Consider the following 61,326-nt stretch of genomic DNA (forward strand, 5'->3'; position numbering starts at 1 on the left):
TTGGGATTAAGTAAATCATGGCTTTCTGAATCTGCCCGTTTTACAAGTGCACTTTGTGACATTTATATATTCATTCATGTGAATTTAATTTATATAGCCCATAATAATGAATCATGAAGCTCCCTCAAATGGCTTTACTGTCAGTACAACCATCACCCTCTGTCCTTAGGTTAAAAAAACTGCCCAAACTTCTGCTTAGAAAGAAAAAAGTGAGAAACCTCAGCAGCAGAGGAGAAACTCTGACAGACATGCAGCAGATGATGTGTGTACAAAATAGACTGGAATTAGGGGAAACCATACTTTACATATCTGTCTGTATGAGTTTTATTTAATTAAGTCTGCTTCCAATTTAATACGATTTAGTTTACTATACTACACGTGTCTGTTTAATAGTGCAGGTGTAACCTCTCAACACAAACCCAGGAAGTGAAGTGTTACACTTCACCCGATAGTGAAAATATATTCACTATGTTAACCTGAGCATGACGGACAAAGAAAAATCAAAGATTGTAAAGGCGGCTGCTGTAGTGGCAGGTGTCCTATTGACCTACTATTGTTAAGCAATGTGTACTATTCATTGGGTAAGTATCTTATTTTTCCCATGTTACATTGCAACCTTGTACTAAAATGAAAAATAGTTTTTCTCCACTCAAACCGCCTCAATGACAAAATGAAAAAAAAAATTGCTGTGAACTCTTTGCAAATGTGTGAAAAATAATACTTTGAAATATCACATGGACACACAGAAAGTATTCAGACCTTTGATGTGTGGCGTGCCATTTGTAATTTAGCTCAGGTGTGTTTTTGAAAAACACACTGAGCTCAGTGGCATCATGAAAAACACTTTTGGTGAGAGCAATGCATGCTGGTACACTCTATATTGCTTTCTGAGTGGGCAGCATTAGGCATACACTACCCCTCGTGGTGCATTGTGGGACACTATGAGTCCACTATATACTGTAGTCAGTAATAACCATCACTATACATTTGAACAGCATTACAGACTTGGGGAACTCACTGTAAATTGGACCATATAGGGAGCAGTGACTTATTTCAGACACAGCCAAGGTCTCACAGCTGAAAACCAGGCAGCGGAGAGGAAGGAGCTGCCTGCAGAGCTCAGAGATGAGGATGCCGTTGAGACACAGATGTTGGGAAGACTGCAAAACCATTTTTGCTGCACAGAAAGTTCCCATAAGTGCAATAGGACTGTGCATTCGGGGGGAGAGGGGGATTAATAACAGAGGTGACCAAAATGAGATCTTGAGTGGAGAGATGGAAGAAACTTTCCAGCAAGAGAACCAGTTCTAAGACACTGGAGGCCAAACAGTTCATATTGGTTTCATTAGAGCAGAAAATCTTGTTTCTCACAGTCTGAGAGTCCTTCAAGAACTTGAGGCTTCAGTCTGACCACTGTGGTGAAAAGCACAGACAGGTGGAGTCCTGCAGAGATTGTCTCTGAATGCACTGCACAGTATATAATGTGTGTGCATATTTATATATCTATATACATCAGGGTAAAACAGATCTTGTTGTGGGCTTGAATAAAACATACACTATTGGAAACACACACGCACTCAGGCACACATGCCCAGACAGGCAGGGTTTACAGCATATGTCAGTGTGTTTTATGGTTGAGCCATGTTTAATTATTTACTCCAGTCTTTCTCAGGCCACAGTGGTGTCGATTACCACCACACTGAGCTGCCTCCGTTCGTCAACTCCACGTCTAGTCCGATACGATTAGCTCCCTTTCTTTCCTCTCTGAGGCTGAGGTGTTTTCTCTGGATGGTTCAAGACCTGCAGACCCTCTAAAACGCGTCATTGACTGTTGTGCTGCTCTGGGTAGAAACATGTCAAGGATTGATAGTAATCAGCTATACCGCTCCACCCTGGGGATTTACTCGGTAAGTAACAGATACTGTAACAGATGTGTGTGTGTGTGTTTGTGTGAACCAATGGCTCTAATTAGACAACAACTCAGCAGTGAGGTAGATGGGTGAAATAAAGAACCGCAGAGTAGTTTTACAAGTTCTTCCAACACTGGTTTCTCCTGGGCTGTGTTTTCTTGTCAAGAAAACAGAAAAAAACGGGGAACAGTCTAGAGAACATGGAAACTTTTCTTAGTTACTGAAGAGTAAAGCTCAGTTAAACTTTCTTCTTTCATTTATTTATTTATTTGCAAAGCAACTTTCAAATTCAAGGAGTTCTTTTCTTTACAGAATGTGCTTCTTGGTGAATCGTATTGATTTTGTGTTTCTTTGCATTTCTGACTTACAAAATTGTGTGTGTGTGTTTCCCAAACAGAATTTGTTGGATGACTTCAGTCCAAGCCTCCAGAAGCTGGTTTCACTGGGAAGCAGCTATGTCCAAGCTTTTAGGGGTAAGAAATACAGAAAGAAAGAGGGAACCCCACCTTCAGGGTTATTAGTGTGTGACATTCACACACTTATCTTTATAAGTACTGTAAACTAAACAGATGGTAATGCCATTACACAGAATATGGGATGGGTGTTGGGTATCTCTTTTACTAGACCCAGTTCCAAAGTCCATGTGCTTTGGGAATATCTTGATGCAGTTATAGCCCTGGTTATGAGCCTGTAACCAGGCCCTGAAGAAGCTGTTATGACTACACTGTCAACACACCAGGCAACTACAACTGCATTTGATTTTCCTGTGCAGAGGCAGGGATTTAGGAAATGGAAAGAAGTCTTAATCAACGGCTTTAAATGTATTTTTATTCATAAGTCTACAGTAGCTATGCCTCCTTGAAGTCCTGTAAGGAAGAGGTCATTCCAGGGCCATGATTAAACCTTTAATTTGGACCTGAATGTGAAGTCGCGGCATCTGTATTTTATGTCGTAATTATCCACACCATAATCACCTTTAATCTCTGTGCAATGCATTAAACGTGAAAGACCTGTAAAATGCTGAAATGCAAATTAGACTCAGCTACAGCTGCAGTTTCACATGCTCTTACGTACGATATAATATCAGAGAATTTTGTTTGGAGTGCTATTGCTATACCATCTATGGCTGAGTCATCATGTTGCCACGGCGGCGTGAAATGATCCCTGCAGACATAAAACACAGAATATGGTGTGTGTCGTTGCCACCTGCACAGAGACTGTGAGCTCCCTCCGTGGGTTCAGAGCAAAGCCATGATATAATTTTCACATAGACAGTTAATGCCGTTCATTTGCATCGTATCTACTGATATTAAAGCGCTATCGCTACGGTTTTTATGATTGGAATCCATCAGCCTCACAGCCTCGGGGAGTGTGTGCTTGATTGGTTAGAAGTGATTTTGATTTGTCGCCCGTCAGACTCGACTCATCCAGGAAACCTCCACTGAGGGATCTAATGTTGCGTTCAGGTTACTGAGGCAAGGCCAGATTTAACGGAGGTCAATTGGTGATTCACTGTTCAACATAAGGAAGTCCACCCTTAACTCTCCATCCACCAGTTGTTAATAATTACCTTGAAAACAATATATTACATCCATTTGTCACAAATATTATTATTTGAATGATCTTAGCCATAGTTTGGTTTGGCTTTACCTGTGTTTTTTAGTAAAATTATATTTAATTAAAGCAGAAGTAAGTGATATATTTGTGTTAATATAAGTCTTAAATAGTTATATCTTCTGACAGCAATCACTTACATAGAGTGTTTGGACCGAAACACGGGTCTGTCAGTCCCTCTGCTCTGCTCTGAGCCGAGGAGAAAACATTTATCGTATCCTACAGTTTTTATCCAATGAGGAGAGAGAACGGCATGCAGGGCTGTGTGTGCACAGCCAAGGGACGCCGTGAATGTGGCGACGTAGGGACGAGGACTGTTATGGTGCGTTCAATGAAACTCGTAGACTCGCGTTTTTCCGTCCTGTGAAGTTGTATCAGTTTGATCTGGTAGGAGTTCACGGGTCGGAAGTTACGAGTGGCCGTTATAGTGACTTTCACAGGTAAAACAGGTCGGAAAAACACGAGTGGGTTGCCTGGAACGCTACAAAGTCGTAAGTTGTGACTTGAAGCTGTAATTTACGATTTCAAAAGCCTGCCTGGAACGCAGCATTAGCGAAAACGACCGGATCACTCACTTCTGCTTTAAGCTGTTTTCTTTGTATATGCAACATAAAAAGGTCAGTATGAGTTCTCTGGGATGTTATGCTGCTGCTGTTTATTTAGGTGAACATATTTAAGTAACTAGAAAAAGATGACTGTTACCTGCTTGTAGTTCAACGCCTGGGCAAGTAAATTGAGCCAATTGCATTTCAAAATCACTTACTTTGTGTGTATGTGTGTGTTTCAGCTCTTGCTGCAACAAGCGAGGCATACTTCAGTGCACTTTCAAAGATCGGGGAGACGGCTTTCCAGACCGTGTCCTCTCGTGCCATTGGTATGTGTGACGTGCACTCTTTGACACACCGCTGTAATACAATGATTAACAAATACTTCATTTCTGTTGCCACCATCCAGGATGTGAGCCTTTTGTTTTTATAGCCATCTATTAAACTAATTAAACAGTGCTCTTTTGTATCATGAAGACCAAAGTTTACCCTCAGGTGGCACTTCCTTACTCCTACAATTACTTAAATGTAAGTGTGCATGTTAATAATATGCTCTTTGATGTGTAAGTGTGTGGAGCCCAACATGAGAAGTTACTGAATGAAGGTATTAAACAGTATACGCAACAATTAGAGACTATAAAGACTAAAAGACTTTGACCTGCTACTTCAACTGAACCAATATTTGTATTTGACTCGGGTCAAGTCGAGTTCAAGAACATGGCAGGGTTCTCTAATTAGATTTCTATTTATAAGAGCTAAATGCGTCAAATTTAAACTGCAACACAGTGTATGTTTGAGGGTGTTTTCATGCGATTTGAAGCCCATGTTGGCAGTGTGTATCAGATACCAGCAGAGAGCATGAATAATAAACGATGACAGGCAGCAGGCTGTTGCTCCACTCATTTAACCCAGCCTCTCTAAAACGATGTCATCATGTCAGGTTTAGCAGCTGGAGTTGAAGATATTTGTCCAAACCCGATCATTAGTCCGCTCTCACTGTGAGATTTCAGGGTTATTGTTTACATGGGATGTGATGGATGTCATGCTTTCATCCGCCTCAGCAGTAGTTCTTTTCTCTTTGGCGTGTGATGTCTCAGCACACTAGTGATTTTACGCATCAGCGGGAGAAAACTAATTATCTGCAGCAAATGCACAGTTATAATGGAGTAAATGTCATAACATGTAAATAAACCATTGTAACTAGTCACTCTGCAGCCAGCGGAGGCGTTTCCATCAGCGGACAGATTCACTAATGGATTCAGAGTCTCTTCTCCTTCAGTGCAAATACTGCTGTGTCACACTTTACAGTTTGATGTGAGCATTTACAATGCAAGATGCAAGATGCAAGATGCAAGATGCGTGTGCGCGTGTGTAATAACTTGGTCAAGCTAATAAGTAACTTTACTTTGAAGATACCGAACAGCCCTTTCATGTACTCCCACTCTCTGCTCCTTCAGTCATCCTCATGTTTGGTTTCTTGGTGTTAACATACTGATAGTACATAGACTCCATCCTCAAGAGCTTTTACAACCTCACACTCATCCATTGACTATCGTTTGAGTTATCTTGTAAAAATGCAATTACTGTGTTAGCCTGTTACTGTACATTATTAAACAATATCCCTTATTGGAACCAACCCCCCCCCTCCTAAGTAAAAGTTGACAGAAGTATGTGGACAGGGCTGTAGTCATTGGTGGTAAACTGACTCTGGGAGACTGGTTGGTAGAATAGTGAACACACATGACTCAGGAGTGTTACCATTAGCAAAGTATAAAACCATCTTGTATCATTTGTACTTTCAAAGTATATTAAAAGTACTTTAATCATCAATGTGACGGTCACCATTTGATAATGTGGAATTGTTTAAATTGATGCAGTGACTCAAGAAACTATTGAAAATGTATTGAAGCTTTAAAAAAGAATAAGAAGATGAATAAGAGGGGAAAGTAGGCTGACTCAGAGAGGCACAGAGGCAAAAAAAAAAAGTTTCTCCAGGTCAAATGAGAAGTTTTTTTTTTTTTTTTTTTTTTTTCGGGGCATTTTTGTCTTTATTCCAACAGGTTGGGAAAGTCAGGGAAAGAGTACAGTTGACAGTATGTTTCAGAAAGAAGATGTTATCTTGTTGTGTTAGCTATTTTAAATGTCTGCTGGTTTGAAAATCATACAGTAAAGAAAAACAAACAAAACGAATACAAAGCAGACCAGAATACGACATGTGAACACACTCAACCATCCTGCAGCAGTTACGTCTCTGAACAGAGCTTGAAGTCTTTTTTTATTGTGCAGTGGACAGAACATTTATGTTGGAAAGTGTCGAGTGTAACTGTGTGCTCAGACAGAACGTGAAGCGACTTTTAGAGGCAGTGCTGCTGCGTCAGTAGAAGTGAAGAAGTTTTAAAAAATCTGTGCTTATCCTGGAGCTTTTGGCTTTTGTGAGTCAGCTTCATAAGTGCACATAGAGATGAAAGGAAAAACAAGGCTGTGGGTAATGAGAGCAGAGAGTTTGTGGTGAACACACACACACATACACACACACAGAGCCACAGTCTGTGTCTGTTGCTATCCAGTTTAAGCTCAAGTCTGTATATTGGCTGTTTGGGGCAAATAAACACAACAGAAGCAGATGTTTTAATGTTTGTCTGCTTGGATGTGTGTAAATGTGACTGTGTTTGTGTCCCAAATAAAGCCACATATTTTCTATCATGTATTAGCAAGAACACACAGAAAACAATAGATAGCTAATTATATCGCAAAATGTGATTTTATGGCATTATACTGTAGTGTTTAATGTGTAATCTTTATGTAACACTCTCTTCTAAAAGGAGATGTCCTGATTCAGATCTCGGAGAGCCAAAGAAGACTCACCTTGGAGCTGGATGGAGTAGTGAGTGACATCCACACTTATGTGCTTTTGAGTGCGCTCTCACTCTTTGTTGTTCATTGTGTGTGTCATTTTTGTGTGTTTGCCGTCCCAGTTCCGCTGGTTCAGTTCGGAGGTTCTTCAGCAGATGGACAGCAACATTCGACTGGACAAAGAATTCTTATCAGTGAGTGACGTCCAAGGACAAAACGGGCTCCATCACAATGACCAGCACTTATTATCTCATAATGATGTCCAGGGATGAAAATTAAAATAGTAACTGCAGGGCATCGTGGGAATAGTTATGGACCTATGAATAGATTGTGTGGCCCTGGAGAGAGTTATCAAATTAATTAATACAGCAATACAGCACACTTAACTCACAGACATCTTGACCTAATATGGTAGACACAGACGTGACATGACTTTTCTGTCATACAGAGCAGCAGGAGTCACTACGAGATGACCGTGCACAACCACGCTGCAGCTCCGGACAGATATGGGAGGAGAGGAGGAAACCAGGTCTGTGTGTGTTTCATGTTATGCCTCTGCACCATGGAGTGAAAAAAGCACCTTTTTAGATATATCAGTGTACAGGGGACATGTACTGTATATAGTGGACATATATACACACGTGTGTTGTCAATGATGTTTCCTCAGGACAGCAGCGAGTATGTGCAGTTCCTCAGGGAGAGCCATGGAGAGGCTCTGGAGGAGGAGGAGAGGAGATATCGTTTCCTGGCTGAGAAACACTGTGGGCTGGTTCAGTCCATCTCCCGCCTCATGAATAAGGTATACAGCTTGCTTTGAATAGCATTTGTGAATTCAATATTTTATGGCTCGTGTTGGCTTATTGACTGCAGGTGCAGAACGGGTCAGTTTTATCATGCAATGCTTTATAATGAATGTCAGAGGAAGATTCGAAATAATTCACTGCCCAATTAAACATTTTACTGTGATGGGCAATTTCTGGGCAGCGCTGCAGTCAAGCTAACAAAGCCCACAGAGAAATATATATTTATGACTGCTCCGTGACCTGTTTCTTCACTCATGGGGACTTTGAAACCTGGCTGCTTTTTTTTTTTCCACAATGAGGCCGTCTTGAAGCCCTTTGAAACTGTGCCAGTGATTCAGCAGTTGACCTAACACTTCCAGTGAAGTGTGTGTTTGTTTCAACCTCTGTACTCACACTGTAGCTGGCAAATAGAAACCCATGAAGCAAATATGGCCTTGCGCCAAAAACATTTCATCTTACATGTGATCAAAGTTAAAACCTTCAGGACCGTGCCAGTGCATGGTGCTGACAAAAAAGTCTAGATTTCACACTTGAGTAGTGCAGCAGTTAGCACTGTCACCTCACAGCAAGGGTTTTTGGCCCAGATCCCAGACCTGGGGCCTTTCTATGTGGAGTTTGTGTGAGTTTTCTTCCTGTGCCTGATAGAAACATTTAGAACAACTTCTGATTTGCTACAGTATGTCAAGATTGTGACATATTACTGTAAGTCGAAATTAGACTATATACATTTTTAAATAACTTTTAGTGTGTTTTTTTTTCTTTTTTGAGAAGTCACACCAATGATAATGATTATTATTATCATTATTAATATTTTTTTCTCTGATCTTTCTTTTTCCTTTTAATATTTGCTGAATTGGCCTGTATTACTAAATCCTCTTAGAGGTTTAATTGTGCTGCTGCATCCTGTCTGACCAGATCAGATTTGTGATGTAGTAGCTCACAACTGAGTCAGCTTGAAATCGCAACAATGTTCACAATAAAAGAAGCAGGCGGCTTGAATCATTTGTGATGTGATTTACAGTACATCTCATCTTTATGCTGCAACACTGAACATACGTTTGTATAAACAGTTCAGTTATTTTTTGCTAAATTTATAATATTATTGTTAACATGAGCAACTAACAGTCACTTACAGTACCAATTATATAAGTTTTTACACATCGGTTTGTGTTTGTGTGTGTTGTGCTGCAGAATGGCGGTTCTCTGCAGCAGAGAGCTGATACCTGGACAGATGAGGTGAATATTACCAGACAACATGAGGCCAGACCTCCCTCCTCTCTGGACAACACTGTGAGTTTGGTGCTTGGGAGTTTATAGAAATCAACTGTTGAATTATTCACTACCTGAGGAGTGTCCTACCAGTGTGAGATGTAATGCTGTTGCTGTTTGGTGAAAACAGAATGTGAGCCAGATACAATGATGTAAAACTGTGTCTATTTTGTGTAATGTCTCTATTATACACATTGGAAAGTGGAAACATAAAGGGTGACTGTGAATTACTGCAATGATATTTTTGTTACCATGGTGCCCTCTGGTGGAGCAGTGTAGAATATGAAACTGCCAGCATGGATCTCATTTTATCATGAGGCACAGATCAGTGACAGTGAAGCTTTCTGAGGATTAAACCTGTAGCTGAGGTGGAGAGACACAGATTCTAGTGAAGAGAATATGGGATTTTGATAAAGCCGTGATGATTTCTTTTGTTCAGATAACTTTGGTTGCCTCATCTGAAAATACACCTGCTGAGGTGTGGTTACGTCTGAATTCAGACAAACCTCAGTCTCAGAGCAGTGGGTGGAACATAAAGGATAATATACAAACAAAAACCAACACGGTTCGTTGTATGAAACGCTGCAATTACTATTCAAGTAAACAACAAAGACGCCCCTGAGATAAACCCTGTCAGTCTCAGTCTGTTCCTCGTTGGAAGGTGACGAACCCAGCAGATCCCACGTCCTGCTGTAATAACAATCAGAGGATTAACATGGATCCTGTGTTTGTTTTGGTTGGATGTGGGATTTACCCTCATCTATGGCAGTGTGAAGCCTGTGAGCCAGTTCAGGCAGATATCTGAGTTGTGCTGCTACAATCACACATGACATATATTATTCATTATACAATAACATATACAATTCTACACATTACTGTATATCATTGCCAGGCTAAGCTAATGACCTGCTAGTGGTGCACTGTAAAAAAAAATGCAGCTTGTATTTTTTTAGCTGTTAATCATTTATACACATGAAAAAAATCTGTGCTCTTTAGTTGTTGATAAAATGGAAACCACATTTGTTTATGTTGAACACTGTAAAGTCTCATAAGTAAAACTGACACCAGTGACAGCCAGGGTCTGAGGCATCAGGTTTTTGAGTTGTCTGTCAATCTGAATGTACATCTGTCCACCCCAATACCCCAATATCTTAGTCACACCTTGAGCTTTGGACAATTACAAATCACAAAACATAGTCCTGTCTGTGAATGCAATATCTCAGTAACGTTTTGAACCACCTTTCTCAAATGTGGCACAAATGTCCACTTGATGAACTGATGAAGACGAACTGCTTAGAATTTGGCGACCTAAGGTCAAAGGTTAAGGTCACTGTGACTTGTAACATTTTTTGGCCAAAACGCAAGAATTGTAACACAATTCAACTTTAATGTCTATATTGATAAAATGAGATATGACATTTTATATCCACATGGTTGACACAGTACTGACATCCACATGTGTCCGTACTGTGACCATATTTCCTGTCACATGATTGGTCAGCAAAATCCCAATGAACACAGTGTTATTGATTACTTTCAGAAGTTGTGAGCTGAATTTACCTGAGGATCAAAGCATGATGAAATTAATAGTAAAATTAGAAATAAAAAGTGCAATTAATGAAATTAAGAAACAAAAAGCTCAAGAGCCGGCAGATTCCGAGTCACTTTAATTTTGACTTTATTAATTTAGAATTTCAAAATGTAAAAACACGTGTTACTTAGATAAGATCAACTCAAAGAACCGTGCAGAAAAAGTGTAGATGCCTTCACATTTTTACAGTGTAGCCTCACATGTACTGTACCTCACAGGCATCAGAGGAATCGTGTTCATTTTATTTAACACTTGTCAACAAAGATATGTATCTCTCAAATTGACGAATCCAGTCAAGTCACACTGAGCGATTTTTTCAGTTATGCAGAGACATTACAGCTGGCGTTTCACACAATGTTATTCTGATAACACTATCTCTGACAGCTGTATTTCCTGAACATTAAAATTACAACCACGCTTATCACCGACTAGACCTGTTTTGTTGATTGTTGGTTTTATAGATGGGGTCAAAGAGGGAGGAGTTCAGACAGATCAGAGAGGACATGTCTCTTGGGAAAGTACCATCAAGGGGTGAGTGGTTGATTTGAACAGGTTTTATGAGCATATCACTTTACTGATACAAGAAACTGTCTCAAAAACACCTAAGAGCAATATTATAAAGATACTGTGATTTCCTCTTCACAATTTCTCACATTTAGGACCTTCATCCTTCTCTATTTTTTTCATTTTAGCCTGTAAATCATTTGCAGGCCACACTACCTCTGTCCATATATCAGTAATTTAGCCTTCACTCCTCCAGCTGCTTTATCTCTTTTTAAGCCTTTTATCTCTCTTTCGCTCTCCCTCCCTCTCTCGCTCTCGTCCATCTTCCTCTCCCTCTTCGTATTCTTCACATTATGTACTTTCCCTCCGCCTCGTTCCTACTTCCCTCTGCTGAAAGTCTGTCTAATTATTAGACTTGCTTATCTGGAGTAAAAATAGATACAGTAACTATGTAACGAAAACAGAAAATAAACAATCTACAGGATAATAAATACTGCCCGCATTCAGCTGAAACATTGCATGCAGCAGCAGGCTTGTTGTCTGTGGCACCACAGTGACAGTGACCCAGCTAATCACCAATGCCACCTTGTTTGGTACAACTCAGTGAACTGCATCCTTTGCCATCCAAGCAAAAATAATCATGCGAGTAAGATATTCATATGTCTGCTAACCCTCTGAGTCATAAACATAACCACAATGAATAAAGAAATATGTCCTGTCCAGTTTTAGATTTTAATTAATCATTTCACCAGAGATCTGTCTCAGTTATTTAAAGGGACAACGAGGAGTTTCTATTCGGTTATAAAAAAGTCTCACGTTAATGTGGATGAATCTCCGCTACCCACACTTGTTAATGGGCCCATTTTCGATAAATATATCGTTCTGTCTCTATCGTTATTTTGTTATTATTAATGGTGGCGGAGATGCTGGTCGAGCCGACCAGCGTTTTTTACTTTCAGTTTCGCAACGAGTCATGGGAATAACGCAGCTGAATCGCCGTTTATGGTCGGAACTACGACGGTATGTGAACCTCTTTGAACCTCTGACTTTAATTCTTGATGAATGAAAACATGAGTCCGTCTTGCGCCGGTCAAAAGAATTTTACGGTGCGCGCGGAGGCTCATAGTGTGAAAACGCTTCGCTTTTCCAAAACTCCTCGTTGTCCCTTTAATTGAGTTGAAGTGAGTTTATCAGCTGCAGGAACTTGTGCTGTAACTCTTCTCACCACATTCACTTTAAGTTTCATTTCCCATCTCTCCAGCCCCGTCTCCCCAGGGAAGTCTTTATCGCTTTTCAGCTGACTCAGCAGGAGGTGGCAGTGGAGGCAGATCTTTGAGGGCCCTGGTTGCCCACCAACCTGCTGCCTCCAGCCCCACCTTGCTTCCATTCTCCAAGGGAGAGACGATCACTCAGCTGGTCCAGCAGCCCAGGAACGGCTGGCTGTACGGCCGGGCTGACGGCAGCTCACGGTGAGAGACGTCAGCGTGACGGCCTCTTAATTGTGTGAATTTGGGTGGCGTCTAGCCGTCCATCTTGATCGCTTAAGTAATAACATCAAATGCATCGTTTTTATTCCTCTCCTGCACTGTAATAATAATGTCATGTCTTTAAAGAAATTAAAAGAGAAAAAAGAAACCCTTGAAATACTGAATCGTCCCGTATTGAGGATTAAATAACACTGTTTTGTCCTGTTTTGACTCAGTATGGGACAGGGTTTGTCCAGGAGTTGTCTTGAATGTGGCGTCATCCCACCCGCATCCTGTGAAGAGATGTGTTCACATCAAATGTTCTTCCAAAAGCATGGTTCACACTTAAGTGTTCAGCTACAGTAGTATTCAGCTATGACAAAATGCTCACTGAAGAAGCTTTTTCATTACTTACCTGTATTTATAAAGTAAGAGAAAGATATTTCTCAGACTAGTTTGTCATTTCTTTATTTCTAACACCACACATATATTTCTTTTATCTCCCCACCAAAGTACAAATAACATTAGTATTATTAATAACAGAATAGTATTGCGATGAATCGATTTTTTAATCGTTTGATAGCCCTAGTTTTGATCTTTTAGGCTCACAACTAATCCACTAACTTCATCTTCTCATCTGTGCCTCTGTCGTCTCCAGTCAGGGGTGGTTTCCAGCTACATATGTGGAACTGCTGGATGATACTCTAAAGTCAAACAGATCAAGGTAACATCCAGTAAAACCAATTCAACAAGTGGGACTGTATTTCAGTAGTCCATTATAGAAATATGTGATTGTATCTCAGTAACTCACATGTTTCCATTAGAATGCAAGTTAGGTATACTCGTCATCTGCAGGATTATATAACTAATTTCATGCATCCATTCAGTTTTATGTACATCCATTAAGAAAGAATGGAAAGATAAACTGAAGACTTAACTAGCGGCTCAGTATTTTCCCGTCAGAGTGAACACAGAGTGTATTTTGCAGCTGCTCCAGGCTGTCCCTATTGTTTTAAAGAGGGTCAACATGAGACTCGGGCCTTGAATAATAACGTGAACTATTTAAGAAATTTAGGTGACCCATTGCTTTGAGGAAAACCAGTAAGTGATTTTCAACTCAAACTTTGCTCACTGTCACTGTGGACACAACTGAATGTCTAAAAGTGAAAGGAAGAGACAGTGAAAAAGAAAGAAAAACATGCACTAATTCTTATTTTTATTATATATCTGTTGAGCATTAAGTTCAGGAAGAAAGAGAGCTTAGGTGTCAAATGAAGAAAAAAAAGAATAAAAACAAAATGAATCTGTGTGTAGTTTCAGTGATGCCTCCCTCCGAAGCAACAGCAGCTCTAACAGCCTGTACAGCCTAGTTGACAGCAGGAGTCAGAGTGGAGCCGGGCCCCCTCCTCCTCCACCTCCACCACCATCATCATCATCATCATCATCATCAGCTCTGCCCTCAAATAAACACTCTGAGATCCAGGCTCATTCCAACTCGGAAAACAAGGTACAACAATCAGTCAGTCTGATCGTTGATCATCGTTCCTTATATCAATCAATTCTCTCCCGCTCTATCAAAACAGTGTCAAACTTTCTTGGACGTCCTCTCTTCACACAGAGACTCAGACGTGACTCTAATCTCTGTCACATTGTTTCTACAGGTCTTCTGCAGTCTCTTCAAAGGCATTTTACATTGTTATGAGGTTGATATTAAGATACTGGAGCTTCACAGATTAGTGAAAAGATTTTTATAAGAATTCAGCAGCTTGTGAAAAATCTTTGGCTGGTGTTCTTACACTCTATCTGATTATAATATTTGATTTAAACGCTTATAAGTTTCTTTAATATATAAAGACAGACTACAGGTATACATGATAATAAATCATTAACAAGGTACAGTATTTAATTCATAAGTATCAAGTAGTGAGCGTTAAATAAGCTGTTAATAAACACATTTTAAACTGTTTGACTAATATCACATTCCTAATGACGGATTAAGCATTATTTGTTACATCTAACTGTCCTATTTTATCCATCAGTTGCTTCATGATCATTAGGTTACTGTGGGGGTGAGGTTGCAGATTTACTTTGTGTTTTGTGCGGTGAAGATGGAGAAACGTTGTAGAGATCTGCTGAGGAACGGTGTATTTACTGTTTGCTGGTATTTGCCCATTTGTCCACCAGGGGCACTGTGGAGAGCTGCTGCTCTCTATGACACCACATCCATCTTTCTGGTGGATGCAAGGAGGAAGCTCCAGCTGCTGATGGTGGATGAGCATGGAGGTCATGTGCATGCGTGTGCGTGTGCACGGTTTTCTTTGAATGCTGTGTTTTGTGGTGACTTCAGGATGCTGCTGCTGCTGTGTGACAAACCTTCTCTCTTTGGTGCAATTAAACCACACAGAGCTTTGAACAGAGGTTCTGTTTCTGTGAGGAACATGCAAAGAGATTTTGACAGGAAGTGTTAACATTGATATATAATATATTTCGCTGCACTTGTGTCATGTTTTCAGTTTGCCCATCTCTAGTTTGTAATGAAACCTGCTCTCAAGCATATAAATGTAAAAACTGTAAAAACTTAAAACTGCAATAATAGAGTTGTAATGATCAATTAAATAAATGTAATATTTACATTATCTGGATTTTTAATCCAACAAAACTAGACATCTGACGAGATGCTGTGGTGCTGTAGAATGTTCACACTATTTTGTACAACACTTTTTCCATGGTTATATAGATGTATTTTTCTGATGCCTCTGTGTGATTGCCGTTTCTCCATTGTTCATTTCTATTGAGAAAATAGTGATTTTGCAGCCTGTGTTAACTGAACACTGTGATGTGCAGTGGGGTACTGTGTGTGTGTGTGTGTAGCAGCTTTGCTCAGCACATCACTGATCAAGCTGTGGGAGAACTGACTGAAAGTAAAGTGGTGAGGGGTCAAGAGCTGGAGCTTGTTGAGTCTCCATTAGTGCATGAGTCCACATTTAGTGGATCGGAGCGGCCTTCACTCATCTGCACCTTTCTCTCCTTCTTCTACAGAAATCACAACCACATGATTCACCACCACTGCTCTTCCCAAGGTAGGAATAATGTAACCGCAGCTCTGCTTTTAAAGCATTATTAGAAGATGTGAAAATGAGGCCACTCATGTTCTCTACCACAGAAACTAATTATATATTTTTTTGAAGTATATCAATAACCCATTAAATCAGAGAACAACAGATGAGGGCAGTGATCTAAATGGCACAGAATTGGTTTCTTTCCATTAGAGTTTGAAGTGCATTTTAGAACTGAAACCATCTCAGTTATGGCCATTTGGGAACCATGACTCCACTTTCTCTACAGATGAACAGTTTGCCAGATGATACTTGTGTAGTTTGAAACGCAGTGCTCATTTCTTATCACCTCTGCTGTTGGGCTCGATCACTGTGGGCCAGAGCATTTTCTGATATTGGTTTCCTCTACTCTGTCCCTCTCTCGTCTCCTCTCTGTCCTCTGAAGGGGTACGAACCCATTTGCGACGGTTAAGCTGAAGCCCACATCCACTAATGACAAATCGGCCCCACGTCTGTATCGTTGACGACAGCTTTCACCAGGCTCAACTGTTCATTCTTGAACTTTGGCTGCGTGTACGGTCAAAAGCTAAGTAAGTGCACCTGAAATGAAGGTTGTTTTGTTAATAAATACTTTCACCTTTTGCCATATTTCTGTTCACCTCAGAGTACACCTGCACTTGAGATAAATAAGATTGAATACATTGAATACTTTTGAGTTATATAGTTTTAGGTATTTCAGATCAGTTTGTTCTTTAAACCAACAGCCAACGTCTACAGAAAATGGCTTCTCATATAACGGGTTCTCTGATTTGTAAAATAGTGACATTGATTACTTGTCATATAGATGTAATGTAACCTTAACTACTATGTGTATTGATCTTACCTACTCTTGGATTATCAATCCTCCTCTGAGTACGACCAGCTGAAGGGATGACATGTGAATATTACAAATTGGCCAGTAAGTGATGAGAGTCTCTGACATGAACAGTAGACGTTAGGGTTCAGCACAAAGAACTTGTTGATGTGTCGCTCAGGGACAGATGCTTTATGCCATGCACAGTATGGAAACTGCTGTAATGATCTTTTCTATGTTTTATATTTTGTATTGCTCTTGTATTGGGTCTACCATTTATTCCTACAAAGTCTTCATGTGAATTAAGATGATTGCTAAATATTAATTGCATTACAAATGTACTTTGGAAAATGACTTCCAGAAAATGGTAATGTAACCTCTGGCAGCCAGTGTAATGTCTTATAAAAATAGGATGATATGTCCGAGGCAGAGATGTAATGAAAAATGCAATGCATTCATGGATTATGTAATACCATCTTTATAGAATCATATAATTACTTTAACCAGTGTTAATGCTGCAGAGGTATAAGCAGGTGGCTTTATTTTACAAATGATAATTGTGTTCAATAATGTATAATAGTCACAAACATATAACAACAAACATAAAAATGTGAGTTATTACATAATTAAAGTGGTAATAATTAAAGTGTTTGTGTCACTGATGTGTCACTCTTCACTGCTTTTCAGTGACAGTGTTCATGCTGCCACATGTATAAAGGAGAAACTTGATCCACATGACACTCATAAACCCCCACCCCCCAGTAGCTGTTTGTCTTACTTATGAAACACTCTGACCTTAACAATCTGTGGGGACGAGCTGTTTGCTTTTCTGAGCTACACCCAAACTCAACAGTTGTGTTCTTGTCGCCTAAGTGAGAGTCTCCAGGCCTCAGATCTGTGTTTATTTGCTCAGGCAGTAAAATGGCCTACTAAAGAAGACCAGGATTCCCTGGTTGCCTGTTTGGGTCCTCCACTGGGGATATTTAACCCAAATTGAACCTCAGTGTGAATCCAATTCTGCTAATGGCTTGACAGCATGGTTCTGATAAACTAGCACGGCGCTATATGAATAAAGACTCTTTGGCAAGGGGAATAGCATGGCCTCCTTCTTCCCTTTTCTCCTCCAGTGCAGTTAGACTCATAATGTAATGTGGACTGAAGCAAATGCTGGCAAAAAGAGGCTCCTCAGTGATCTGTGACCGCACAGTTTGTTTTTATGCAGCTTATTTTCCCCCATTACAGCTTTGATGACAGCCAGTCCTAATGAATAATTTTGACCTTCTTAAAAGACAAAAACCTTTTAAAGTAGACCGCTTCATACATTATTAGGCCGCTCTGGAGATATGCCTCAGTTGTTGTGCTTGATAAGAGTAGAAGTGACAGCGAAATAGAAAAAGGAAGGAAGGAAGAAGAAAGGGGGGAGCCCGACTTGAAAGTGTGGAGTCAGATAAGAGAATCACATCAAAGGGAGGAATTAACACAGGAGTCGTGTTCTCGAGGCTTTGTTTTCTTCATTTTATTTTATTCTTTCACAGCTTGACCTCTTTCTTCTTTTGGTATGTTTTACAACAGCTCATTACCAGAGGAGAAAGGGATGGATGGATAGATTTGAATAGATAGATGCGTGGAAGGGGTGATGGTGTAGGAGGGGGAAAGAGGGGAGCAAATGCAGGAAGGGAACGATGCCTGAGGCGAAACTGACAGAGAGAAGGCAAGAATGGGGGGAAAAAAGGGGGAAAGGGAAGAATGAAGGTGAGGGAAAAGTGTCAGGAAAGAAAAACAAAGAGATAAGGAAATGAGGGTCTTTCTCTTAAAATCTCTGTTTTCTGTAAATATCTACTTTTAAGCCTTAAAATGTTTAGTTTTATTCCTGCAGGCAAGTTTTATTTCTATACATAAACAGAAACAAGAACAGTTTGTATAAAAAGGATAAAATAAATAGGGTGAATACAGCTTGTGGGGGTGTTTGAGGGTGTGTGGGTGTGAGGGGGTCGCACACAGGAGTGCGTGTAGCAGGAATTAGCTGCAGTCTAGTGGGCTGGGCATCAGGGTCGGATGGTGAAGTGTGGGTGCTGGGGAGGGACAAAAAGGTGGCTTAGCGGGTGTCGGGATGTGGCGGTGACTAAGGAGGGGATCTGGGAGCGCTAGTCAGTCACACTGGGTGACTCTTTATTCTTTCACCAGGGTGGCAAATTCTGCAAGAGAAGATGAAAACACAAATATTTCAGAACATATGAGTTATTTTCTGTAAGCTAGCTACATTTAAAAATCCACCACAGTAAAAGTTAGTCTCCTCGTCAGTTACAAAACTCAATAGTTAAGTATAAGTAAAGTTGGGGGCTTGGGACTAGGAAAGCTTCACTGTAATTAAATCTTCATATATTTTATTGCTTGTCTTTCTAGCGTTATTAAAACAGGGTGTTGTGTACTCCCTGAACAATAAAGTTTAGTTTTTTCCTTATGCAGTCTGTCTCAAAAACCATAATTATTTCACTTAAAGCAGAAGTAAGCGATCTGGTCGTTTTGGCTAACTTCTTGTCAGCCGATGGAGTTAGCAGTCCCCGCCCTCGTCCCTACGTCACCACATTCACGCGCATCCCTTAGCTGCACACACAGAGAGGACCGCCCCTTTATGCCGTTCTCTCTCCTCATTGGATAAAGGTTGTAGGATACAAGGAAAGTTTTCTCCTCGGCTTACAGCAGAGCAGAGTGACTGACAGACCTGTGTTTCGGACCAAACACTCTATGTAAGTGATTGCCGTCGGAAGATATAACTATTTAAGACTTATATTAACACAAACATTCCGCTTACTTCTGATTTAACCTATGATTTAATGCACATTTGGCACAAACCAACCTGCTAATAAATGAAGAGACACACTGAAGTGTGTGTGCAGCCACAGAGCTGCTGTCCGTGCACCGTTATGCTATTCAGTGACAGCGGTAATAACTGTTCATTTAGTAGCTTATGGTTCTAAACCAGAGAGCAGCTGCTGTAAACAGGACATTTATTATGTTTACCCTAATTTTGGCTATTGGTATTTCCACTCCAGGGGTTTTGTCAGTAACCCTGAATGTGAATGAATGAATGAATGTTGTGTTTTTACAGTCAGACCACACCACTCCCCACAACAGTTATTTACATACAGTCCCTTCATTGGCCAAGTCAGACTAACAATGTGTCACCTTCCTGTCTGTCTCTCTACAAGACAAGACAGACTCAAACATATTCAGAATGAAATTTGATTGATTTTGTGGTTATGAATGTGGACAGAGAACAATCAGCTGAACAGTGAGGTCAATTATCTCAAACTGAGATGGCAAAGAATTAATTTCAGCCTCTTTTGGTGTAGTGATCAAAATCAACAATGGAAGATCTCCTGGATGTAAGGACATTGATTTAGAGCCAGCTCTCTCTCTCTCTCTCTCTCTCTCTCTCTCTCTCTCTCTCTCTCTCTCTCTCTCTCTCTCTCTCTGTGCTGCTGTGTGTATCTTTGCGTGACCTTGTGACACGCCCACTAATGGAATTTGATGTTGGTGTTTACCATCGACTCCAATCTTGCCATCTCCATCCTTGTCGGCTGCTTGTAAAAATGCTTTGGTTTCTTTGTCTGTCAGGTCCCTGCCATCCTTGGCAAAACCCTTTAGGACGAATCTGTTTGGAGACAGAGAAGCAGAGGGGACCTGCGTCACACAATGCTAATGTCTGATGCGTCTGCTAACGTAACAATGCAGTGAGATCATTTGTTGCCGCTGTGCTGTGTTTGACTGTTTGTATGTTTGTCTCACTTGAGCTCCTCCTCCTCTATGAAGCCGCTGTTGTCGGCGTCCAGCACCGTGAAGACCTTCTTCACCTCATCAGAGGACTTGGCCTTCAGTCCCACCATCTCAAAAAACTTCTTATGGTCAAAGGAGTCAGCAACTGCACACACAACCCAAGAACACAAAGAATTTCAGAGTTTGCAAACACTTTGAAACTTCAAAATGTTTCCAAAAATGCTCATTTGTTTAAAGACACATATTTCTATTACACATACAGAGATAATGGGTTTGAAATCCCACATATGGAAATCATTCATTCTCATTAACACAAGTCAGTTGAGGCATGAAAGTACTCTAGAAGTCATCCTAATTGGCTGAAAGTTTCTGGTCCTGTGTTGATTAGGGTTATGAGGCCCAAAGGCAAAGAAATTAATTGTAAGAAAGCTGCTTCGTAATAAAAGAGTGTTACAGTTATAGATCGAGAACATGTGTTTGCCAGAGGACCCATCAGTTCTAGGTCACTGAGTCTAACTACCTCCGCTGTCTGTCTACCCTATGCAAGAACACTAACAAGAGGTATGTATGTGTAAAGGGGATTATAGAAAGTAGTTATTAGTACCAGTTTTTGCCTGTCCATGTCTTTAATCCTGTATCTTGTCTCCCTTATACAATCCCACTAATTTACCCGAAGTAGCACCACTTGATTCATAGGTGAAGCTCTTTATCGACATGAAACTCTTTAATCACTAATGAATAAAATATCTGCTTCTTAAAGTCAAGAGTGAAAACGTGTGTACATAAAAACTCCCATTGCATTTTGGCAAGAAACCTCAAAACACACTTTAAAATTCTGTTACATGATGTGCTGCTGGAAGCCAAGGATTGTGGAGTTGGAAAAAAACATGAGACAGCCTGAGGTTTAAATCAATTCACTTTTAAATTTGTTCGATTTTGGATGAATTTAGTAACAATAACACCAATCAACTTTATTTATATAGCAGTCACAGTAAGGCTAGTATGCTTTTCTATAGGAACATAACACTGTATACAACACGATTTAAGAAAAGGAGATACCAGAGATGATTTAAAAGCCTCATCACAAAGTCAGAAATAGGACAAAGTCTCATTGGACTTTAACAGTAAAATGAGGAGATGTGATCATGTTTCTCTGTAACAATACTTTAGACTTTCGTCGCTCTGATGTCAGGAGAGAGGAAGTTACAGTTGTGGAGTCAGCTATGAATAAAGGTTTGAACCATGAAGAACCAAATTTTAGGGTAAAGTGGCTGTAGAGACGGTCAGGTGATGTTGCTATGGAGCAAGAGTCAATATAAGGTCATGATAATTTCACAACCATGACTCTGAGTTCGTCATTGTAACCATAATTGTGTGTTTATCATTGTAACCATGGCAGCTGTTACAATGCTCCCATAGGGCACATGAGAGGTCAGTATGGCCTCCATGGTTATGTCTGCAGGACCTATAGTGCTTTGTTCCCAACAACAACAACGGCTCATGGGTAATGTATAGATCTCTGATTTATCTATGGAAGGTTGTTTTTTTTTTTTTTTTTTTTACCTGCAAATGCATCGAGAGCTTTCTTGATTTCATCAGCGCTGAGGATGCTGCTCATTGCCATCTTGGCTGTTGGAGAAAAGAGATAAGGACACAAAGAAGGAGGAGAAGGACAGAGAGGGGACAAGGTTAAAAACAAGGTCGCTGGCGAGCAGAGCAACAACTCAGAGACATTCTCGTATTGCACTGGTGACACTCTAGAAATGGAGCAGGAAACCAGGACATGTGAGAAGGAGGTGGTGAATGACAAAATGAATTAGTGACAGTCAAGGAGTGACAAAGCGAGAGAGGGGAGGGAGGTGGAAAAAGTGACTATACTGAGAGAAGCAGGAAATAAAAGATCTTTTGTAGGTTTTATGGGACATGGTGTCAGGTTTATTAAAACTACAGAAAATATTTGAGTGCACTGGGGACAGATTGAGACAACGGCCAGTGTGGTGTCCATGTCGGTGTTTTCCATTTGATCTGCATGATATCACTGAGCCGTTACAGATGATGGCAGGGCTCGGGGGCCACAGGCCAAGTCAGCAGGGCTTTAACAGGCCGTGTGAGCGTTCTGCTGTGTCTGAAATACCACAGGAGAATTCAGTTTGTCAGCCCAGTCCAGACAGAAAATCTTCTTGTACCTCACACTATGAAAGGTGAGTGCGGCACTTAACAGCGCGCTGGCTTTTTACCTCCTGAGTGCGCGACTGAACCCGATCGCTGCATATGAGGTTGTCACCTTCTCCTGACTTTGACTGACGCCCTCCTCACCACTGTTGCTATTTCAAACACACATTATATAGCATGTATACAATGCTGACCACACAGCTAAACAAACACACACACGGAGCGGAGGGAGAGCCGTGGTGGAGAGAAGGAATGAGTGACGTGTGGATTAGAGGATGTGGTGCTCTGATTTCCCCAACTACTCATTGTGGTCTGGCAAACCTTAATAGGGATTTGCTTGGGACTGACATTATTTCAAGTAGGCTGACACACAGAAACCTTGCCTCGAAACTAAACGCACACACACTGACACCACTCACTGGGCTGTGGGTTGTTGCTTCCTATTCAAAAAAGCTTAAGGTGTAGATCAGTTACAGATCAGTTTATGATTAAACCCGGATTGCATGGAGATCAGTGAGGGAAAGTGACTGTAATTCACTGAGGGCTGTGAATGTGCATCAAATTTCATAGCGGTGCATCAAATAGTTGTCAAGATATTTTAGCGTGGAACAAAGTGTTCCCAATACCAGTGTGGTCACTGTGATACTCTGAAGGAAACCTCTAAACAATCAGTCAAGGATCAGTTTTCTAGAGCTTACACACTTACATATTGTACTATATATAAACACACACACACTCACCTACGTTTTTCTGTGTAAAACACTATATAATTATTTGCATATTTAGAGTATTTGGATGAACAGTGAGAAAAGAGGGGATGACATGCAACCATAGTTTTGAGCTGGATTTTGAACCACAGGCTGCTGCAGTAACGGTATGCAGAGGCTAATTGGTATGCGTTCTACCAGGTGAGCCACTGAGGCACCGCTTCACAGATTAAAAATCTTTTAACCTGGAGTGTGATGTCGATGCAAAGCGGAGATTTGTGAAACGTTTAGCAGAAAGGTCAAAGTAATGACACTGCATCACCGTCCTCTCTGGACCATCATCATCATCGCTGTTGTTCCCTGTGTGCTGCACAAAAACGCTGAGCTGGCCAATATCATCGCTCTGTCCTTCTCACTGTTGGAAATACAGTCTGAGCTGCCCGTACATCTCCACCCGCACACATCGCTCACGCTTCACCACTTTGCTGCATCATGCCTCGAAGCGGTGTAGCTGCTAACATCATCTGCCTCATAATCTGCCACACTTTGTTTTTAATTGGCTGCATTCGACGGTATTATCTATTAATATCATATACAATATTCATTCACTGTGACCTAATGTGATACAGTGACATATGCTTGATAGTACACAATTCATACTAACCAGAATCTATAGAAAGTGTTGTATGAATAAACTCCTCAGAGAGACACGGTGTTAACCACAGCTCACAGTTGATGTATGAGCTGGGCTTTATCTACTTCACTAACATACTGCTGCACACACAGATCGATACTGAACGCTGCTTTACTTGTGTGGCCAGTGGCCACACAGGCAATCTTTTACCGTTAGAAAAGCACAACCTCCCTCTCTGACCTTTTATCACCGAGGGGTCTGAGGGGAAAAGAAACAATTCACCGTGAAATGAGGAGGATAAGATTGATTCACAGAGGTATCTCAGTCAGCGTGCCGCCAGTGGAACTGTATGAAGTAAGCCACATTGATTTATTAAGAGGAACGCATATAACGACCAGTAACGTTTTTGTGCTGATCCGACATCAGTCTCTGCAGGCTTTGGATCTCAATGAGCCATCTGAGTTGCTTTGTTTCCCCTGTGTTAAATGCTTGAATGCATACAGAGCGGAAAGTCACAGAGCTTCACTTAAGCCACATATTCTCCTGTTAGAAGTAGTTTTTTGTTTCCTTTAGATAAGGAGACTGATACTAATGTGTAAACATGACATATGCTGTCATGTCATATTTTCTCAGCACAGAAGTGAAGTCAAATTTCCTAAATTGTTGAACTAATCCTTTAAATCTGTGTGTTTTCTGACAAAGGATATGTAAAACTTGCACTGGCACTAGTCATGAGCTCACCTTCAGGACCTGTGGTGAGCTGATTCATGGCAGGAGGATCAAGTCATTACATTTGAATTTAGATTATTTAATGAGTTCTTTCAGAGACGGAGGTCGTACACTCCAATTTCTTGCCAAGCTTACAGTTCTAGACAGAAAAAGAGCTGCTGTGGGATATTTTCTATCTATTTGGCAGAACAGGAGCACGTTTCCACACACACATGTACAGTACATCAGAGCAATTCAGCTTTGAGCCCCCTCTAGTACCCGAGCTACATAATGTGAAATTCATAGGACATTGTGGTTCGACTGTTCAGCTGATAATTTAATAACTTAGAGGGATCTCCAAGTAAGTTTTAATATATCAACGTAATATCAAGAAAATCAATCCCTGTTTGATCAGTGGATAATACGGCCGTGCTGGTAATTCTCTGGAGTAAAGCTTTAGAGTTTTGATTGTATTTTCTTATTAGTCTTCAGCCCTCGGGGCTTTCTTCCATTGATCCAGTAGATATACAGTGTATATCTTTTGAAAACACTCCCTGCAGTCAGTATTTTACAGATCCACATGATTAAACCCTTAAACATTATTTGGTACGGCCAGGCTGTAAAATGGCTCGGTGTAATTATAACCAATAAGGTTCTTTAACTTTCAAGGCGTCAGTATTTTTGCAGGCGATTTTTTTTTCTTTGTAAATTTTCCATCAGACTTTCAGTAAGTGTGATATAAGCATCAGTCAGACTCCACCAAGGTTATCTGCTGCACTGCATTGCTGCTGCATTGCACTTCCTGCTCAGTTGTAGCCATCGCCTATAACCACTATCTTTGCTGGATCAAGTGTTTCGCCCTCAGTGTCCTTGTTTGTTTTTTTCTTCTTACTCTTCCCTGCACTGATTTCTACACTCTTGAAAGAATGTCCCTGAGGTGTGGATTTACCCACTGTTTAAATTCACAAGAAAGCCACTTTTTCATGACTGAGGCAGAGTGCTGAGGCAACAAAATAGGCAACAAAGCCAGATATAAACTCTGAATTCTTCAATATGGAATTGCCAATCTGTGATCTTGTTACCGGGTGTTTTTATCTGTTAGTTATTTTTTCAATTTAAGATATGGTGAAGACTGGCATAGTGACTGAAACAAGGATTATTGTAAAGCTAATGAAAACAAAGACCTTCAAGGGTTTTGGGGGTTGTCAATGGTCGTCCTGCATGAGGCCGACCTTTGTGAAACTGGGGTTTCCTTCATGGGAAGTCCCCAGACACTGATGGTCAGTCATGGTGCAGGAAACCTAAGCACAGTGCAGAACTGCCAACTCCTCCGTCTACTGTAACAGCTGCATGAGTGTGTGAATATGCGTGTGCGTATCCAAGTGTTTATATATGTTACAAAGGATGCCAGGCAGACTGGGTGAAGAGGTGGGGGGCTTAAAGAAGAATGTACTTGCATTTCAAGAAACCCGAGCAGCTCGTGCTCTTTTTGACCACCGTGCGTATGTCTGTTGGTGAATCTGTGAAACGGTGGGAAGAATGTGTGTTGACATACAGACGGAGTGAGTGATAGTTAAGAGATACCACAGTGAACCCTTGTCCTTGACAGAAACAGGCTTTGATGGTATTGTGTGTTGAGTTCTCCCCCTTTATGCTGCAATGAGCCATCAAGTATAATAAACAGTTGATGCTGTTTGAAGTTTAAACTGAGTTGTGAAGCAGTATTGCGATATCTGCTGTCATGAAAGGTTATTCTTCTGTGACTCTGGGTACTGATTGCGCTGCTGCCATGAATACATTATTGCTATAGACTTTAGAGATATTTCACGTTGTTGTTTTTCCCAATGAAATGGTAGATTTACTCTCTGTATCATGAGTGGATTTGAATGGTTAATATTAAAAAAACATAGTGGAGCAGTAACAGTCTGACATTTGATGTATTCATTTGTCACATAAGATGAAAATATGTGATCTAGCTGCTCTAGCTGTACAGTAAATCTGAAGACAAACCACTTTCACAGGCCGTTTTCGAGATTTGAGATTTCCCTCTGTCTTAAAGCTTTCTATCAGATCTGCCACCGACCTGCACAGTTGATCTTCTAATAAGTTTGATGGTAATGTAGCCAGATCTATCTATTTATCTATGTGCAATAACTGATGCTCGTCTGTTTATTTGTTTGTTTGTTTGTTTGTTTGTTTGTTTACTTTTTAATCTTTTTTAACCCTTAACTGGGTGTGTCATGAGTGTGTGTGTACATGTCAACTGTCATTTATGTATTTTATGTATATTAAGGCAGCTTTTTTACCATGCACTGAGTCCACAACAAATTTCCCCTGTGGGACATTAAAGTTTATTCTATTCTATTCTATTCTATTTTCATTGTGCATTACACAGTCTGCTGATTTTATAGAGCTACTGACAGGGAGAGGAAATTACAATGATTCAAAAACAAAACAAAAATTCACATGTTCGCACAGAATTCGATAAGAGCAGTGCTGAGGCCTGGGGATCATGCGGCTGTTATCACCACTGTCCACTGTCTAATCCTCTGGTACAGGTACAGCACAGCATAGCTTAACCACACAGTCGCAGCTTGGCAACAATAGCCCTGCGGGTGTGTGTCCATAGCTGTTCAGAATAATGTCTGTGTGACTGAGTCAGCAAATGTAGGCTATTCCACATTTATATTTTCACTTGCTTTTCCCAGCACTTCTCTTTCACAAGATTATTTTAATCACTTGTTTCTAAGTTTTCTTAAGCGTAGTGTAACTAATTTGTTGTGGAATGTGCAAAAACAAGACAGGCTTCTTGGAGCTACAATAAATGTCCTATAGCCTATGCTAATGTTGGTGGAATTTTTTTTTACCATCATCATATTTAAAGCAACACTATGTAGTTTTTCGACCTTAAAATAATATTTCTAAACTCACTGAAGTGGTAGAATAATGGTTAATAGGATAAATGGTGCCATCACTGCAGCCTGAGCGGTGTTGCGTCGGCTGAAATTTCACTATGTAACTTCCCTGCGCGGGTAGGAACACCATGGTGAGCTCCCTGCTCCTCTCACCCGCCCTGTGCTGGGCTTCACGGCCGACCAACCTCCCTCGAGCCTCTGGTGCTTTGCTCAGCACGGCACGGTGACGGCAACGGTAGCTACTGGTAATGATGCCGGCGACTGCAACAAATTCACATAGACTACTGTGCTTCTCTGGTTGAGAAGAGCAACTGTATGCTACTGTGTCTTTCCCAGAGTAGGCTACCAGTAGCTACCGTGAATCCTACATAGTGTTGCTTTAAAATGTTTACATTTGTTAATTGGCACTAAGCGTAAGGCATGCTAACGTGTTCACAATGACAATGCTCAAAGAATGATGTTGAGAGGATCAGCCTTTGCTAATTGTATAATTATTAGAGCACTAAAAACAAAGTAGGCTCCAGTATTATACTGCATGACATGTGGACATCTTTTCTAAATCCTAAATCATCCAAAAGCTAAGACATTTAATTAAAAGAAAAAAAAGGTCAGGATTCATCCTCTGGTAAACATGAATGTGTGTACAAAATGTCAAAGCAATCCATCCAGTAGGCTAGATGTTAACAAATATTACAGTCATTCTTTTTTTTTTTAAATGTGCTTGACGCCCTGTCATGGTTACACACTCCCACTTGGTATCTTCAATAACTTTCTAAAATAGCTCACATCTGAGATGTAGCAACATTGAGCATTCAGACACACAACATATTTGCATAAAGTATTACCAAACAAATTACAGATGTAAATTCCATTTAATCTTTCACTGAAAGCACCAGCGTTAAGAGAGTTATAACACAAACATATTTTACTGTCACACACAAACAAAATATCACGCACCCTCCTTATTAATTAATTGAGGCAGCATCTACTTAAATATCATTCTGTCTATAAATATTCATGGTGCATGGTGTCTATAACCACACTATTAGTGCATTTTCAAAAGGAGCCTCATATCTTTTACTACATCAGCATTTTGATGGTTGAAGTTACCCTGCAGCATGGACGTGAGACTGTATTCAATTAGGTGTAATTAAAATTTGACCTTGAAAGATATCACAAGTAAGCACTTCAACAAAATTACGCCTGTGTCTCCTCTTTTGGCAGCAAAGCATGGCTATCAGAAAGTAATTACCTTGTTGATGTACTGTCTTCTCTATCTAAATCTAATCTCTCTCTGTAGAGGAGCTTGTAAAAGAAGGTGAATTAAACTTCCCCCTATTTCATCGATACATCACATCAGTAGGCTACAACTACTGGTGTCAATATCAGCTGTTCACTATCCAATAATGGGCCATTTTTATGTTAAAACCTCACACTGTAAAACAAAAAGACAGTGTTTTACAACCCTGAAAAGCTTTCTTTGTCTTCTTACCTGGTTACTGGCTGAGATGGGACAGGGGCCAGGTGCAAAAGGGACGTCCAGTGAAAGATCAGAAGCTCTGCCCTTTCTGTTTTATACGTAGCCACTCCAACTATTTTAGGATAAAAATGGGAGCCCAGTTCAGCACGGGGCCAGTGATGTTAGCTCTGTCCATATCGTTTTCCTGACTACACTCATGCTAATCAAACACTACTATTAATAATCATAAATCTCCACCTCTCATTCCAGTCATGACTTCTTTTCTTATGCTCTCCCTTTCTCGCCCCTCCCCTCCTCTAATCCTCCATCCTTCCCCCTTCCAGGCATTTGATTTCTCCAACTTATTTTCTCACACCTTCCACCCATGGGGCCTTGTTGTGTCCTCTAATTTCTCCTCTGATCCAATCTCTTCCCTCTTCTTTCTCTTTGCCCCTCTCTCTCTTGTCTCTTAAACTTTTAATTTCCACCTTTAATTCTCATCTACTATTCCTCTCCTTAAGGTATCCTACATCATCCATGACAAATTATACGGTGTTGAGCTCCTCCGTCTTTACCACTGGTGCACTTTCACTAATCTGAAACCTCGTTTATACATGTTTGTAATGTAAAGCCACTTTCGGTTGATTCTATAAGCAAAATGAAAACCGCATTAACCACCTGTCTTAGTTTCTGTTGCTACACCTGTCAGGCTTCAATCATCATTTAGGCTGTTTGAAATGAATGATGGTTATCTCAGTGAAAGCAGACTTACCTTTTGGTACTCAGAGACTGCGGATTTTCACAGATTAAATGACAACTGTCGCTTTTAAGTAGCTGTGGCTATCTAGCTAATTAAGCTAATGTTAGCCCAGGGGTTGGTTGAAAATGTAATCAGACCTTTAAATGTTTCTAGATGAGGGAAAGGGTTTTGAATATGAACTGTATGCTGGCCATCATAGTGTGCTAAAAGACTGAGGCTGTGGCTGCATTTCCCAACAAAAAGCCAACATCCTCAACAAGTGATAAGAGTTTGGCAGCCGAGCTAAGAAATGTTTGTATCTTAATACAGTATGATTTCACTTATTAAAGGTGTACAGAAATGGCCGTTTGTCCTGTTTGTTGCGCCGAGTTGTCACGAGCTGCAACACGAGTTTACCCGAGTAAGGAAAACGAATTTGATTGGTCGACTCGTTATCGAGCGGGCGGGATATTCAAAGCTTGGGGCGAGACCGAGCTCGGTGTGTGTGTGCGTGTCAGACGTTTGAATGACGGATTACGGATCCAATATCAGTGGCTGGTGAATCGTGTACAGGCTGACGTATAATCCGTGCGCCTGCATTATCCAATGCGAAAAAAAAACGACACTAAAATACACACTTTCATCCCGGATTTACTCAAAAATAGAATTTTGCACAAAGTTTGGCCTACATCGTCTGATAGATGAGTTATTACACTAATTTTATGACCCAGAGTGGGCTTAAATTCAATTTTCTTTTCTGTACACCTTTAAGAGAAAAGGACACGGACAAAGCTGCTGAGTGAAGGTAGCCTCCAGTATGATGGCCTCCTGGTCTCAGGTAGCTACAGTAGTGAAATTAAACTTCTGGCTCAATATATGTTTGAGTCGTTGCCCCAAGGTCTGGTCCATATAGCCTACTTTGCCATTGGCAAATTATTACAACTTTGTTTTTCTTTTCAATGTAACCTCTAACGCTTAAAAGAATGTAGAGTCACTACTTCAATGTAAGCTAGCCACATATACAGTAACCCATCTAGCTTGCCCGATAAACATCTAAAAACACAAACAATAAGCAAATAAGACCAACGCTTTCTTTAGGTTTTGTTGGCTACTGCTATTTGAGGATAGACACCTATTCATACTCTCCACAGTAACTTCCATTTGGATCATTTTTTCCCTTAGACTGGAATTAAAAGAAGAAAGAGCCTGCAATGGGCCCCTATTGCTCTTCATTGCTGACCCCAACAGTAAAACACTGGCAGGCTATACATCCTTCTGGGATAGTGCATCACGCCCAAACATAGGAATCCCTTTACAGACTCACTTATAGATGTGAAGTGATTATAGATCACAGTATACATCAGCTGTTTCCACCAGTGGTATTACTGAGGACCCTCTCACACTGACCTTTAGGAAGCAGTGGTTGCTAGAGGCTAATGTAAGATTTAAAGGCTACTGTCTGTACGTGAAAACCATAAACAAGTTCTATAGGGAGGGATGTGTGCTTGTGCGGGTGAGGGGGACAGTGTGTGAGACATTAAAATAGGGTTTGGTGTTCTCTGCTGTAAAACAACAGGTGCTAATATCTCAGTTACTGTCAAGGAAATGTATTTATGAGCCAGCTGTCAGTTTTATGATGGACTTTTCATTGATGTTGGATGTTTATTCAGACAGAAAGATTTATTATCTTTGTGATATGAAATGCTTTGTTGAAGCTTCTACATTCTACTGACTGTCCCCATCAGAACAATTATAAGACAGGTATTTTACTGTATAGCCTAAAAAGGTTTCAATTTGGTTACAAGATTTTCCGAAATAGTCATCCAATGCATTTACAGTAGTGGGGTACTCCATACGTGTGCTGCAGTCAAATTACCTCCTTATGCACAGGAAATTATGCATTTAACTACCTCAGATTTACTGCTTATATCTCAGTGATAACAGCTTCAGTGCTTTACTGTTGACTCTCCTAACACCATGTTAGCGCTGCATTATCTCACTGCTAATGCAAACCAAACATGCCCCACTGCTGCTGCATGTTAAACACATTCAACTGGGGAAATATGACACAATATGTATGTAACCAACAGTTCCTTATGAAACTGAGTATGTTACAGATTTCTGATATAATACGTATTATGTAATATACATTTTGATTACTTTAAAAAAAATATTTTTCCAGAACTGTTAATGTACTCCAGTACCATGTACAAACTTGTACGTGAGTATTTAGAAAAAACACAATGCTGAATAAAGTTGCTGAGTGTTATTATTAGATCTGATTTGCACTTGATGCAAATTAAGTAACATTTTAAGAATTAGTAAGAAGGGATTCACAGATTAACAAATTAAAATTGGTTGCACCTCCAAAATGAGTTACAACATAGAGATTTTAGCTTTTAGTAAATATTAATTATTAATAGTAAATATTTCACTAAATATTTACTCCTGCTACCTGCCATATGGGTGTCTCACACTGATGAATGTCACAGCCACAAGGAGATCATGGTGGATCAATGATCTTATTCTAATAGTCACTGTTTGTGCCTTTTAATCCAAGTGATAATCTTGTTCTAACTGTAGCCAAATAGTTGTGGCTGCCTGTGCATAAATCATAGAGCTGGAAGATCAACTGTGAAAAAGCTGACTGAAACAATCATACGTCCTGTTTTTTTTGTTCATACAGTATAGCTATTTGAACTTATATAAATCTGAAACTTTCTCTCTGTCTCTTTCTGTGCTCTGCTTTGTATTCCCCTTGGATAACTGATACTGGGACATCACTCCCTATCCAATTCAAAGAGCTTCTCCTCAAAGTCCTTAATCGTTTTAACCATCCCGTGCCATTTCTCTTTCATCTCTCCCTCAAGTATCCTTATCGCATTTTGATGCAACCTTGTGTTTCTCTCCCTCCTACTATCTATTTGCCAACGCACTTCTAAACTCTAAATTTATCACCTTCTCTCACCCCCCTCAGAGAAGCTAAAGGGCTACAGAGGGGGTCGTCTCGATCCCATGATGTGCCTTGTCTCTTGCAGGCCTGACAAGGGGCTCAGCAGGAGGAAGGAGGGATTGAGAGAAGCAGGTGATGGAGTAGTGGAAAGCACTGCTGGGAGGAAGATACAGAGGTGCGTGATGAAAGAGCAGAAATTAAGAGGAATGAAAGAAGAGACTGTCGACAGAACAAAGCAGAGGGATGAGACCAAAGTAAAGTGCTAGAGAGCCAGATGTCAAATATGGATCACACTAGAGAGTGCTGATGGTTGATGGGTCATGAACACCAGTAGAGGGTGGGGGTGAGAAAGCAAAATGACTGAAAATAAAGCAGAGAAAAAATTGCATGACAAGAAAAAACATCAAACGGATCCACCAGAGACACAAGGAAAATCTTTTAAGACTTTGGTTGCCTGCTTCTCCCTTAGCAATGGTAACAGAGCATGTTTAATAACCAACATAAAATTCAAGAAGCATCAGAATCTCAGTCACGGTTGTCCCACTGCTTCATATTATCTCATTATTTGAATATCATTGTCATTGAAAAAAAAAAAAAACCTTTTGGCTTGTGTGATTACTGATGGGACTCACAATTAAAATTGATTTTTTGTAAATGGCCTCAAATAGCTTTGAGAGTTAGTTCATTGTCCCAACTGGGATATTAAAGGGGAAATTCACAACCTACCTCACTAGTTCATTTACAGAGTAAATGTGAGTTGTTTTTCCATCAGGACTCAAGCAACCCATCACCAGATCAATGGTTAACCACACAAATAAGCACCGCTTGCTCTGAGACTCTCCTGTGAGAGTGTCTCACTTGAGTTTGTGAGACAGATAATTTGTGGTGAAGAACAAACATGTCAGCTCAAAATTTTCATTATCTTCCTTTGAGATACAAATGGGTGATCTCTCTTTTTCCAGCATAGGCTTTGAATCGAAATGAGGCTACATGTTCATTACTCTATTCTTCCTATAACTTAGAACAAAGGGAATTTCTCGTGACGATCGATAAGATGGAGTATAAGGATGTATTCAAGGGAGGGGAAAGGAAAGAAAGAAGGATTATAATAAGAGAAGGCAGGAGACAGAGAGAGATGCCTTTGAACTTGAGCCCAGGTAAGTCTATATAATGCTGACACAGTGTCAATCTGTTTGAAAGTAGCAGAGAGAAACCGAAATATAATTTTTTTTTTTTTTTAGCCATTGGTTGTTTTTTCTTCACATTTTGATTTGGTTACTGAAATCTGGGCACAAATATCCTAGAAATTAAAAAAACAACAACATTTTGACACTTGATTGCAGTATATTCATCTCCTCTGTGCTTAATAATAATAATCTGGGCGATCAAGTTTCATGGAGACCGTGTCCTTTATCCTGTTCCACATGAGGGACTCAAACCTTTTCCTACCCCTGGGCTCATACAGCACATCGTTTGGCTTTGACATCACATCTCACAAATCATCCTTCTGTGCTGTTGTCACCTGATATCATCTTTGTAGATTGTATTCTCGTAGCTATGACAAGCTGCTAGCATGCTAAGCAGATGACACACTAAACTAAATGGACTAAATGGTAAATTTGCGCTTGCACTTACTGTATGTAGCGCTTGACCACTCAAAGCACTTTACACTGTTTTTGTCGCATTCACCTTTTCACACACACACACACACACACACACACACACACACACACACACACACACACACACACACACACACACACACACACACACACACACACACACATTCATACAGCACTGTTTGTAGACAGGCTTTTTTGTTTTGGAAATGATTTTGGACTAGGATTAGTCAAATTTAGGAGATCTCCTTTTTTAAGGAAAAAAACATTATGCAAAGTATTCCCACGCACACATTGGTTCAACTTAGGACATTTGTTATTTTTAAACGGCTTAAATATAAAGTAGAATCCCACGTTTTACATCCTGTTTACTTGCTTCCTAAGTTATTGAGTAAGAAGATCAGCTAAATGCCTGCATTGCATTAAAATGGGAACTGAGGTCACATGTCTTTGTCACAGGTGTTTGACCTCAGTTGCTCCACACACAGTGGGAAATCTTTGTCCTCACATCTGTTCAAATTATGCAGTAAGAACAGATTGCCAGCATCAGCTCCTTTTTTCACAAGGTTTAGCTTTATCCAGATAAAGTCAATCTGCTCAATTAATTTGGTTTGGAACAGCACGGGGCTAAGACTTCAACGAAATGACTATAGCTTGGGAGACAAAGACATGACAGAAGGAGGAAGACATGATAGAAAAACCATTGCATGGAATAAAAGCTTAAGTATTGACTTCAGTGTAAGTGCATATCACAGGAACAAGTGCTTTTGAAGCAAAAACTGTTCAAATTCAAAAACATTTTGATGTGGCTCATTTACGCAAATAATGTCATTGGGAATGCTTTAGTATACCAGTATTGATGTGAGGCAACATATTTTATTATGCTATCAACTCTATGCATTGTTTCAGACATAACAAGGAACATAAAACCCATGGAAGAATTATCATGACATGCACACACAAGTACTGTAGTATTTGTGAAGGAGATATAAAAGACAATAGAGCTGTTCTATGGCTTCATCTTTGTCTCCATGTGCACTACTATATTACTGTCTATCAGCAGTTTTTTTCCCCCCATTTGTCTCTCTTACATTGAAAAGGTGCAGAGTGGAAAAAATGACTAGACTGAGAATGGTGACGGAAACAAGAAAAAACCAAGATGGATGAAAAAAAGACAGATGAGAATAAAAGAAAAATGGAAAAGGTGGCATATAGATAGATAGACAGGCAAGGGGTGTGTGTGTGTGTGTGTGTGTGTGTGTGTGTGTGGGGGGGGGGGGTCGTCTTTTGACAGCAAAATGAGAATGAGATGGGAGAGGAATCATTCCTGTTAATAGGAAATCCAATCCAATCTCATCTGCTGTCTGTTTTTGTGAATGTGTGTGTGTGTGTGTGTGTGTGTGTGTCCATGTGCGTATATTTGCTGGATGCTTGTGCAGCAAGAGCCACATGCTAAATCACTTCCTTTCTGTGTAAGTACCAGGACATCTCAACAAATATTCCTCCTCTTACTCTATATAATCAGATCCTGTAAAGATATGAAGCTTCACAGATCAAGTACATTTGATGCAAAGGAACACTCATCGCTGCAGGGTCTACAGATGTTGAGCAGCACAGATGCAAAGATACTGAGAAAATTAGAAGGCGGAAAGAGTGATGGACTGGTGTAAAAACACACAGAGATGCCCTGACAGACAGAAGATAAGATCATGGAGGGCAAATGGATGAGTTCAAACGTTGCCTATAGGAAAAGAGGATTTGTTGGATGTGGTTTAGGGAGGAAGATGTACTGACGTCGGTCTGTCATTCATCTATCGGTCCATCTCTCTGTTGGTCTGAACTGACTGGATAATCTATCAGGTTGGTGTTTGAACCCTCCTTGGCATGAGGCGTCTGGCTTGTTGTCCTCAGAGGTGACTTTATCACTTTCATCTTTATCTCTATCATCAATATGTCTACACTGTCATCATGACTGTGTTGGTAGTTTGGAAGTTTCTCCACCTGTGCTGAGCTATAATTTTAAAGCCTTATTTGATTTTATTTATTTATTTATAATTTTTTTTTTTTTTTACACATTTTGCCTTTTTTTATTATATGATCTTCAAATGTGGAGTTGGAACATGGTGGAAAAAGTGCAGTTTAATACACTGTCATACTGTCAAATTCATGTATAAGATTTAGATGTATGATTTGTCAGTGACATCAAGCTCATTGAAAAACAACTAATGGCCTGTTCACATCTGTTTTCTTTTGCAGTTGTATGTCTCATTCTCGTCTGACAGAACAGGTAAGTTCCTATTTTAATTTGTCAGGCTCATTGTTATAATCACACCACACATACATGCAACTGTCCAAGTCAGTTTTCCTGAATTTTACGCTCAAACCACAGTAATTGTGAATTGAGCTCTGACGCCTTCCAAAACTAGGCTGACCTAGAACTCAAAACTGTGCCTGAAGGCGTCCTGTTTAGACACATGTGGAGCACTGGATTAATGCTGCTGATTCTAGCTGCTCACGCTGTCATGCACAGGCAGTGTAATGCAGTGCTGCTAGCCGCTCTTTGACACTAGAAGCCACATGCTAAAGTGGACTCATTAAAAACTCAGTCTAGATCATTACTGTCCGTCTGTGGCTTTAGAGCTCAGGGGATCTTACTGTAAGAGTTGATTTTTTGCCTAAAACTTTATTTTGCCATCCTCACTAGCTGAATTAGAACGTGGCAGATGCAACTCAGATGTGACTATGTTAAGTCTGATAAGTGTGGTCAAGATTAATTTATTACACTGTTCTCTTGTCACCTACTGTAATAATTGCTGTTGGGTGTGTGGAAAACATCATCTTAATTATATTCTGTAGGGTGTGCTAAGCCAACTGCTCTTTCATGTGTGTATTATCCACTACATACATAACAATCATTACATAAGCAACAACGCCCAGGACATACAGTACGTATATAAAAATAATGGATGTACAAACACACAGTTCACACAGACAAAAACATACACACACTAGGAATGCTGAACAGAGCTACAGTGTGAAGCGCAGGGTCTAGTAGAGAGCTGTGGGGCGATTGTGTGATTCACACAGTATCTGGTGCCGGTCTTGGCCGACAGAGTGGTGTGAACCCTGGCAACAGGTGTCTGGGAAGAGCTGAGAGTGACTTCAGAAGCAAAATGAGCTCGAGTACTGAGATATGAGAATGGGTGTGTGTTCATATATATATAGAGAGAGAGGGACAAGAAAAAAAAGACAAAACTTTTTGACCACATTTGAGGACATTTAGACAATTTTCAGTGGAAAAAAATAGAAGATGGGATGGGCTCCTTGATCATCAACATGAAAAGTCAGAGACAGTGAGCTGGAATGTAACAAACAACTTTTAAGGAAAAATAGATTGTTAATCATTCACACCGGAGTGGAATGACTAAATTATGTTCGATATGGTAATGCCTGTGCGTCGAAAAATGCCTGTAAAAGATAATATTGGAAAACTGGTAGAATGAAAGGGATTTCATGAGAGACCATGTGGAAAAAAACCTTTGTTAGACTTTGACTTTATAGTTAAAAGAATATATTCATAGTTCATAGATATGATTGTTAGATTAGATGGATGTCCATTGTGGTTGGGTCTAACTTTTCTGTCTTCAAATGTATATCATATTAGCTACAAACACAATGGGAATCATGACAGTGTGACAGGAAGGAAAAACAGTAATTAAATGACAGACTGGGACTTTAATATTTAACCTACATATGTCTGATACATCCCATGAAACTATTTGTTGTGAGGAACAATAATCTGCTATGTCTGATCAGCAGTCTGAAAAGTTTGAGTAACTGGAATGGAAATCCCTTCTACAAGCAGGAGGATAGTCCACTCTGTTCAGTGTGGAGATTTACAGCATTTGCAATGAAGACAATTGCAGATGAGGGGGAGAAATAAATAGGAAAATCTCTTCTCACACATATGAAGGCATCTATGTTACACATAACCTTCCTCCTACTCTCAGTTGCAAAAACACCTACACAAGTTTGCCAGTTCATACATGTAAGCATGCAAATATCCTCATATGCAATAGCTGTACATGTAGGCCTATATGCACACATGTTGTGAAAACGATCAAAGAGGTGTTTGACCTTGAAGTTCAATGTGAACAGGGAAATGTGTTTGCTATGGTACGTGTGGCGTTTGCGCAGTAAAGTCTATCGAATTCCAACAAATCACTAGTGTCAGGCAATAAAAAAGAAAAAATATTTGAGGATTACTCCACCCTTAAATCCTCTCAAGCTTGAATTACATCAGTGCCACATGGCCACATCTGCACGTTATGATAATAACCAACACAGACGGCCTGACGTTCATGTGTTCCTTTTTTAATCCAAGGGCAAACTGGTGTCACCATACCACTAAATCCTTCACATTATATAAACATTAGAATGATATCAGGGCCGGCGTTCAGGAAGAAACCTGCACCTGTGCTGCACTCTCATTCTGCAGATGTCCGACTTTATTTGCTCTTTATGGACAGTATAAGTGCAAGAGTCAGTCCTAAGTGAATGGTCCATTAACACACACTATGCTAACCAGCTAACAGTTGGCTGTGCACTGAAAGCCAGCCGCATTGCAGCTGAAATCTAATTTCAGTCAAGGACTCGCTCGGGTGAAGGAATCTTCTGGACAACCCTCAGCCAGTCTGCAAGGCAGGAAGGAGGGACCATTATCATTATATCCATTAATCAATGAAACGTTAAATTGGAGGCATTAGTGTACATTAAATGAGAATAGCGCGCGCGTGTGTGTGTGTGTGTGTGTGTGGCCTCAGTGCAATTCTGAGCTCATTTATCTATGTCCCTAATGTGTGTGCACTTGTGAAAGTACTTTGACACGTTGTGTTTTATGTAGTTCAACATCTATGACTATGAATTCAGCTGATGCAAAATTAAGAGACTGCTGCTGTAAAGTGTACAGTTACAATGCAATAACTTTCAACTCATTTTATTTAGCTTACAAGACTGCATAAGCTATTGTCTGGCTGAGCGAAAAGCTGCTTTTCACCGCTTTTCAAAAGCACAGTCTTGGTAGTTAGCATGTTAACTCAAAATATCAAGTAAATTAAACAAAAAACAAAACAAAAAAACAGCTGACTTTTAAAGTCTAACCCATGTTAGCCAGCTCACACAGTCGCCAACCTTTGTTTGTATTGGGTGGACAAAATTATAAAGACAACTTAAACAGTTCAATAGACGCCAAAACTACATCTTACTGAATGATTATAGAGAGCAAAACCTCTCAACATTAATAAGTTGTATTAGCCTGCATTTTAGCAATTGTAGTGTACAGTATCTAATGAACTGGAAACATACCATTTATGGTGTGTATCCATGTGTAGCAGGAAGGGAGGAGGTTGGGTTTAACACTCGAGAGACAATAATTAAGTCAAGTTAATGCACCAGCATCCCATGTGCATCGATCCACTCTTTGCTAATGTCCCACGACGGCGTGACACGTTAGACTCATTTAGTGCACACCGGCTACAGCCACACCATGAACTGATTAAAACTAAAAGCACGTTAATTTAACCTGCACTTTGAGATGTTGACTGTCATTGCATCCAGCAGCTCTGACAGTAAAGGTGGCTAAATTAAGTGATCCCCCCCCCCCCCCCACCCCCACTCTGCAGCCCAGAAAAGCAAAGTCTTTCTTATCTAATTGTAATGAGAAAATGCCACAGCATGTTTAATATGATGCCCTGCAAAAAGAGAAAATGGTTTCATTTTAATTCTTGGATTAAAATGAGTTCAGCCACAGCTAGCTGAGGTGGATTTTATAGAAGGCAGATATATTGCGAAGTGTAGTTTTTATAATTGTGCAGTTTGGGTGAGGTGTCGCCAAGCGCTTTAAACAAACTGTGCACCATTCATGGAAACAGTGAAACAGTGAAGTCTCTTCTACAGTAAATATCTTTCGAAGAGACTTCCTCTCACTGTTCCTCAGCAGGAACTCATGAAATGTCTTGATAGGACACCACAGTCACAAATTTAAGACTATTAGTTGGAAATTATGATGTGAACAATGTTTCAAGGTATGCAAATTATTTGGTGTTGATGTTATCAGTGTGACACAGCTAATGGCCAATGGACATTAACTTCCGAATTGATACAGTTATTATAGAGAAGAGAAGAGAAGAGAAGAGAAGAGAAGAGAAGAGAAGAGAAGAGAAGAGAAGAGTTGTTTAAAGAAACTGTTTTGTCAAAGCTGTGGAAAAAAAGGAGCGTCTAACAGCCTCAGGATTCAATTTGATCTTCATTTTTTCCCCTCCTGCTTTCATGCATAGCTTGCTTTGGATCAAACGGCATCCTCCAAATGTGACTGTGTCAGCCCATGGCTCTCCCTTTGGCCCAGTCCACACTCACACACTCCTCATTGCCAGTGCATCCACATCAACTTCTTATCACATAGAGTTCATGACTCATGAGTTATTATTCCTCTACATTAACTTCTCTGACCTGCTACCTGATACATTGCAATCACACACAATGCGCATACAGTAAAGCCTATAATATAATAACCGCAGAGTGGCCATTAAGTGACTTTTACAGTTCTGACCTCACAGTCTTGTCTTGTGCTTTGACTCAGTGGCTTCCATCAGCCTCGGGGAGGCGTTACATAATTCATATCATACATGTATGCAGCGCAGGGGTTCAGAAAAGTGTTTGTGTAGGCATGTATGCATGCATGTACTGTATATGATCATGTGCCTCAGTGGGATTTGTTAGTGCTCTGGTTCAACAGTAGACTGTGTGCACACTTTAATGTGTAGGCTGAACAGTGAACATAATCACTATTGGAACCCATTATTGTATAGCCTAAAGTACAACAATGATGTAGGAGTGAACATTTTACAATCAGTATAGCAGCTCTGTAGCTTCACTACTCAGTCCTTTCCACAACTGTCAGCCTTGATAGAGGGAGTGGATGTGTGTGTGTGTGTGTGTGTGTGTGTGTGTGTGTGTGCATGCGTGGGTAAGAGAGAAAGGATGAAAGAAAGACTGTGATCGCTAACTCACAGAGCTTGGGAGGATGAATAATGATCAGTACTTTGACCTTTTTTGTTACCACCTGAAGGGTAGCTGCTGCACCCAAGGGAGTCAGTGCTCAGTGGTCTGCATCAAAACTCAAGACGTGTTATGAGTACGTTCACAAAGCTTTATGTGTCTATGTACTGTGTGTATGTGTATGTGTGTGTGTATTCAGTACACAGAGCTGCAGGATATACAATATTTCCTGATGTACAGTACTCCGGAGATTCTTCACTTCTGTCATCTTGCAGAACAAAAACAGATTAAGGGACGGCAGATCGGATAAGACGATAAGTGAAAGAGAGAAGGAGGGCAGGAAACAAAGGGTGTGAATGACTGAGAGAGACAGAGGGAGGTGTGTTTGACTAAGAGCGATCGCCTCTGATCCTCTCGTCCCCTCACTGGGGTTTGGTTCATCATTGATTCAACAGCAGTTTGGGTTGCCCATTTTCCCTCAGTGCTTGGCAACATCAGTGGAAGATGTCAGGAGTTCAGGTCACACACACACACACACACACACACACACACACACACACACACACACACACACACACACACACACACACACACACACACACACACACACACACACACACACACACACACACACATCCTTGTAATGCTATCTTTGTGAGGACACATAATGTATTCCCTAGCCCCTTACCCTAACCTTAACCATCCAAAACAAAAGCCTAACCTTAAGCATTACTCTTAACCTAACTTAAACCTAATATAAATTAAAGGCTTAACCCAAGTCTCAACCATCAAACAGCCCTTGGAAAAAGTGAGGACCGGCCAAAATGTCCTCACTTCCCAAAAATGTCCTCACTGTTGGTTAAAAACTCTTTCCGGTCCTCACAACGTAGTAAGTACAAGAACACACACACACACTTTTCCCTCTTTTTCTTTTCTCAAATCACGTCACACACACCTGTACGGACACGCACGCACACTCAGAGGATTTGTGGTGTAGTAGTTCTCAGCTTGCGCCTGCCAATAGAAGCTCAGGACATGGAATCAGAGGTGACAGATGAGGCAGGTGAAGATGGGAGGAGGGAGGTAGGACAGGCAAGGGGAGACAAGGAGACGGACAGGGGGAGTAATTAGGAGAGGCATGTGTTGCTGGAGGGGAGGGGGAGGGGACGGCGTAGATGAGACGGAGAGCAGAGAGTGAAGTGGGAAGGTGGGGCGAAGGAGAAAGAGTAGTAGGACCGAGGTCCCCTCCTTCGCCGATGACAGTGATTCAGCTGCTCTGATGACGGGGCGATGAGAGGGCAAACTGTTCACGGCTCCCTGACATTATCTCTCTTGCTCTTCTTTTTTTTTAAATCCTGTAAAGCCTGCACTCCTTCTCATTCAGGTCAGAGAGAGGAAATTCACACGTCAAGTTATTAAAGTTACTCCACAGACAGAAAACTTCTCCTCACCAAAGCAAGCTGACGTTGACACAGGTGGAAAATTTGCTACTCACAACCAATTAGTTGTCTTCAAGAGGATTTCCAAAGGGATTCGAGATTTTGGGAATGAAGGTTCTGTCCTCCCCCCTGCTTTTTTAATCACCTTGTATTTGCCCTCTTTTTCTCACTTGTTCTTTTCAATTGTGGACAACATCTCCTTTCTTTCTTTCTTTCTTTCTTTCTTTCTTTCTTTCTTTCTTTCTTTCTTTCTTTCTTTCCGTGGAGAAACATCTCTCTCTCTCTCAGCTGGGTGCTGGCAGCTGTCAGTCTCGCCATGGTTGATGTATGATGGTTTTCTCTCATTTCATCATCGCACCACATTCTCTATTCAGGTGAGACGGGACGTGATCAGATGCTGTGCCTCAATGAGCAGGTGTCGCTTTGCATCACAAGTAGATGAACGCTTCGTAGCAGCAAGCTGTTGTACAGTCGAATGATGAGCAAGGAAAGAGGCTGCAGGTTGGTTTTTTTTTTTCTGTGATTCTTTGGCCTGATCTTCAAACAAATTTTGTCAGATGAGAAAAAAAATGCATAACTATGTCAAATATTTTACATTTAAAAAAAGTTATGAATAAATACAAAAAAAATCTTCCATTATATGAATCAAATATCATTTATTTCCATTTCACAGTCAAAGTGAGGGAATCAACCTGAAGAGGAACTTTCCGCTTATATAGTCTCTTTGTGGCCTCCATATAACAGAGTGATTACACTGCAACGGTTTGTGTCTACCAGTTACACAATCTGAGATGGTTTTTGGGTTGACTGGGTTTGTGATGGGGGGGTGAGGTTTGAGGGACGAAGGAGGGAGGGGGGTGGGGTGTGGTGGGGGGTGTCCTTGGCTCTAACTTTTATCAATTTAATAGCAGGGTGACGTTAAACTGCTTTGATATCATGCATCAGGACTGAAGCCAGACTGGGCAGCAGAGGGAAACTGTTTTGCAATAAGTAAAACAACAGGCACACACAATGAGCCTCTCCTACCTGTTCTTTCTATTATCTGTTCTTTGTCATATTTCAATTCCAGTTTAGCCTCATCCTCTCCTCCAGTCTTGGTTTTTCCTTTGTTTCTCTACTTTCTTTTTGAATTTCATATCCCTCATTTGACAGTGTACCTCCTCTCCATCATCCTGAAGCTGTGGAGACAATGCGCCCCTGCAACCTACATTAACACCGTCATCTATCTCTCAGCCTCTCCATCCTCTCCCTCTCATTTGGCTGTCCTTCCTAAGTCTCCCTCTCTCTCACTCTCTATCTCCAGCTCCCTCCATTCATTTTGTGTGTTTATTTTCTTTTACCTACACACATTTACAGTATGTGGTTATATCAATCTCCTCCCCCTGGCACATTTTGCATCACCCCTAAATCCATGATTCCCGCTCCTCCCTTTTATCTCTCTTTCTCCATTCCTGTGTCTGTCCAACCCCTCTGGCAGGATCATTTGGCCACAGCAGACAGGCTTTTATACTCCAGGTGTGGTGCATTGAATGATGACCACAGGAGGACCGGGATGTGGCTCACACACACACATGCGCGCACACAGCGAGCGGCCAATGGCTCCATCACTGCACCACCCTCTTTGTTCCCAGCATTAGCTCTTTTCTCTTTTTTCTTTTCCCAGGAAAACTATCTGTCATGTTTTGCCAGTCAGCCGCTGCTACAACACCTGATTCAGATAATGGCGGTGCCGCTCTGCTGCTAATAAATGGGTTTGTAGAAAACATACTGTGCACAGAGAAACACAAATATGTAGAGTTATATTTCACATATGTGTACACACACACACATGCACACACAAACAAGCATGATCCACTGTTTTTTGCGATTTTTGGCTTCGTGTGACAAATGTGCATTCCATGGCATCTCTCCATCCACCGGGTTGGCTGCCAAGCCATTATTCTCCCCTCCTTCCCTCTTCCCTCTCTGCGTCTCATTCCAAATGGATTAATTCATCTAGCCAATTAAACAGACAGCATCAATAGTTTCCAAAACTGTGCTATCATAATTTTGCCTCTGGGCCCAATGAGGTGTAAAAATGGCTATTATAACTTGTTGGGAAAGACAGAAGAATTATTGTGTCTGAATGGGAGGCCCTGAATGGAGGCAATCTTTCATGGTAGAAATCAGTAAGACATTTGCCACTGCCGAGGAACATTTCTGAATTAATTGCATTTTGAATTGATATTTGTGTGACTTGAGTGACAGATTAGTGCAGTTTCTACATTAATCAGTCAATGGAAATGGACCCATTGTTAATAATTACAATCAGGCTTAGCAGATAAAAGGTTTTAAAATGCCGAGGAGAGACGCAAAACCAATGCACTTATCACAGTCATTATTTTAAGTGTGCCAGTGTCACTGTAAAGAATCATTTACTGTTCCTGAGAACATTGTGCTGAGCTACAGTAGTTGCACAGGATGGCTCCATGTCAGTGTGTGCCTACAGTGGGCATCAACAGCGGCATAATGAAACCGTGTTTGGATAAAAACAACACAGAGCTGTCCTCTTCTTCTCTGTTGCTCCACTGAGCAGAAAATAGATTGGGCCCAGGATGTACTGTGCCAAGCTGCAAGCAAGGTTGACTATTTCCTGCAGAATAATAATGGGGATACACTACTTCACAGAAACTGAGACACTTTGACACTATAAATAATGTCACTGACAATCCACCAACAGGAATACATTCAATGAATGCTAAGTGCAGGAAAAGCTTTGTGGGATTTACATCACTTTCTTTCTTTCTTTCTTTCTTTCTTTCTTTCTTTCTTTCTTTCTTTCTTTCTTTCTTTCTTTCTTTCTTTCTTTCTTTCTTTCTTTCTTTCTTTCTTTCTTTCTTTCTCTCTCCCTCATCATCAACAGTTTACTCTTCATCCTCTGCAGGTGTGTTCTCAACTGGTCTGCACACACATGTCTGGAGGTTGTTTTTTTTCTCACCTGCTTGTTGGAGTAGAGGAGGTGTGAGTGGTGTGCTGCACTCTCTGGAACTGATGAAAGTGATTCTGCAAATCCTGAAGGAGGTAAATCACACTTTTTTCTTTAGAGTTTCATTCTTTTTTATGCCCCCACTGCAGGGCAGAGGGGGCTTATTCCAGCATGCACTGGCTGGGAGACTGGTTGTAGACCATAGTTATATTATGGTTGTTATATATCAGGAGCGACATATCAGTGAAAACTACATCCACAGCTACTGTTCTACTGGAAGGAAACCCACTCACTGTCCGTGCTGCGCAGGCCCACACATGCCACACGCTCATAACACAATTCCAGGCTGTGTATGATCATCAACATTGCCTTTTGTCACAGTCTTATGTGAAGTGGATTGTTGAAAACACAATGTGAAAGCTTGTACCTAACGCAAACGATACACATGACCTTGACTTTGACAGCGCAATGTATGCTTTTGTGTGCTCTCTGTGATCGGTGCCACCATCCAGCAGGCTGCATGTCACTCACAGCGATCTTCGCTCCTTTGTCTCTTTACTGCGCTGCCTCATCCTTTTTAACTGTCTTGTTCTCTTGTTTTATTCTGCAGCATTATAAGACAGAAAGCCTGAAGGCACACAAACACACACTTAAATAAAAAACAACCCACCTGTACGCTCATGCATTTATGCACCCTGTCAGAGCAGGTACTGCACATGTGCACAGTGAAGCAAGCCTGCATGTACTTTCATTCACATGAATGTGAAAATAGACACGTATTGTACATGCACAAGCAAGCACAGGACAAGTCGAATTACTGTCATATATCACAGATGAAGCAGCACCACAAACCTAGTGTATACTGTATGCTTGTGTATATATTTTTATGTAGAGAGAGGGAGAGAGAGATGCATATAAATGCAATACACTGACAATGATGGATTCATGCAATTGGAAAACAAAAGATCATAGTTTAACTTCAGCTTTCATCTGCACCTGCACTTAGAAATCATTCATGCCTTTACTTACTTATCATTTGTCACTGTTATTTACTGATGAAGATGCCATGTTAGACAGGGTTGTTTGGCTGATTACAGTGTCTTTAAAGTGCAGCGGGGCCAATGTGCGCGTGTGTGTCTCCCCAGCCGAAAATACTGCAGTCTTCGTCATGCCCGGCTGGCTCACAGCAGTGTGATGTAAGGGCCTTTTTTTTTCTCAGCTGCTTTAAAGCGATGGAGTCCAGTTTGGCTGGGTTTTGTTTAGGGAAAACACTAAATCAAAAGAGACAGGCGCCGATTGTTCCGCCCAGTATTTGTGTGTGTGGTAGCTGACGGGGCACTCAGGGCACGGCAACAGGAAAATGTTTTGAGTCCTGAGTAAATGGGGTTAGGGAGCGTCATGAGAGAAGTCATCTCCTTTGTTCCTAAGACAGACACACACCTCTTCGGGGCAGCAGTGTACACACACACAGCAGCAAAAAAATATTAAGCGTGGGCCTATACAATCTCAAAAACAACCCCCTCTGGCCTTTTGGTGCTGATCCTCCCCTCCCTCTGTCTGTCCCCTTCTCCTTGTTCTGCTTTGTTTCCTGTAATGTTGTCATGCTGTCTTGCCGCACCGCACAGCCTGAAAAGCGTTGCCAGTGTTTACCTTTCCATCAAACGGAGAGATCCTGTCAGGTGAGTGACTGACTGGCCTGTTTCCGTTGATGAGGGTTGATGTACTCTGGGATCTGGCTCACGGTATACTGTCTGTAAGAGGCACAGGACAACCTTGCCTAGTTAAGAATAATGGATTACTTCATCCCTGCCAAATCGGTATATCCCCGCTCTCGCCCGTGCCAGGCAGGAACAGCGTGTCCTGCTCAAAGGCACTTGAGGCGGCTTCTCTCTGCTCTTTGTACCATAGTGTCTCAATGAGGCAGGGGACTAACAGGAGCAGGTGTCAGGTTTACTCACAGTACATATACTTAGCTCAGTTTGAGTTTCATATTTACTTTGATGGAGGCTTTACCTCTCGTATTATTTCCTCCAGCTTGTCGTTGAGATTCAGAGGCTCAGCGATGAATCAAATCAGTGACTTTTCATTTAGAGAATATCAAAGGAGCGATTTGGAAAGCGCTCTCCGCGGTTTTCATAATAACCCAGATGATATCATCAGTGTTACCTCATCTTGAGCTGAAGATTTGCACTTCATAAGAGAAAAACTGTGTTACAAACTAGAGTTGGATTTGAAAAACATAGGCATTTAGGAGGCATACAGGGAGAGTTGCATCATCACAATATGGTGCTTTTTGCTGCTTTGGTTTTGGCCATCCTTGTTTCTAATCTGTCACTCATGACTTGAAGTGCAGTACTAAATCACTGCAGTACTCTAAACATTTTTTTGAATTGTGAAATATGAAGTTTGATTTATAGTTATGTGTTAGGTGTGAAATACTGCTAACCACTGAAAATACTGGAGTCAACCGGTCAAATAAAACTATAAATCAAACCTACGCTGCAGGTATTTCAGCTCCTCTCACCTCCTGTTGACCCATCGCATCAAGTATAGGTCCAGTGTAACAAGTCAGGCGTCTCTACACCTGAGTGCGGCAGGCAGCTATTTCCTAACACAATGCATGTCAGAGGTTAAATAAATGCCAGGTCGGGCAAACTTTAAAACGAGAGATAGAAGAACAAAATTAAGTCCATATACAGTAGAAGCTTTATTACCTTTCCTAAAATTCAAATTATCCCTGCGTTTTTGCCTCTTCACTGCTGTAGCCTACTCTCTGTGCATACTGATGTTACTCAACTGCTTTCATTCATAAGTTTGAATATCTCTCTCATGGTTCTTTATGGCCTATGGGAGTAGACTCAGAGAATCACCTGATTATCATAGAGGTAAAAGTCAGAGATGAGTTGATCAATATTTTTGATGTGAACATTGAATCAAAAGGCTTAGAGCAATAAGAAAGATTTACTTATGGTGTCGATCTCACTGCAAATCAACACCCCCCACCCCCCACTCCCCTCTGCAGCAGGCCTAATGTGCAGTCTCTGGGCCTTTCTGAGAAGAGAGTACTTTGTGTCACACTTGGTTGTATCAATGTTATCAAATCCATTATGGAACAACAGCTCAAATACAATCTCTTCCATCTGCATTATCCCCTTTGTCTTTTTATCTTTTCTCTCTGTCTGCTAATGTATTTTCCATTCTTCTCTACATATTCTCTCCCTCTCAGCGTCTTTGTTTTCTAGCTTTCTTTATCCCCCCTCGCCTTTTTTTTTGTCTGTAAAGAAGCCTCACCACCTCATTGTTGCTTCCCTTTTCTTTTGGTGGGACATATTCACTCCAGTCTCCCATTCTCCTCTGCCCTACAGCATTATGGGCTACCCAAATAAAGAAAGCAAAACACAATTTGTATTCTGGACCATGTCTGTGATGTGAGGAGGAGACGGTAGAGAAAAGAGGCAGAGAGGAGAGGCGGGGCTGTTAAAGTCACAGTTTGAAGACTGCTTAAATTCATTTGACATAAAGCTGGGTGTTTGAGGGTATTCGCCGACGTTATCTGCAGAGTTGCTTCTTTTAACAAGAGGAGTTTGACCTTGAATCAACACTGCAAGACACACTCATATAAGAGACCGCACTACCGTCATTCACTTTATATGATGGTAATTATTTTCACCTCTGCTACTATTTGTAATTAGGCATTCATCTTGTGGAGTATTATTCATCCATCTCATTTTGTGCATCATTACACTAGTGGTTTGTATACTGACACATGACTTGCCTGCACTGTGCTCTAGTTTGCTGGTATTGTTTAGGATTGTCTAAATATAGACTCACAGTGTCTCCTCACAGTTGGATAATGATGCGTTTAGTAGAGTAGGAGACAAAGCGGGATGGCTATCCACACATCGCAAGTGAAGTGTTCATCTCTACGCGTCTCCGAGCGCTGGTGGCATGCTGTGTGTGTATGCATGGGAATGTGTATCCGTGTGAGTGAGCAAACGTTGTCCCACACGCATGAGTGTGCACACGGATGCCAATTTGTGCCAGTATGTGTTTCGCTGCCCTGCGTCCCCAACCCTGGCAGCGATGCCTGGTCAGCAGCAGCAGCTGATACTCTCTTGTCACTGACAGCAGCTCCTGCAGTGCTGCGAGAAAGAGTGAGACGAGGGGGAGTTAGCTCTCCATTGACCTTGCAGCAGAAAACCCCAGCAGTTACAACGTTAGCAGCGCACCCTCGACTGCTCAAACTCAAAGACACCCTCCAAGCAGGGCATACAACTCACACGCACACACATTTCCCCCCTCTCAGTCTCTCGTGTTCATTCTGAGCCTCAGTCCATATTCAAGTGCTCAGGACTTTGCCTCCGGCCTCCTCACAAAGCGAGAGAAAGGCAGCAGGATGGAAAATGGGTGGGAGACGAGGGGGGTGGGGTGTGGGGGGAGGTGGGGATGGAATATAATGGAAATATATGTGCAGTCATTCATAAAGTCACAAAAGATAGAGACAGTGTAGCTGAGTTATAGCTGCAGGGGGAAATGAATGGAGATATATAAGTCATACAAACTTCTATTGAGACACACTTACATACAAACGTGTAGACAAAAAAATCTGAAGACGCCTGTAAATGTACAGTAAAGTTGAGTACACTGCTGCAAGCTGTGGCATCCATTGAACTCATGTTTCTGAATCAAAACCACATAACTGAAGTAAAGATTTTATGCATTAATTTCATTTTGCATCGGGTAGCTAATAACAGAGAACATCACTGACAAGAAACAAAGAAAACTACTGTACAGTACCTAAGCTAATTACTATTATCTCATTCAAATAATATCTTTAACCCACAGGAGCAGGTTTTATCTTTCCATTGCTTTCCATTACATTTGGTGTTCAGGTCAGAGAGGGGATTTTATATTGTTCAAACATTAGCTAAGGTTTTGGTTGAGCTTCTAAGCAGATATCGGCATACACACCCTGACCAGACCTTGCATGGGTTAATGTCAAAATGTACAGGCCCAGATACTCTTCAGCTTTATAAGCAAAACGGGTGATAATGCAGAGATGGAGGTGGGGGAAAGAGAGACTGGCTGATGGCATAAGAATTGCGGATTAAATTAAATGTAGAGTCAGTGGATTGGAGATGAAGGACAGACCAGAGTGGACTACAGTAAAGAAGTGATAAGTGGCCACCCTGGTCTTTGGTCCTGAGGGGCAGGATGAAGCCTGGGTTGTGTCATTCAAGAAGAATTGACGGATATTTTTCACAACAAATATTATTTTGCAAGGCCAAAGCCACAGTTCGTTGTACCTAATCTCCGCTACTGAGATGAACTGCCAGTCTCCTCGTGGGTTGATAATGTCTTTCTGTCTGACCACTGACACTTCGTTGCTCCACATTAGCTTGAGCTGTTTTAAGATGTCTGTGCTCTGCACTGGGCCTTTACAGCAGCTTTTCCTCCCCCCGCTCACTCTCCTCTGTTCCACTGGGAGCCAACAAGTTCTCACTCACTTTGAATAATCCTACTTTCACAACTTTGTGAAATTTCTTTGCAAATCCAAAAAGGCACTGCTTCTAGTGAAGAGCGTAACCCCCCACAGGACCGCATCGTCACAGTTTTAATCTTTGTAGAGGTTAAATATGTTGATTACTGAGCTTTAGATTCTCTAAAGCTTTAGGCAGATATGGCTGTTTCCCCTTGTTTCCAGTCATTATGTTAATCTGCCATCTGTTTACTGTAGCTCTAGACATGAGAGTGGTATCATTCTCATCAGATGATTGATTAATCATATTTCCACAAAATGACAAATATGTATTTTCTCTTTGAAAATGAAACAATATACATATATTAGCTCTAAACAATGAGGGCAGGGGTTATTTTGTAAATGCAATGTTGCAATTAAATCTTATTGAGCTGAATAAAAATGACAGTATAAGACAAGCAGAATTTGTCCAAGTCTGCATACTATAACTGCACTGATGTTGCAAAATGACATTTGTTGACTAAGTACAGTAATCTTAAGGTTGAGCCTGTTCACTACTGAAGAAACTGCACAGATCCATGTATGTACCCTGACTTTGTTCCCCAATGATAGAGGCTTTAAGTGGTTTTGACAAAATAGGTCACATCATCATCCTATTTAATTCTTCTTTTCTAAAGAAAAAAGTCCAAGCTCTAAAATAAGTAAAGTCTCAATCCATTTTTGCTCACCCTGTCTCCCATCTGACCACGGGTTCGTTAATGATCTCATTTAAGAGGTTGTGAGTTTTCTAATTGGAAGTGGGCTGACTCCTGTTGCACTGAGCTGACCTCTGTGACAGTCTAAAGTTAGTATCGACTTTTTGACCTTGGTAAAAATACTCACACCTCTGACACCGCTGTGGATAGAAACACGTCCAAGTCTTCAAATAGCTCAAACAACCTCTGGACCTCAGTTCTCCCAGAAGGTGCTTTGCTTTCAGAACATTTGAGGAGCAGTGAGTAAGTCTTTAGCCATCAATCTGTTGGGGTTTGTGTGTTTTTGTAACCGCTTCACATCCCGTACGCTGCATGAGTGGAGATAAGCTACAGTGATGGAGGAGGAGAAGAAGACCATCCATAAACCGAAGGCATGTAAAGTAATGCAGGTATTGCAATTTAGCCGTGAAAGGGCAGAGTAACACCTGAGACCTTTTCATTTCCTGTGATAGTGTGCAGCACCTTCACATGACCTCACGGAGTGCAGCTGAGCTCTGTCTGGCCGAGCGCCGCTCGCCGCTACACTGCCATCATTTATTCCAGAATTAGCCAAACCACAACATCTGATGCTTCAATAGATCCTGTTCACTTCGCGCTCATAATTCCATGGTAACAGGTGGCTCGGCTCCCGCCAACCACACGCATCCAGGCAATCACATACTACGTGCACACGCTTACATCTGCACACAATGTCGCACCGGTGTCCTGCAGGCGTAGACTCACACTCGCACACAAAATGATAATAACCCTTTAATCTGCCAATGTCAGACACGTTTTTTAACTGATCATCCTAATCAGTGAAACCATCAAGCGCTCTCCAGATGTTAGCCGCGTTGTACAACATCTGTCCTTGACCTTGGCAATGAAGACTCACCAGCGCCAACTCCAGGGAACCTGTCTGCCCATCACAGCCTCCTGTTTGGGCCATTATGATATCATGGGCATTGTGAGTGTGTTTTTGTGTGTGTGTGTGTGTTGCGTAAATGTGACTGGGCGGTTGGGGGAGGGGAGACGTCTATGTCATCTGCGACCTGTCCTGCATCAGTGCACAGTTTGTTTTGTAGGCAACTGTTACAGCCTGTTTGTATCAGAGTGCATCTGCTGGACAAGGTTCAGTGACCTGCGGTGCTATAGTCCATCTCTAACTGTGTGTGCTAACAGACGACTTCGCTTGCAGCACGATAAGCAATAGCACCATTAAGTATACTGCATTTTGTAGTCGTCAGTTTTTACGATTTTCCTTCTTTCCATAATTCTGCACTCAGCAAAAAATGTAATTCCTCTCTTTTTCATCCTTCTATATCAAAATCCGTGTTTTAATTAAGGGCGTTTATCAGGGGCTGTGAACACTGGGTTAATTGTGCTTTTCATGACAAAATCAGTGCAAATGCTACAGTAATTCTCTCTGGGTGACCTCTGTTCCGTGGCGAGGAACGGTGTTGTAATTACCCAGACAACCGCTTAAGTGACTGAGCAACCGCAGTGACGAGGTGACCATATGCTCGGCAGTCAAAACTTATCTTACAGTCACGTATCAGCTCACAGGTGGTGGAGGGTTGTGAAGAATGAGGAGAAGAGGGTTAGTGCTGATGGCAGATTATAATAACAGTAAAAAGAGGGAAATTAGGGGATGGACAGAAAGTGAAAAATATACAATGGTGATGTTGAATACCAAGGAAATCCAGTTCCATTTCCTATGAAACTATGATCACAAACCCACACGAACAAGTTAACCACTCCTCTATCCCTCCCAGTAAAATGACATTTCCCTGTCCAGTCCACCCACTGGCCAGTTTCCATCCTACTCACTCGCACTCAGCAATGAACAGTAGAGCAGAGGAAACAGAAAACCAGAGGGCAACTGGCAATGTTGGAGAATGGACAGGAGTCTCAACAATACACAGTGATGCACACAAACATTTAGTACTGTACATACACAGACACAAATGCATCCATTTATGCTCAATCGTTACCTCCACCACCGTTGGATTCACTGTGTTTAGTTTCACAATAAGTCTCAACACAGGTCTGTACACTGCAGCTGGATTAGTGACAGATAATGAATGAATCAGTGTCTGTGTGCAGTTTGACTACATTTTGAATACATTTGGTTACTGTGTTTGTGTGTATTTTCTGCTCCATCATGCATTTTAACCACACTTGCAGCAGTTGTTCTGTTACTCAACCACTTTGGTCGATATCTGCACAGCCAGAAAACAGATTGTTCATTGTCCACAGAGGATGATTCCTCTGATTGTACTGGTCATGTGACTTTAGTGCGACCAGCAGCTTGTTAGATTTTTCAAGGGGCAAAAGGTCACATCTTGAATGGTTTTCATTGACCAGTTCAAAATTAAATTGTTCAGAAATGTGGTTTATAGATTAAAGTTTGATAATTACTAATCAATATGCTAAACCAAGGTGGGTATGGTATACCCATTTGTAAGTTGTTGTGAATCAGGGCAGACATCTTTATGCCCAAAGTGTTTAGGACTCAGGTGTTCATTTATTACAGTCTTCAAAGCAAACCTATTTTGGATCTTTCACCCCACGTGGGTCTAGATCAGAAGCCACTAGGTGGTGGTGTAAGCATCAGTCTATGAACCTGACATAAAACACTGAGGGAGAACACACTACACATGTTCCTCGGGGAAAATCCGGACAGAGTCCTGCTTGACTCATGCAGTGTAAATTGCTGCATCATTGAGTCTGCTCTCACTCTATCAGTGTATGAAGCTCTTTTTGTCAGTGTTGGAGGCAGCTTTTCCAAACAGTGGATTTCTCATAGTGTTGTGACAGTTGTCATAATGATGTCCACTCAGGTTAGCAGATGTCCTTAGCATGCTGCACCTGAACCTAACACAGCATAGTATGTATTAATGTGGAGGACTGTGTCCGAATAAGGAATAAGAGAGAAGTGCACACACACACACTTACTTCTTTCATTTCGACAGGCCACAAGAGCCACCTCAACCCAGAATTTAGCAGCACTTAGAGCGCCTGCACTTAATTAGACCTTTTAATAACCATGCATTTTCAATACACACACACACACTCATTGAAATCCCATGGTGCTCAACTGCCTTTCCTAGCTCACCTGTCCTAGTCCCTCTGACACAGGTCCTACATCCCTCCTTTATTGGTTCTCTACGCTTCCATAAACACTCCTGCATCAATACTGCACGGCCTAAACAGCTCCACACACACACACATAAAAACTACCCGTGGTCTTATTTCTCTCTCTGTTGTGCCTGTCACACATGTATCAAACTGCTCTTCCACCTTCCTGTCCCTCCTCCTGCTCCTTCCTCTGATTCACACATAGAACCATTCTCTCTCTAACACACACACATACACATTACACACTAACTCCCACAGCCACATTGTGAGGTCGTCTCCCCTAGGATCATTACATCACACCTGGGTATTTCACACTCCACAGAGCTCCACGCTCATTAAATCGCTGAATTCCCATGAAGTCAGGAGATGTGCTACTGTGCATCACGCTGGACTTTTATGTCTAATGAGGAAGAGTTAATGGGTACGAATGATGTGTGGGTTTAACCGTTTTAAGGGGGTAACACAAGGGGTGTGTAAATGATTATGAGTGAAATTAATATGACTTATCCTGCTTGTTGAGATAACTTCTTTATGACAGACAATTTCCTCTTGGAACTCTTTAAATATATTTCTATTTGTACAAAACTTGTTTGTGGTGTACCACAGGGTTCAATCTTGAGCCCATACTATTTCTCAATTTACATGATCCCCATGGTATCTGTTTCATGCATTTGCACATGATACACAATTACGATTTTCTATCCACCCCTTTTCACCAAACCCGAAACATAATGTGATTAACCTGGCTAGATCACTGTTATTTGTATTACAAGATGAACGAATATCATTCGAATTCTATTCCATCACTGAACTGCTTTCAGAATACAGTTCAAATTTCTGTTGATGACTATAATGCAGTAAATCAATAAGCTTTATATTTGACCTACTACAGTAAGTACAAAGAAGCAGACTCGGGATGGCAGACAAAGCTTCCAAGACTTATTTCATATTCGTAACCAAGGATGACTATGCATTTGCTGCCATAGCATCTAATATGTGGAATGAATTATACAAATTCAAAATACTTTATTAATCCCCAAAGGGAAATCTGTCATTTGACTGTCAGTTTATCTACCAAAATTACAGTTCACCAACTATCTAACTAATTTTTTATCACATTTTAACTTATTTACCAGGTGGGCCCTCAACTTGAATCTTAAGTTCCCCTCTCCTCCACCTCCTTCCTTCTACACCTGCATCTCTCTCCTCTCTTCATCACCTCCCTGCCCTTCAAGTCCGATGCAGCATTGGGCCAGCACTGGCGAGGCAGGAGCACATTGCTGTTTGGACAGCTGTTAATCTAGGAGGATTGCTGGTGGCAGTGAGATTGTGCCAGTGGCGCCAGTGGGGAGAGGGATGACAATCTGGAACAGCACTGAGAATGACGCAATGAGGGGGAAAGAGTTAGAGATGGGGGTGGGAGGGGAGTTTAAGTCTGGTGCAAAATCACCACTCACACCCCAGTCACGCCCAAATCTGCCTGACATTGTGGCGTTATGTTGAACCAGTACAAAAATGAAAATGCACCGATATGTGTGTGTCTCTACACATCTCTCACTATCTCTGCATTACTGTGTAGTATGGATTATTAATGTACAAACGCACACCCTGCAGTTTCATTCAAGTCTCTACTCTGAAGCCTCAGCATCACGGCACCCCCCTCCTCCTCCTCCACCTCTCCTCTCCTCCCGCTCCGTCTCCCCCTCTTTTTCTTTCACACACATATCCCCCCCCCCCCCCCCCCCCCACACACACACACACACACAATGAAGCACCACAGACACACAGCGCTCGGGGAGCCAATCACCATCCCCTGTTTTCAGGTCCTGTTTGTGAATGGGATTTTTTTACGGGAGAGGAGGAGGCAGGCGCCGCTGCATTTGTAGGCATACAGCTGCTACAGCAGGGGAAGCATCAGCATCCCATTCTCATTTTATTTCCTCCTTCACTTGAAATATTACTCTCCCTCTCTGTTGGCCGTTCATTTTTCATATCATAGTTTGTTTTCTTTACTTGCGTCTCTTCCCATCTTCATGAACTCTCTCTCACTCTTTTTGTGTCTCTTTTGATGCTGCAGTCGAATGTGACTGCTGCATGTTACTAATAGCCTTTTCTTTTTCCATGCTTTTCTTTCACTTTTCCCCAGACACCATTGCTGTCATTAGCAGCAGCCGAATCATCCACCTCTTTACATCTTTTTCACTCTCCTGTCACTTTCCCATTCACAGCTGCTGGATTCTCCACTACATCTTTCCGTGTTCCCTTCTCTCCACCAATCATCCCGTCTGCCACCTAAGGCTGCAGCTGATGCAGGTATGAATGACCATCAGCAGCACACACTGAGACACAGACACACACATAGACACACTTACCCCCGGTGACTGAGTCTTCGTCCCAAGTGCTTCTGAAACCTCACTGGTTGAAGGAAGAGCGGGGAGCCAGCGAGCTTCTGGAGGCTGAAGAGAAGTGAAGGGCAGACAGAGAGAAAGAGACAGAAAGAGAGATGAAAGACAGGAGAGAGCAGAGAGAATGAGAGGTATGAAGACAGAGTGAGAAAGAGAAAGTGGACGAAAGCAGGCGGGCTGTGCGATCCAAGAGGAGGAGGAGGAGGGTGCTCAGGCTGGCTGGAGGTGAGATGAAGGGGAGAAAGAGAGAGGGAGGGAGAGATAAAGGGAGGGAGAGAGAGAGAGAGAGGGTGCGCTGGATTGGGATAGGAGGGGATTGTGTGATGTTTGAGAGGAGGAGGAGGAGGAGGGATTGCAGGGAATGGAAGGAGAGGAAAGTTGGAGAGAGGATGGAGGAAGGAAAGAGAAGGACGCAGAGACAGAGGAGAGAAGGAAGAGGTGCTTTGAGGAGATAAGGTGGGGTAAAAGGGTGAGGCTGATGAGAGGTGGGGAAAAGCAAAGGGGTAGAGAACATGATATCAAACACAAAAACATGTGTGCTGCTCGGGGGTGGGGGGCTTTGATTTGTTGAAAAAATAAGCGAATCCATCAGATTACAGAACAAAGAGCACAAATGTCCAGCTGTCTTGCGCTGGTCGTCCGTGGAAACAATCAGTTTCAGACTGGTGAAAATGTTCTTCCATCCATTAAAACACACTGTAATCCAAATCCTGTGTTGGCATGTCCCAGAACAGATACTGCAATTAACTTTGGAGCAATAAGTTAAAGAGGAGGTGGTGGAAGAAGAGAAGAAGAGGGAGAAAGAGCAGGAAATGGAATCACTGAACATGGTAGCCTATCCGTAAGAAAAGGCAAGAAAAGGTCATGTGGAAAGTGGGGGAAGAGGGGCAGATTGACCTCTGGCTAGATGCACTCAGCGATGAAAGAGGGAGCGGGGGAAGAAAAGATGAGGTTGAATGGAGGATGATGATATTGTGAAAATCCACTGATCTGTCCTGTTCTTTGAGAAGGTATAGATGGGTTAATGGGTCAGTTGTGACATGTACAGTACCACTGAATACCTAAAAACACATTACAGCCATGGGCCAAGGGCACAAACACGTTAAAGCCCCCCCACGCCCCACCTCAGACTAGAGAGACTCAAACCGATGGCTACATCTTTTGTCAGCATCGTGCTTCTCTTTGTGCTTCTTTGCGTCCTTCTGTGCTCATTTCGTGTGTCTTTTTGTCTCTTTGTAGCTTATTTTGTGTTTGAAATCATTTCGCATCCCTTAATCGCATCATTTCAAACGGCTCCTAAGGACAACACGCAAACATTAAGGGAAATATGCTCCAACTAAAGAAATGCAACAGATACACAAAAACACGGCGACCAAACACGCAGCAAGAACGGTTATGTCAGAAGCAGCTCCAGGATGTTCTCAATTTGCATGCGCAGCAATGTCACGGATGCTTTTTTCTTTCCCATCAGATTTTGTACCTAACTGACCCTGGTCTGATCCGTCCGTTGAGAAATACCGCTTTTCTCAGCGGCTCATAGCTCGCTGCTCCGGAGATGACCGATGTGTGCCACCCTCCCAGTGGGAGCAATCTTACCTCTGTGAACCCTTTGGTAATTTACCTCCTGCTCTGTCCCCTGAAATATGCTAGAACTCCATTAGGAAGATCAAATTTCTTGTCAGAGTTGAAGTCTCATATTTGTTGCTGCTAGTTTGCCTAGAAGAAACTCTATGGACAGGGAGGTTTTATATGTCCTGTCTCTTAGTGTCTCCTTGAGGTCATTTTGTGCCTCCTTATAGTCATCTTGTGTCTTCTAGTGATTGTCTTGTGTCTCTTTGAGGTCATCCTGTTTCTTTAAGTAGACATATTGTGTCTTTTTTAGGTCTTCTTTGATCTTCTAGCAGTCATTGTGTCTGTAGGAGGTCACCTTGTGTCTCTTAAGGGTCACCTTTCATGTATTTGTATTGTCTTGTGTCTCCTTAAAGTCATCATATGTCTCTTTGAGGTCATTTTGTATCATTTCATGGTCATTTTCTACCTCTTTGTAGTCATTGTGTCCATTCGTAGTTGTCTTATGTCTCTGTGTCTTGTGAGATGAAACATTAACAGTCAGTGGGCAGAGGCAAACAGAAGCTCTGTGCGTCCATTCAGTAATCCATCTCTGATTATAGAATGTGATTTTTTTATTCAAAGAAAAAATATCCAGTGTGCATCTTCTTTTTGCACATACGTGTTACCCTGTCTGTGGCTGTTTGCCTCTGCAGGTAAATGAACCCCTTGCTGGAGTGCACTGAAAATCTCAGTATGGTATAATACCCTCTGGACATGGTTTTGAAAAAGGAGGCACTGATCTCAAATTACAGTTCAAGTCCTATTCATCCATGTAGGACCTGAGGGCCATGCAAGGGCCTGAGATAATACAGATGTGATGTAGTTCAAAATCTATTTTTGTATTCAGTGTCAGAGGTTTGGGTCAGCTGCAGTACTCTGGAGCTGACGAGGAAATTATTTTTGTCAAGGTGAGGATTCATTTGCTCAAGGACGTAATGCAGAGTGCCTGCCAATGCAGAGCTTAATCCTGGGTCCTCTTGTCTCCCTCTTGAAAAAAAAGGCATTACTCAGCTGTTTAAAGACATTACTGACAGTGGCAATCCTTTTTCATTTAAAAAAAAAATCAGCCATATGGAGCTGGAAAAAAAAATCTAAACTGCCCTAAGGCTTGTCTGTAATGTGTTGTTTTCCACACATTAATGTGCTGCACCATGGGATTCACCCCTGTGTGCCTCTTGAATACGTATGTGTGTATTGTTAATGTGAGTGTGCATGGATTTTGTGTTTGTAAAATAAATGGACAGAGTGAGAGAGAGGGAGACAGAGAGAGAAGGAAAGAAAGAGATACGGGCGCAGCTCCAGCTTTGAGGGATTTCGCCTTACAAGCTGCTGCGTTTCTATCGACTCCAGAGCTGCAGTTTCAACATCCCAGACCAGACTCTGGCTGCCAGTCCTGCATACACACACACACACACACACACACACACACCCCATCACTGGCAATGAAAGAGGAAGTGAGTGCACTGCCCGTTCGCTGAAGTATCACCATAGAAATGATTTATCCCTCTTAAAATCTTTGTTTGAACATTTCAACTTTTCTTTATTGTTACCTGGAGGAGAAACTGAGCAAAATAAGGGGAAGTGACTTCACTGTCATTGCTCCCACGGTGTTAAATGCAATGTTAAATGAGTGCTTTTTCAGTGCCTGCATTCGCCACCGCTGACAAGAGCATAAATTTCAATGTGATTTTCTACTTTCAGTTTCGATCTTATTGTTCTCAAGTGATATTGGGAAACAGGCAGTAATGGAATGTTGCTCTGCTGTGACGGCAATAACATCAAGTGTGTGTGTGTGTGTGTGTGTGTGTGTGTGTGTGTGTGTGTGTGTGTATGTGTGTGCGTGCCTGCCTCCTGAGTTACTCCTGAAATAGTAGGCACAAAATGAATGAGACAGGATAAAGAGAGACAGACATGTCTCCTCAAGCTGTTTATCAGCACACACCACTCCGGCCAGATTAAACCACAACTACTTTATAATTACTATAATGTATTCTCATTGGACAAGAATGCCTCTCTCAATAAAGAGTCCAGTAATTGACTCTGCCTTTCTCTTGCTGTAGCACCCCCCCCTCCCCTGTCTGTCTCTGTCTCTCACACACATTCACTATTGATCTCATTAATTTACATTACATTCTCATTAGCCTCAAAGAGTATTTCATTTTACACCAGCAGCAGGCTGATGGCCGTTCACTGGTGAAAGCAGCACTATTAGTCAACAAGAGCAGATTGGTCCAATCATTTGGATCATGCTGTGTATAAATGCCATTAGCGCTGATTTGGCAGCATTTTGTCTTTTTTTTTTTCAGAGTAATTAGAATCTTATTGTTTTATCTGAGCAGTTTATTTCTT

The 61,326-nt window shown here is 41.4% G+C and overlaps 2 protein-coding genes across 2 annotated transcripts; one reads left to right on the forward strand and one right to left on the reverse strand.

The window, feature by feature from the left end:
- Nucleotides 1–1,853: 1,853 nt before the first annotated feature.
- baiap2l2a (BAR/IMD domain containing adaptor protein 2 like 2a) lies at nucleotides 1,854–16,135 on the forward strand (the record flags this gene model as incomplete). Its single annotated transcript, XM_083977716.1, has 14 exons — nucleotides 1,854–1,907; nucleotides 2,308–2,383; nucleotides 4,312–4,398; nucleotides 6,892–6,953; nucleotides 7,045–7,116; nucleotides 7,371–7,451; nucleotides 7,590–7,721; nucleotides 8,917–9,015; nucleotides 11,047–11,116; nucleotides 12,351–12,558; nucleotides 13,214–13,279; nucleotides 13,870–14,062; nucleotides 15,595–15,635; nucleotides 16,057–16,135. 14 exons carry the CDS (start codon nucleotides 1,854–1,856, stop codon nucleotides 16,133–16,135), a joined length of 1,320 nt encoding a protein of 439 aa, XP_083833842.1.
- A 1,919-nt stretch (nucleotides 16,136–18,054) lies between these two features.
- Nucleotides 18,055–28,914, reverse strand: pvalb6 (parvalbumin 6). The gene is made up of 5 exons (XM_083977471.1): nucleotides 28,870–28,914; nucleotides 21,805–21,870; nucleotides 20,254–20,386; nucleotides 20,010–20,119; nucleotides 18,055–18,659 (listed from the first exon to the last, which is right to left on the reverse strand). The coding sequence occupies exons 2-5, from the start codon at nucleotides 21,863–21,865 to the stop codon at nucleotides 18,634–18,636; spliced, it is 330 nt and encodes a 109-aa protein (XP_083833597.1). The 5' UTR covers nucleotides 21,866–21,870; nucleotides 28,870–28,914; the 3' UTR covers nucleotides 18,055–18,633.
- Nucleotides 28,915–61,326: the final 32,412 nt, after the last annotated feature.

Source organism: Trachurus trachurus, assembly GCF_905171665.1.
Source record: "Trachurus trachurus genome assembly, chromosome: 8".
In the NCBI taxonomy this organism is placed as follows: domain Eukaryota; kingdom Metazoa; phylum Chordata; class Actinopteri; order Carangiformes; family Carangidae; genus Trachurus; species Trachurus trachurus.

Bases quoted from the DNA above. Each gene is read 5' to 3' on its own strand.
- pvalb6 (XM_083977471.1), bottom strand. From the start codon at position 21,865: ATGGCAATGAGCAGCATCCTCAGCGCTGATGAAATCAAGAAAGCTCTC. The intron at 20,387-21,804 runs GTAAAAAAAAAA...TTGTGTGTGCAG, and splicing joins AGCTCTCGATGCATTTGCAG to TTGCTGACTCCTTTGACCAT. The intron at 18,660-20,009 runs GTAAACACCAAC...CTTCTCTTGCAG, and splicing joins TGGCAAGATTGGAGTCGATG to AATTTGCCACCCTGGTGAAA.